The sequence below is a fragment of the Lissotriton vulgaris genome, chromosome 12, assembly GCF_964263255.1.
Source record: "Lissotriton vulgaris chromosome 12, aLisVul1.2, whole genome shotgun sequence".
In the NCBI taxonomy this organism is placed as follows: domain Eukaryota; kingdom Metazoa; phylum Chordata; class Amphibia; order Caudata; family Salamandridae; genus Lissotriton; species Lissotriton vulgaris.
Genome location: NC_141700.1, coordinates 32146559 through 32218647, shown reverse-complemented (window position 1 = coordinate 32218647; position 72089 = coordinate 32146559). Strand labels below are relative to the sequence as shown.

Genomic DNA, 72089 nt, shown 5'->3' with positions numbered 1-72089 from the left:
GGTGATGGCGAACCCTGCCCCCCACTGGCGTCACATGGGCCGAAAAGCACGGACTAGGAGGGTTTAGAGGCGGATGCTGCGGGGGCAGGTGTGGACTGGCTCCGCTTGCCTCCCCGACCGCCTCCACGGCGGTTTCCACGGCCGCCGCCGCGCTGGACGACAGTTTGCGGCGAGGGGCTGGCGGCACGTGTGGGGACGCCCCTTCCTTGGCCACGAAAGGAGCGAAAGGCACCCACTTGCTGGCACGGGGCCGAGAGGCCCAAGGACTTGGCCGTAGCCCTGGAGTCCTTAAAGCGCTCAAGCGCGTGGTCTGCCTTGTCGCCAAAGAGGCGACGGCCATCGAACGGCATGTCCATGAGTGTATTCTGGACATCAGCCGAGAAGTTGGCGGATCTGAGCCAGGCGTGGCGTCGAATCGCCACCGTCGTAGCCATCGCTCTGCCCAGCGAGTCAGTTGTATCAGGCCGCACCTGATCGAATATTTCGCTGCGTCCCCGCCCTCCACTAGGGCTTGGCCGAGTTTGGCCCGTACCTCCAACGGACACTCTGGCAGCACTTCCGCCACCGTTTCCCATATAGAATGGGTGTAACGGCCCAAGAGGCATGCGGTGTTGGAAGACCGCAGTCCTAAGCTAAGGGACGAGAATACCTTTTTGCCAAAGGCCTCGTACCTCTTGGATTCCCGGTCAGGGGGAGCCGTCGGGAAGGCGGTCTGGGAGTTAGAGGCCTGGATAACCAGGCTCTCGGGGGTGGGGTGGGTGGACAGGAAACAGGGGTCGCCCGGGGCCGGGCGGTGGCGTCTGGCCACGTTCCTATCTACAGGCGAACCTGTAGCGGGCCTGGACCAAGTGCCCAAAAGAACGTCCGACAAGGCCTCATTAAACGGCAGCATAGGCTCCATGGAGCATGACTGCGGCTTAAGGACCTCAGTGAGGAGGTTAGTCCTCACGGCCGCGACGGGGAGCTCAAGGCCCAACGCCTTAGCAGCCCTCATCAACACCACACTGTATGTCGCGCCCTCCTCCGAAGCCACGGAAGGAGGAGACACGAATCCAGGGTCTGGAGAGGTGTCCAGACCACTGGCCTCCCCAAGATCTCCTGTCCAGTCCATGTTAGACTGACATTCCCTTGTCAGAGGGTCCTCAGACCCCTCCCAATCCTCCTCTTCCCCCATCTCCTGAGACTCAGGGTCGTAAGTGAATGAGGATGGGTCATAGGGATGGAACTCCCCGACCGGCGTCGACAGGCTCCGTCCCGACGCCGGAACCCATACAGAGGAGGTAGTGGGGACGGCGTCGGCCGAGGTCGACACCGGAGGGGACACCACACGGACCGACCCCGGGGGGGGTCGTAAGGTCCACCGGGGACGATCCAACGCCCGACGAGGGCCGAACGGTACCCTGCGGCGTCGGGCCCGAAGGCACCGACGACGCCGGGACCGCAGAACCCTGCGGCGCCGAGCCCAAGGGCAGCGGCGGCGTCTGGATCGTCGAGCCCTGCGGCGCCGGCGGCGTCGGGCCGAAGCACCCGACGGCGTCGGGGTCGCATCCCCCGACCCACTAGGGCCCCCTGACTGGTTCGCTGGGCCCGAAGGCGCCGCGGAACCTGTCGGAGAAGAAAGGGACCTCATGGCCATGAGGAAGCGCTCTATCTCCTCCGGCGTCGCGTTCAGCCCAGGGACCGGGGGGTATGGAGCCGAACGCGGTGCCCGCGACTCATGAGGAGCCGCGTGGGCGGTGTCACCCGAACCCCCGGCTGCGTTGGGGGGAGTCGGAAGAGCGATGATGTCTCTTCGACTTCTTATGCTTCTTACCTGACGACTTGGACCCGGAGGAGTGGCGCCGACTCCCGGAGCTGTGACGGCTCCGCCCCCGCGACCTGTCCCTCGACCTCCCGTGGGACCGGGACCGGGACCTCACACGGCGCAGGGCCGACTGGCGGATCTCGAGTCGCCTGCGGGACCACTCCCGCCTGGCCTTCCTCGAGAGGGCCCGACAGTCGGAACAGGCCTCGTCGTCATGGTCGACGCCCAAACACGTCAGGCACAGGCGGTGCGGATCCGTAATCGACATGAGGCGTTCGCACTCGTCGCAGTGCTTGAAGCCGGGCATCCCTAACGGCACCGTCGGAGTCGTTAAGACTTCGAAATAGATCAAAAGATCCAAAAAGTTAGTCAAAAAATGACTAGGGAACTGCTTTTTCCAGATCTGCGCTGGCTGGCGCGGAAAAAAGAAGAACGGACGTCAGCACGCGGAGGCGGCGTCTATATACTCCGACGACGTCATCACGGCGCCCACGACGGCGACGACGGACGCGGAGCCGCAGACGACGCCTACCGACGCGCAAGGGTACTGCTACGCAAAATTTTCCGGATCCAGTCTGACGCCTGGGGATATTCTAAGGTAAGGAATCTATCACTAACGTGTCTCTTTCAGATTTTAAATTTAATTCGTTCCTTTATTGGAAGCCAATGCAGAGAACGCAATGCATGTTTCCCAGAGGCCCTCCTAGGGAGGTTCAGGACAAGCCTGGCAGCTGCGTTCTGGACGCGTTGCAACTGCAGGAGTCCACATAGGAGGGAGTTCCCATAGTCTAAATGGGAGGTGACCAAGGCATGTACCATTGTATTTCTGGTGCTGGGAGGCAGTAGGTCAAGGATTTTCCTCAGGACCTTCAAAATGCCATAGCATTTACCGGCAACATTACCAACATGAATAGTGTAGGCTAGATTAGAATCAAGAAGTATGCCAAGGTTTTTGACTGTGTCCACCGGGGCATTGCCAACATTGCTATTCCCCTTACGCAAGCCTTTTTCAAATCTATCAGATCCCTGCTAATATCACTGGTCTGGGTGGGCAGACAGGCGCGCGTTTCATGGGACTTATTAACGCTACAGCTGCGAAAGAGAGAACTAGGAGCCCCAGATCTACAGTTGTATGCATGGAGCGCTCAGGCTCAATTTCTGTATCGCTGGGTACACCCGACTCCATTACAGCCTCATGTGGCTGCAGAAACAGATTCTGCAGCGCCTGCCCCTTTGCAAGTGGCGTTATATCAACCTTATAGGCGTCACAGAGATGGCATAGACACAGTAGAGACCTTGCGGTGGGCGTGGAATGAGTTGCAGAAAAGAGCTGGAGCCCTTATATTGTATGCCCCTTCCTCAACCCCTGGCGCATAATCCTATGCTACCCAATGTAGGCGACAGCATAAGCATGAAGCCGAAAGTGCTGCTACGGGGTGGTTTAAGTCAGTTACTTATGAAATAGATAAGTGTGTTTTACTAAGAATGCAAATAGCAATTTTTTTAGCAAATTCTTTTCGGAAGGAGTGTGTGACGTTGTGTCCAATAAGTTTTCTTTTGATGGCATTCCTCCACTTTTTGTATAGTTTTTTCTCTGAAACACACTTCATTGTTGGCATTTTTCTAAGGATTTTGTTTTCCCAACATATAGCTTGTCTTACTTTCATTATTTATTTTGTTCTTGGTAACTAGCAAAACAGAGCCACATACACAGAGCCACGCACACATATACAGCCACGCACACAGAGCTACGCACACATACACAGAGCCACGCACACATACACAGAGCCACAAACATACACAGAGCTCCAGAGCATACATCCAAGAGCCAGCAAAGGCTCGAAGCATAGGAACCAGGGAAGTCATCACCTTAGGCAAGCCATGTCCGTGAGGGTGAGTGTGAGAGAGGGTGAGTGAGGGAGGGTGGGTGGGTGAGTGAGGGAGGGTGGGTGAGTGAGTGAGTAAAGGTGGGTGAGTGAGTGAGGGTGTGTGAGTGAGGGTGTGTGAGTGAGGGTGTGTGAGTGAGGGTGGGTGAGTGAGGGTGGGTGAGTGAGGGGGTGTGAGGATGCGCCATCCGCTCTCGGACCACATTAACACCTCAACAGCCTCCAGCCCGTGCTGCCTACCTAGCTGGAAATTGCAAAAAACACAGTTGATGGACAGAATGTAGAACAATGTCATACATTCACCCCAGTACAAAGATCTGGGCCTAAATCCATCGTTTTTTTGCACTCCACACCACCCTGGGTTAGACACTGGCTATATGCAAATCAGCTCTGACCCTGTGCCCCATGGGAACAGTCCAGTCCGAACTACCAAGCCATGTCTTTCCCAGACCGGAATCAAGCATCCAAGGACTGGTTTCTGGCTATCAGCCTTCATTCAGCCTGGATAGCTTGACTCCAGTGGTGTGGAGAGCCTGGGACTCACGTCGGAGTATACCCAGCACACTCAGGGTGAAAATTGCAAAAAACAAAGTTGATGGACAGTATGTAAAACAATGTCATACATTCACCCCAGTACAAAGATCTGGGTCTAAATCCATCGTTTGTTTGCACTCCACACCACCCTGGGTTAGACACTGGCTATATGCAAATCAGCTCTGATCCTGTGCCCTATGGGAACAGTCCAGTCCGAACTACCAAGCCATGTCTTTCCCAGACCGGAATCAAGCATCCAAGGACCGGTTTCTTGCTATCAGACTTCATTCAGCCTGGATAGCTTGACTCCAGTGGTGTGGAGAGCCTGGGACTCACGTCTGAGTATACCCAGCACACTTGGGGTGAAAATTGCAAAAATCACAGTTGATGGACAGAATGTAGAACAATGTCATACATTCACCCCAGTACAAAGATCTGGGCCTAAATCCATCGTTTATTTGCACTGCACACCACCCTGGGTTAGACACTGGCTATATGCAAATCAGCTCTGACCCTGTGCCCCATGGGAACAGTCCAGTCCGAACTACCAAGCCATGTCTTTCCCAGACCGGAATCAAGCATCCAAGGACCGGTTTCTGGCTATCAGCCTTCATTCAGCCTGAACGTATGACATTGTTCTACATTCTGTCCATCAACTGTGTTTTTTGCAATTTTCACCCCGAGTGTGCTGGGTATACTCAGACGTGAGTCCCAGGCTCTCCACACCACTGGAGTCAAGCTATCCAGGCTGAATGAAGGCTGATAGCCAGAAACCGGTCCTTGGATGCTTGATTCCGGTCTGGGAAAGACATGGCTTGTAGTTTGGACTGGACTGTTCCCATGGGGCACAGGGTCAGAGGTGATTTGCATATAGCCAGTGTCTAACCCAGGGTGGTGTGGAGTGCAAAAAAACGATGGATTTAGGCCCAGATCCTTGTACGGGGGTGAATGTATGACATTGTTCTACATTCTGTCCATCAACTGTGTTTTTTGCAATTTTCACCCCGAGTGTGCTGGGTATACACTCAGACGTGAGTCCCAGGCTCTCCACACCACTGGAGACAAGCTATCCAGGCTGAATGAAGGCTGATAGCCAGAAACCGGTCCTTGGATGCTTGATTCCGGTCTGGGAAAGACATGACTTGGTAGTTCGGACTGGACTGTTCCCATGGGGCACAGGGTCAGAGCTGATTTGCATATAGCCAGTGTCTAACCCAGGGTGGTGTGGAGTGCAAAAAAAACGATGGATTTAGGCCCAGATCCTTGTACTGGGGTGAATGTATGACATTGTTCTACATTCTGTCCATCAACTGTGTTTTTTGCAATTTTCACCCCGAGTGTGCTGGGTATACTCAGACGTCAGTCCCAGGCTCTCCACACCACTGGAGTCAAGCTATCCAGGCTGAATGAAGGCTGATAGCCAGAAACCGGTCCTTGGATGCTTGATTCCGGTCTGGGAAAGACATGGCTTGGTAGTTCGGACTGGACTATTCCCATGGGGCACAGGGTCAGAGCTGATTTGCATATAGCCAGTGTCTAACGCAGGGTGGTGTGGAGTGCAAAAAAACCGATGGATTTAGGCCCAGATCCTTGTACTTGGGTGAATGTATGACATTGTTCTACATTCTGTCCATCAACTGTGTTTTCTGCAATTTTCAGCCTACCTAGCTGGAGCACAACCACATGGCCCTAGAGCTTGCCACACACCCCCTGGCCAGACCAGGTGAACATCAATCGCATGGCGGGGGTTAGGGCGCTCCGCAGTGGGAATTCACCCAGGCCCATAAATTTGAGTGCCTCCCGCTCACAACTGTCTGGCCGGGCATGGCCCTGGAGGTAGAATCCACGCTGCCCGGGTTTATCTCCAGACCCTGCACAGGCAACGAGGGCAGTGACTGGAGAAATTAAATTAGGCAAGAACAAGAGGGAGTGAAGAAGTCACGAGGAGCCAGATGCGGCCTTCAGAGCATCCAGTCAACCTATGAAAGGGGCGCCGCTGCCGCGCACCTCCACGCCACCGCCCCGGGCACGGAAGAGGTCTTATCTCCTCGGCGGTGCCACCGCAGCCGTGAAGAGCGCGCCGACACATCTGCGCCTCTCAGCTTCCAGGCGCTGCCTGGGGTTGTGAGGGGCCCGGGAGCCAGCGCGGCGGCAATTGATGCGCATACGGAAATACTGTAACACCTGGGACCGGATGAGGATTGTCACAAAACTAGGCACTATCGCCAGGAAAAGAAATACCACATCATTCAGCCGCACTCAGCTATGTAAAGAACCAATGGGAATCAGACAAATCAGCGACGATCAATAATGAATGCCACTGATCACAGATGCCACTCCAGCCTGGCACAAACAAGAGGTGAGGAAAGGAATCAAAGGTCGCAACAAAGCCAAGTAGACACAAAAGGACAATCGCACTAAAAAGTAACAAGTGTTACAGAACTGACTAACAAGGCCTAACATTGACAGACAGCAACAGAGACAAACCACTCAACACATGAACAGGCACGCAAAAAAATGACGCAGGGCAACACTTATAACAGAAACCGGTTAGCAAAATAAACAACATGGCAAAAAAAAAAAGATTGCAACACAGGCCCTGATTACGAGTTACACAGTATGTATGCAAACTCCGCATGCTAAGTTAACGTTTGTTAAAAATAGATGGAGAGGGGGCGTGGCCAAGATGGCGGCGGAGTAGGACGCCTTTCCGAGCCGCTCCGGCGCTGATCCGACAAAGCATCTTATAGCACGGCCCTGAGGGAGCGGTTTCACCTCAAAAGTGCTGCAGAAGCCCCCCTGGCATAGCGGAGAGGTTTGGTGCCGTTGGTGAGGCGGAGAGACTTCAAGATCGACCACAGGACCGACTGAGCTCTGTGGCCTGCGCGACCCCGGCCTTTCTTGGGTCTTGGCGGCCGATGTAGGAAGAGGGCGGAGCTCCTGGGATCCCGCCTGGAGGCTCCGGAGCTGGCGGAAGGTGGGGAACCGCGCTGAGTCGGCGAGGCGGCAGATCTTGCTACAGGGGTGGCTTGGAGTCGTCTAGCTTGTGGCGTGGAGCGGGCCCACGAGGCATGGAGGAGGAGGTTTAACAGCGCCCGGCGGTGTTCGCCGAGAGGAGGCCCGAGACATCTGGACGCCAGTGGCGGTGAGACTGGGCAGTGGCTGTGGCACTGAGCGAGACTGGTGGTGGAGAGCGGTGCCAGGTCGGCGGGCTCCGGTGAGGCCGGATCTGCGTATGAGGAGGACGCGGCCTACGGGATGGCGGCGGCATTCATGCATGGCCGCCATTGGACTTTTGGTCGTCCGCAAGCTTGAGCTTTACCCTGGTCGCCTGTGACGCCTGCGGAGTGAAGACCCGGGCTGCTGTGTGAGCCGTGAGCGTTTTTCAGACGCACTACGGCCTATAGTCCGAGGCTTGGCCATTGGGATCACGGGCCTAAGTTCTAGACTGGGTCGAGCGGCAGGGCCCACCATCTTGTTTGGCCGCGTGGCGCCTGGGTGGAGTGCTGCTTGCCGCCATGTCTAACGTGCAGCGCAAGGGGCGCCCGGGGAAGGATGGTACTTCGAAATCTTCCCAGCAGCCGGCATCCCCAGGAACTAGTGGTTCCTCGAAGCAATCAGACGATGAGGCACCGGTGACGAAGGCTTTTATGACCGAACTCTTTGCCTCCATTAAGGAAGACATCTCCGAGCTCCGCGCGCAATTGGCCACCGATCTACGGAAGGTGCGGAGGGATGTGGACGGTATAGGCGAGAGGGTGGCGACGTTGGAGGACCATGATTTAAGTATGGCCAACGATGTGCACTTGTTGCAGCAGGATATCATCCGCCTCACCGAGCAGAACCTGGACTTGCAGACGCACACAGAGGACTTAGAAAATCGTTCCCGCAGGAACAACATTCGTATCAGAGCGGTGCCCTGGGATGGTGACGCGGGAGACCTGCGTGGATATGTCCAAGACCTGTTCCTCCAGATACTGGATGAAGAGGATACGCGGGAAATTCGAATGGACAGGGTGCATAGGGTGGGGTTGCCCAGGCGCGGGGGGGCCCCCTCCTGATATTCTTGTATGTGTCCACGAATTTCAGGTGAAAGAGCGTATCCTCCGCAAAGCCAGGGCAATCACGTCATTGCAGTTCAGGGACCACCGCCCTCAGCTGTATCAAGATTTAGCGGCCTCCACACTACGGAAACGAAGGGAGTTCCGCCCAGTGACTGCCTTTCTGAGAGAGCGTGGCATCGCTTACTCCTGGGGGCATCCATTTCGAATCATCTTTCGGTGGCAGAATCGGCTCTCACAGATTCGCTCGCTCCAGGTGGCAAAGGACCTCCTGGGCCTGGAGGATGTACCGCCATCGCAGGAAGCAACTACTTCTCCGTCTCGGAGGCGCCACCGCTCGTCTTCCTGGCACAGAGTGGGCGCTTCCCCTGATCGGCGGCGACCGGACCTCACTACCAGCCTGCGGGAGCAGGGCAACGCGGTGGCATCGGTGGCTTCGGCTACATTGACTGATACGCAGCAAAGCTCTGGAGCGGCGTGACCTCTTTCTTGCTGATGGATCGGCGCCGGAGGGGTTCTGGCCTCCTGGTCTGGGGATATGAATGTACTCTTGGAGGAGACGCCCTTGACCGTGGCCATGGGGGATACTGTATTGGTCCCCCCGGCCTACTTCCTGAAAGGAAGGCCCCTTGCGGACTCTGGACTTCTGGACACGATGAGTACTGTCTTTGCTTTCACAATTTTGCTTTTGTTTTTGCTATTGGTTGTTTTTCGACTGGGGGGGGGTTGGAGTTGGGGAGTTTGGGGTGTTGGGGGGGGGTCCCATGACGGTGGGAAAGGGGAACTGCTGGATGGATGGCTTCTGGTGTGCGTGCGAGTTGGCATCGTGGATAACATTGCTGTGGTTGGATGGCGAGCTTTGGGTTATGGAGGGGGGAGAGTGGCGGACCCCCTGGACGTCCCTTGGATCGGGGGTTGTCTATGTATGGGGAGGGGGACAATTGGAGTGGCAGGAGAGATTCTTGGGGTCCATTTCTGTAATGCCGATTAGCATAGGGACATGGAACGTTAAGGGCATGAATTCCCCACAGAAGAGGCAGAAGGTGTGGAAATATGTGGTGGATCATCACCTTGACATAGTGGGGTTGCAAGAAACCCACTTAGCACGGAAAGATGAGATGCGGCTCCGCCATAGGGCTTATCCCATTATTTATAGGTCTTCCGCCGCTACGAAACACAGGGGGGTGGCACTCCTTTTCGAGCTGCGTTGCACTTTCAACCTATGGAGGTGCGTCACGATAAGGAGGGCCGTTGGTTGATGGTCAAAGGGCTTATTCAAGGTCGACTGTGCACTTTTGTGGTGGTTATTTACTCAACGTAGGTCAGAATAAGTATTTGCAGGATCTGTTGCTGAAGGTTGGGGACTTTGCGGAGGGTCATCTATTCTTGCTGGGGGATTTTAATCTGGTGTGGGACAAGGATATGGACAGCTCAGGGGGGCATAGGGCGGGCACGGGGGTGTTTTCTGCTTCAGCACAGCATGGAGTGGTGGAGCTGGGACTAGTTGATGGCTGGGGGTTTTTCCACCCTACCACAAAGGATTACACATTCTTCTCCCACGTGCATCACTCCTATTCCCGTTTGGATTTCATTTCCCTTAGCCAATCTCTACGCGGGGACGTGGTGGATGCCGCCATTCTTCCAATCTCTGTTTCGGACCATAGTCTCTTGGTGCTTAGCCTTCGTTGGTCGCCAATTGGTGCGTTGCATCGGAAGTGGTATTTCCCGGCGTCGGTAATCAGGGACGATATATCTAATCAAGCCTTGCGACTTGCTATCAGAGAATTCTTTGACCTTAATCCCCCGTCGGACACCTCACTGTCTACCACATGGGACGCCTTTAAAGCTACGATCAGGGGCACATGTCTGGGACTCAATTCGCAGATTAACGCCCTGCGGAGGAAGGAACGTGAGGCCTTGGAAGCTGAGGTGGTCGAGCTCGAACGTGCTCACAAACTCAACCCCTCGAGGGTGACTCTCCGCCCGCTGACAGCGGTGAGGGGCAAATTAAAGGCGCACTATGCCAATAGGGCCGAGCTTACGCTTTTGCGACTGGGGCGACAATCATATTCATGCAGTAACAAGGTTGGTAAACATCTGGCACGGCAACTGTGGGATAGGAGGGAGCGGGAATACATAGGAGGGATCAGAGATACTGCAGGTGTGCTGCAACACCGGGACGGAACGTAGGTGGACATTTTTGGACGCTTTTACGCCGAGTTATATACGGGTGGCAACCTGGATGCGGAAAAACAAAGAGTTCTTACGACGTTTGCCGTTACCCCGAGTATCTAGAGAGTGGAACAACCTATTGGAGGCGCCAATTTCTAGAGAAGAGGTTCTCTCCGCCATCAAAAATTTGAAATTGCACAAGGCCCCGGGTCCGGATGGTTACACTGCGATCTTTTACAAGACGTATGCTACCGAGCTGTGTGATTTTCTAGTTGCTCTCTTTAATGATATGGCGTCGTCCGGAATGACCACAGGGACCCTGGCCGAGGCTGTGATCACGGTCTTGCCGAAACCAGGGAAGGACCCGGAGCATTGTGCTTCGTTTCGCCCTATAGCCTTACTTAACATTGACGCAAAGCTATACTCTGCGATTTTGGCGAGCCGCCTACAGAATCTGTTGCCGGCGATTATCCACCCAGACCAATCTGGCTTTATTAAAGGTCGCCAGACCCACGATAATACCCGTAGAGTGGTCCACCTCATCGAAAAGTCGGACAGGTTCCGCATACCGGCTGTGCTGGTGGGCCTAGACGTGGAGAAGGCCTTCGACCGAGTGGATTGGGGCTTTCTGTTTAATACGCTACTGGCCTTCGGCTTTTCTGACAAATTCATCACTATGGTAAAGGCAAACTTTTGCAGCCCACGCTCGAGAGTGGCGGTGAATGGCCACCTATCGGCCTTCTTCCCCCACTCGCGGGGCACCAGACAGGGGTGTCCCCTCTCTCCCTTGCTGTTTACGCTCAGAATTGAGCCTCTGGCGGTGGCGGTGAGGGAGCATGAGGGAGTGAGGGGCATACCGTTCACGGGAGAGCAACATAAAATCTCGCTCTTCGCGGACGACGTCCCACTCTCGGTGGCGGATCCGGCTGGTTCCTTGCCCTGCGTTAGGGAGATTTTGCTTGAATTTGAGGGTGTGGCGGGATTCAAAGTAAACTATGGCAAGTCTTACATTTTGAATCTGACTTTATCGCAATCTGACGTGGCTCAAGTACGGGCGTTGACACCATTGGCGTGGGCATCCGGTTCGATTGTTTATCTGGGAGTACACCTGACCCCGACGGTGGGTAAGCTGTTCGCGGCCAACTTCCTGCCCCTCCTGACGAAGACCCGGGCAGAACTGGAGAGGTGGAAACCTAAATTCCTGTCCTAGTTAGGTAGGATACATGCGATTAAAATGGTCCTTCTCCCCAAATATTTATACCTGTTCCAGGCTCTACCTATTCCGCTGGACAGCGTCTACTTCCGAAAGCTCAAAACGCAGATACTGAAATTTATCTGGCAAGGGGGCCGAGCCCGTCTGTCCTTCGCAGTTATGCGCCGGCCTCGGTCGGAGGGTGGGGTTGGCCTCCCGGACCTGCACCTATAAATGGGCTGCCCAATTGTGGGTCATGGTGGAATGGTCGCAGCAGCTATCAGAAAAACATTGGCTGCATATGGACCGGAGCGTGGCGGGTCGGTCCATCTGGGATTTAGCCTGGAAACCGAAGAAAGATCGCCCCTTGAATGCCTACATCAGTACCCCCACGGGCACTACACTGAAGGTCTGGGACACCTTGGCTGGCGATGAGCGGTGGACAACCTTCCCATCTCCGTTCACGCCATTGCATTTCAACCCGGCCTTTCCACCGGCGCTAGCCGAGGGACCCTTTGACGCATGGAGGGAAGGTGGGTGCAGGGCGTTGCTTCACCTGTTTCATGGCTCTGATCCTTTGACCTTTGCTAACTGTAAGCGGAACTACCAGGTGCCGCAGACTGATAGGTATAGGCATGTCCAATTGCTACATTGGGCCACGTCGCCAGGAGTGCTGGAGGCAGCTACGAGGCCTCCCTCGAAATTTGAGGCTTTTCTGCTAAGGACGTCTACTATGAAGGGAGCCATCTCCTTCCTATATCAGTTACTGCTTCAGTCTGAATTGTCACCTAGGCCACGATATATGGAGCAATGGAAGGAGATGGTGGGAAGGGATGTCACCGACGTCGAATGGTCAGCACTCTGGAGGGATATGAACCAATTTAACCACTCGATCAACTTACGGGAAGCTCACTTAAAGACTCTCACGCAATGGTATATGTGTCCAACTCGGCTCCACCGTATCTATCCGGCTGCCTCGGTAAGTGCTGGAGGGGATGCGGACTTCTGGGGGACTTCCGCCACATTTGGTGGGATTGCCCAGTGATCAGGCCGTACTGGGATGAAATTCTTTACCATATCAAGGATATCCTTCAATATCCTATTGAGGAATCTATGGCCTTTGTGCTATTGGGCCTGCGGGACCCCGGTCTCGAACATCATACGCGCGTGGATATAAAGATTTTGTGGCTGTGCTTGGGGGCAGCCAAGCTCACGCTGGCGGCGGCTTGGAAACAGAAGGAGGCACCAGCGATTTCCCTTTGGCATGCGAGACTCTGGAGGCTTTTGAGCCTGGAAAGAATGGCGGACATCTTCCTCGGTAACTACAAGAACTTTAAGCACGTGTGGGGTCCCTTGGTAACCTTCCTATCTACTGGCTTGCCTTCGGCTGTTTGCCCAGCTTCATTGAGCTCCTTACACCTCTTCCAAATTTAGTGTGCCTGCTGAATGAATGTGGTATGTATGCGTCACCGTCATGGGTGGGGGGGGCGGGTGCTGGGGAGTTGTATTTTCTCTCTCTTTCCCTGTGTTGCAACCGAGGTGCCTATTTTCACCGGATGGTACATTTCCATGGTTTTGTATAACTTGAAGACCTGCTTGATGGGACATTTTGATTTCGCAAGACTCAGCACCAATGTGGCTTTTTCTTAAGGCCTTTTTTTGCAGGTACCTGGACTGATTGACTGATCTTTGTCTTTGCGATGTAGCGTCACCACCGTTTTAATTTGCTTCTTTTCCCACTGTGTGGGGACATGTGCGGCACCTCGGTGCGGCTTTCTTGTGTTTTTCCTTCCTGTTATATGCAAAATAAAAATTTTACAAAAAAAAAAAAAATAGATGGAGAAATGCCTCGGATAAACGCAGCGTCATTTTCCGATTCGGGCGTGTTTTTCTTTCTCTCCTCTTCCCATTGGCTGGAATGTAAAATTCCAGCCAATGGGAAGAGAGAAAGAACATGAAAAAACACACCCCGGAATCCCAAAAAGACGGGGTTGAAATGGACAGACACCCCTCTCCTCCAATGGCTGGCCTCTGTTTAGGAAGCCAGCCAATGGAGAAGAGGGGCGGGTTTAAGCCCCTACTCTAGAAAACAAAAATCTCGGCAGCGAGACTGCGCAAGCGCAGCCTACGCAGGCCGAGACCTAAAAAAAAGGAGGCATGAGGTGCACACTCCCTGGTATACAAGCACAAAATTGACCCAGGTGCATTATGGTACATGCAACGAATGTTAACACAAGCTTCAGTTGAAAGTTTATGCAGTATTTACCATGGACAGACCGGACCCTGTGTGGTGCACCTCTAGTTGTTTTTCACAGTATTTTTTCCTTCTTCAGCGGAAACGCTGAAGCACTGACTAGTAACAAAATGGGTACTTACCTGTGGGTGATTGTAGCTAGAAGATTGTTCTAGATTCACAAGATGTGCAGTATTCCACCCTCTAGTTATTGGGTCCAGAATGTTCCTCTTATTTCTCCTAGGGCGTCGGACACCATTTGGTGGAATTCCTGTTCCCTTGCATCCTACAAGTCTCTTCAGCGTAGTTGCAATCTTTAGATTTTTTCCTCTTGGTGTTTCTGTGCCCAATTCCGATTGCACTGCCTGCATATCACGTCTAAATCTTTTCTCTCCGCCTTACATCGTTTGTATTGCACATACTTTGAGGTGGGTCGCATGTGAATACAGAAAACGTTTCAAGCTGCAAAACTACACCTGCAGGTAATTTACAGGTTTGTTCTATATTGTGAATCTTTTCTAGATTCATCTGCTGTGCATGGATTTTGTATGTATTCTGTCCCTCTTGAAGGGTGGGTTTAAATACACTTGAGCTACATTTTGACCTACTTGTGGTTCCATGATAAGGAGTAGTTTCTGTAGCACATGGGCGGGACTATTCACTAGATTAGTACTATAACAGAGATACCCCTACTACAGAACTGGAGTTACAGGACAGAAACTGGAGTTATAGGACAGAAACTACTCCTTCTGTAGTAGGGGATCTCTGTATAGTCATAATCAAGTGAATAGAATGGCTCCAGGACGCCCCTTTGCTGGGGCAGCTGTGCGCCGAATAAAAGTTATTAACATAACATGTCCACACCAAAGCGGCGGTGGAGAAAGAAATCAACACCACTACTGTGGGAACAAATTCCGCAGAAAAGCCTGTCCAACCTGAGCATCCGCCCTGGCATCAGTGTCCAGACAGTAATGCTTAGCAAAGGTATGAACCGACTTCCAAGTGGCGGCCTTGTAAATTTCTGCAATTGGCACATTACAGAGCAAGGCTGTCGTGGCAGCTTTGCCCCTGGTGGAATGAGCCTTAGGCTTACCTCCTAAGGTCTTATTAGCTTTCTGGTAACATAGCTGTATGCAGGACACAATCCACCTAGAGATGGACTGCTTAGAGGTCACAAGACCCGTCCTGACCGATCCATAATTGATGAACAATTGGTCTGACCTGCGAATATCTTTGGTCTTATCCAGATAAAACTTCAACACCCTCCTAACATCCAGGGAACGTAAGGACCTTTCCGCTGGAGATGAAGGATTCTGAAAAAACGTAGGCAAAGTTATAGTCTGGTTGACATAAAATTCAGAAATAACCTTGGGAAAAAAATTGAGGGTGAGTACGCATAACAACCTTAGCAGCATGAAATACAATATAAGGTTCATGGCAACACAACGCCTGAATTTCACTCACCCTGCGGGCCGATGTAATGGCCACGAGGAACGCCGCCTTCCAGGACAGGTGCTGCAACGAAGCCTCATGAATGGGTTCAAAAGGCTCCCTATCAATCTGGACAGCACCACATTCAATTCCCATGAAGGCAAAGGAAGCCTGACAGGAGGGAACACTTTCTTCAAGCCTACCAAAAAGTCTTTGATCACAGGGATCTGGAAGAAGGAAGTCTGTGAAGGGCTTTTCCTGTAGGCAGTCAATGCAGCGAGATGAACCTTAATGGAATGAACATTAAGGCCAGCACGCGCCAAATGTAGAAGGTAAGGAAAGATGACATCTTCCTTGCACGTCGTTTCGTCAAAGTTCTTGGACCACACCAGATACAAAACCTCTTCCACTTGTAAGCATAGGATGTCCGAGTGGAAGGTCGCTTAGACTCCTTTAGTATGTCCATGCAATCTTCAGGCAGATTCAAATGGCCATATTGCAGTATCTCAGGAGCCATGCCGCCAAACTCAAAGACGAGAGGTTGGGGTGCAACATCTGCCCCCGAACTTCGTGAGAAGGTCCGGCCTGCACGGCAGCCGTATGTGCGGAAGGAGAGACCGGTGAAGCAGGTCCGTGAACCACCACTGCCTGGGCCATTCCAGGGCAATCAGGATCATCCGTGCCCTGGACTGGGACAGCTTGATGAGCACCACCGGAATCAGGGGAATGGGTGGAAAAGCGTACACAAAGCTGTTCGACCAGTTGATCCATAGCGCATTCCCCAGCGTCCCTTGCTGGTAGTACCTGGAGGCGAAGTCCCGGCATTTGCTGTTTTCGGCAGTGGCGAACAGATCTACGTCTGGAGTACCCCACCTTTTGAAGACTTCTCCTAGTACGTCGTCGTTTATGACCCATTCGTGGTTTTCCTGAATTAGTCTGCTCAATGCGTCTGCCTGAACATTCTGCACACCTGGTAGATGGGTAGCAGTTATCGTCAATCCTCTGGCCAGAAGCCAGTGCCAGATAGTCTGCGCCTCCAGAGACAGGGTGCACGATCTCAAGCCCCCCTGCTTGTTGAGGTAATACATCGTGGTCGTATTGTCCGTCTGTACAAGCAGAGAGTTGGTCTGGAAGGACGGATGAAAGGCCTTCAGCGCCAAGTGAACAGTTCTGAGTTCCAGGAAATTGATGTGATATGTGGACTCCATCGGAGACCACGTTCCTTGAATCTGTAAGTCTCCCGAATGCGCTCCCCAGCCGTGGAGAGAGGCATCCGTCACGATAGTCTGAGTAGGAATGTCCTTGTGGAAGGGAACCCCTCTGAGGAGATTCTCAGCTGAACACCACCACTTCAGAGACTGAAGAGCATGCAGAGACAGTCGTATCTTGTCGTGCCAAGATACTTTCCTCTGGTACCATTGGTCCTCCAAGCACTCCTGCAGAGGTCTCATGTGTAGTCGTGCATGAGGAGTGAGGAAGATACAAGAGGCCGTTGACCCCAGTAGAGAAGACACCGTCCTCACTGTTGTAGATGGAGCGGTCATAAGAGCCTGAGCCTTCCGAAGGATCGATCGCCGTCGCTCCTCCGAAGGAGACACGCTTGCTGACAGCGTATTGATGGTTGCTCCCAAGTGCTGAATGCACTAGACCGGGATCTGGACAGACTTGGACATGTTGATGTGCAACCCCAACTTGTTCAAGAGAACGCACGTCTTCTGGAAGTGTGCTTGAGCTTCCGAGAAGGAAGAGGCCTTGATCAACCAATCGTCCAGGTACGGGTAGAAAAACACCTTGTTCTTCCTGAGGTGTGCTGCTACCACTGCTGCCATGCACTTCGAGAATGTTCTGGGCGCAGATTTCAGCCCGCATGGCAGCACTGTGTACTGATAATGATTGGTGCCGACTTGAAATTGCAGAAACTTCCTGTGTTTGCACGTGGAAGTACGCATCCTGTAGGTCTATGACACAAAGCTCTCCCTGTTGCAACTGAGGATAAATCTGATGCAACGACAGCATGCAAAACTTTTCTCTGCGAATCCACTTGTTTGCCTGCCGCAAGTCTAGAATGGGCCTGAACTTGTTCTTGTCCTTCTTGCGAACCAGGAAGAACCGGGAGTACAGACCTCTTCCTCTTTGAGACAGAGGTACGTCTTCGATCGCCCTTTTCCTTAACAGGATATCGGCCTCCGCCTGGAGCTCGCGCAGTTGATACTGTGAGCTCACCGGAGGGATCGCTGGAGGAGGGCTGATGAACCGAAGACTGTATCCATTGCAAACAATATTCAGCACCCACTTGTCCGGAGTAATTTTTCTCACCTCTGCCAGAAAAAATTGAACGCTTCCCCCCACCGGAGCGGGTAACGGATGAAGGGGAAGAACATAAGTTACTTACCTGTAAACTGTGGTTTCCAGTATTGGTGTCTTTCATAGATTCACATGCTTGAATATTCCCCGTCGTCGAAGTGGGAGTCCCACGGTACATAAAATAGCAGTAATATATGCATGTATATATGAGAAATATTATAAATAAAATATACATACATATAATGCAATAAAAATGTAAACTTAAAAAAGTACCATAGAACAGAATAGGCCCATTGAAAAGCCCAAGGGAGAATTCACTTTAGTAACTTATAGGAGTCATTATGTGTTGGTCCACATTCCAGCCAATCCGGCTGTAGCCTCCTCTAGAACCTTCTCCTCAGATTTTCGTAGCACAAGTAAGTATAAATGCTTGAGGAGAAGAGAGCCTCTGAGGGGAGGATGGGAGGGTCGCATGTGAATCTATGAAAGACACCAATACTGGAGAACCACAGTTTACAGGTAAGTAACTTATGTTCTTCTCCAGTATTAGGGGTGTCTTTCATAGATTCACATGCTTGAATAAGAATAGAAAGCAGTAAAACATACATTAGTCATAAAGGAAGATACAAATTACGTTTAGGCATAACTTATCACTTAATAAGCAATAAAAAAAAAAACATGACAATACCTTTATGACTGGAGGCGGGTAGCAACAGAGGCTCACCTTTATCGGAAAAGATTCCGCAGCACCGCTTGACCCACTGCCGCATCCGCGGCATCTGTTGATTGCAGGCAGTAGTGCTTCGTGAAAGTATGGCTGCTGGACCAAGTAGCAGCTCTGCAGATTTGTCTTAGAGGTACCCCCGCAAAGAGGGCAGCAGAAGTTGACACAGCTCTCGTGGAATGAGCTCGAGCAGGAGCAGGAAGGGGCTTGCCAGCCCGTTGATGACAATAGGATATGGCAGACGATATCCATCTGGTGATAGTCTGTTTAGTTACGGGTAGTCCTTTGCATACTGGGCCATATGCAACAAACAATTGATCAGACTTTCTGAAAGCAGCTGTGCGTTGAATGTAAAATTTAAGACAGCGCTTCACATCCAGAGTGTGTAAGGAGCGCTCCGCTGCAGATTGAGGTGCAGGGAAGAAAGTCTTAAGAACAATAGGTTCATTGAGATGAAAGTCACTGGGAACCTTAGGAATAAAACTGGGATTTGTTCTCAAGGTAACAGCCTCGTTGGAAAATTGCAAAAACGGTGGCTGTATAGTAAAGGCTTGAATGTCGCTGACGCGTCTAGAAGAGGTCAGAGCAAGTAACAGAGCCACTTTCCACGTGAGGAACTTCAGATTGGAAGAATGGATGGGCTCGAATGGAGGCAAAAGCAGCTGAGACAGAACTAGGTTGAGTCGCCATGAAGGTGGAGGCCGACGGATTGGAGGAAACATCCTAAAAAGGCCTTTGAAGAACTGTCTTATGATCCTGGAAGAGTACAAAGATGTTATGCCATCATGACGGAAACGAGAGATAGCAGCCAGAAAAACCTTAAGGGTGGAGTGATAGAGTCCTGATTTTGCTAGCGACAAAAAGAATGGCAAAATTTGTTCTGGTTGAGCACGCATGGGATCTAGTGATCTAGTGGAACACCAAGCGCAGAAACGCTTCCATTTCAGCTGGTAAGTTTTGACAGTAGATTGTGCTCGAGCATTTGATAGCACTGCCCTACAATCCTTGTCGATATTCATGTGTGCAAATTCATAGTACTCAGGTTCCAAGCATGAAGTTGAAGGTATGCTGGATCCGGATGGCATATTTGACCTTGATGCATTGTGAGAAGATGTGGCAGAGGATGCAACCGTATCGGTTGTGTCAGAGAGAATAGGAGGAGATCTGAGAACCAAGGACGTCTCGGCCATTTGGGTGCGATCAGGATCATCCGACATTGTTGGAATCTCATTCTGTGTAACAGACGTGGAATGAGCGGCAGAGGAGGGAATGCATAACTGAAGGCGTTCGACCAATTTATTGAAAAGGCATTCCCACTCGACTCCTTGTGTGGATGCCGGCTCGCAAACGTTAGACATTTCCTGTTGAGAACAGTTGCAAAGAGATCCAACTGCGGTCGGTCCCACTGTCGGAAGATGTAATCCAACGTTGGTTGGTGGAATTCCCATTCGTGGTTGTCCGAGAGGGCTCTGCTGAGCGCGTCCGCCAGCACATTGGCCACACCTGGTACATGGATAGCTTGGAGATGTATTTGACGTTGTAGAGCCCAGTCCCAAATTTCCTGTGCCAGCTGTGATAGCACGAGAGATCTTGTGCCGCCCTGTTTGTTGATGTAGTGCATGCTGGTGGTATTGTCTGTCTTCACCAACAATGTCTGTCCCTGCACTACTCTTTGAAAGGACTTCAAGGCCAAGAAAATCGCCAGTAGTTCTAAGCGATTTATGTGCCAAGTGCGCTGAGACGCCGTCCACTTGCCTCTCACGGACATTCCGTCGAGATGAGAACCCCAACCTTCTAGGGAGGCGTCTGTCGTCAGTGTCAGTGTTGGTTGTTCGTCCTTGAATGAACGACCTGTTGCTATATTTGGAGGATGAGCCCACCACTCCAAAGCTCTTTGTATGCGGGACGTTAGATGGATCTTGTCCTCGAACGACCCTGATACCTGCTTCCACTGGCTGTCGAGTTCTTCCTGAAGGACTCTCATGTGCAGTCTGCAGTTGGGAATCAGTTGAATGCACGAGGAAGCCATGCCGAGGAATGACTTGTACATTCGGACAGAAACGTACTGTCTTGACTGCAGGAACTGAACTTTCTGCAACATTCTGCTCTGACGTTCCTGTGAAACGAACACTTGCCCTAGCCGAGAATCGAGCGAGGCTCCTAGAAAATCTCGTTGTTGAGAAGGGCGAAAGTGTGACTTCAGGCAATTGATGGAGAAACCTAAAGTTTCGAACAGGGATATGCAGACTTGTGTGTGTTCTTGTGTCAGTTGGAAAGTCCTGGCTTTTATGAGGCAATCGTCCAGATATGGATAAAACTGGATGTTCTGTAAGCGCAGGTAAGCGGCCACCGGGGCTAGGATCTTGGTAAATACCCTCGGTGCCGATCGAAGGCCGAATGGAAGGACCTTGAATTGATAATGAAATTGGCCGACTGTAAAACGAAGGTATTTCCTGTGCCTGGTGTGAATAGGCACATGGAAATATGCATCTTGAAGGTCTATTGTCGAAAAGAACTCTCCTGGAATGAGGAAATTCAAGATTTGAAGCAGGGTTAGCATCTGAAAAGTCTTGGACGCGATGAACTTGTTTAGAGCCCTCAGATCCAAGATGGGGCGCCACTCTCCTGATTTTTTCTTCACTAGAAAGAAACGGGAGTAGAATTCCTTGCCGCGTTGACATTGCGGTACCAATTCTATGGCTCCTTTCCTGATCAGAAGCTGCACCTGGGCCAACAGTTCCCTGAAATGGGGAGAAGGTGGGCCCGAAGGCGGGCGAGCGGGGGGAAATTTCGTAAATTCCAGGGTGTGTCCTTTTGAAACTACATCCAAGACCCATCGGTCGTTGGTGATGTTCGACCAATTGCAGAAGAATTTTGAGATTCGACCTCCAAGATGCACAATCCTCTCACTGTTTTTGCTGGTGTTCGCACCACCTCTGTAGTTGGACTTCCGCTGGTAAGGCCTGGAGGTGGATGAACAATTTTGGGACTGATAGGATCCTCTTTGTCTGTTGTCGTAAGTGTATCCTCTATATTGGCCCGTGCCTCGAAAAGTAGAGGTTCCTCCTCCTCTACCACGTGCCCCACGAAATGGCCTCTTTCTGTATTGAAGAGTTGTTAAGGACTTCGGTGTGTCCGTGTCCTTTTTGATGAGTTCCAAGGCATCATCAACGTGCTTACCAAACAGAGACTCGCCATCGTAGGGCAAATCAAGCACTCTGGATTGAACTTCCGGCCGGAAGGTTGTTGACTTCAGCCAGCCTTGGCGACGCAAAACTGCAGCACCCGCCAATTGTCGGAATCCAGTAGAGGCTATATCGACGGCACAGTCGATAATTTCCGTTGAAATCTTTTCTCCCTCGAGAATGATGGCCTGTGCTTCCTCCCGGATGGAGTCAGGCATTTGGGGAAGTAGACCAGCGATCCCGGACCACATTTGACGGTCGTATCGACCCAGAATGGCTAAGGCGTTGGAAGCTCTTACCGTTGTCGCTGCCATTGTGGTAAATTTCTTACCAATTGAGTCCAATTTGCGGCCATCCTGATCCGGGGGGGAAGTTAGGGGTATGGCAGGATTTCAAGACCTTTTTTGTGCCGTCTGAGTGATCACTGAGTCTGCTTTAGGCTGTGAAACTAAGCAGGCCGGGGAAGTAGGCGGCGCTTTATATTTTTTGTCCAGTCTAGGTAGAACGGCTGGAATGGAGTTCGGACGTTCCATCAACTTCAGACCCTCTTCCCATATGTGGTCAATAATAGGAATGGTATGAGTTTGGCGTTGAGGCAAGTCTTTAAAGTCATACAGAAAACATTCTGCTTGCTGCGTTTCTAACGTTAGGTGGAACCTCTTTGCTGCACGAACCATAAGGCTGTGGAAACTTGCGATATCCACTGGTGGCGAAGTTCTTGGTGATGTTGGTGGAGTAGAGGGTGTCTGTGCCCTATAATTGTCCCAATCCTGCATTTCCTCATCATCAGTGTCATTATCTCCAGTGTTTTGTGGAGTTTGACCCTCATTATCTGTATCAGGAGCAGCACCTAAAGGAGACGTAGGTGCAACAGTCGCTTGAGCTCGAGGCCTAGGTGCTGGAGACTGTGGTTGAAGCACTGGAGACGGAGGGCGTGGAGCTGGAGCCTGGGACCGCTGCACTTGGGGTGCTGGGGAAGGCGGCAGCGATGGTGGAAACCTACGATTGTAGTCATCCAGCATATGTTGTAGGTTTTTCACCATAGACATAGGAATTTGTGTAAAGCGTTCGTAATTTGGTTGTTGTGTGCTATCCAATGGAAAAAGGACGTTCCCATCTTCGACGGTATTATCCGCATACTCATCCTCATCGCTGTAGTCCTGACACTGTGTAAATCCGATGGACTGGTTGCTGGTTGATAAAGTTGATCCACTTCTGAATCATTTCCAGATTCCTCTGCTCCAGATTGAAATAATTTCTCCGGAGGTTGCGATCCACTCCTAATAGGACTTAACTGTATTAGTGGGACAGACTTGAGGGACGAAGTAGAAACCACTTTGAAGGTGGTAGCAGATTGTAGTGGTTGCTGTGTCGTCGACGAGAGTGGCATAGCTTTAACACCCTCTAGTTGTTTTTTCGTTGGCGCCGCTGCATCCGGCGTAGGAAATTTAATCTTGGTAGACGATGATTTTTTGGTCGTCGACGAGGCCGTCGACGAGGCTGTCGATGGAATCGCAGTCTTTGCTGTCGACGAGGAAGTCGTCGGCGGAGCAGCCGTCGACGGGGGGTTCATCGTCTGCGTCAATGGTATCGTCGACGGGGCTGTCGTCGACGAGGATCCGGTCGTCGACGATGAAGCCTTGGTCTTAGTCGACGGGAGAGCCATCGACGATCGAGCGTCGACGGTGGTTTCTTCGTCGACGGTTTGATTGACGAGATCATAATAATGGATGAGATGGGTCTCACCTCCTGGCTGCTCGTCGACGAGATGATCATCGTCGTGGCAGAGCTAGTCGACATGGAAGAAGTAGTCGTCGACGTGGAAAATGCCAAAACAGACTTCGTAGACGCTGAAGACGTCGACGGACGCGCCGACGAGCCAATGCCCGTTTTAGAAACGGAGGGCATGGTCTTGGGACGAGACGCCAGAGAACCAGGTCCCGTAGGCGCGCCCTGAAGCAAGTCTTGTGAGGAGACATCCTTGGAAGATCCCAACTTTTTACTCTTCTTAAGAAAAGGAGAGGGGACTTCAGTCTCAGACCCACGCTTCTGAGAGGTTTTCGAAAAACCAGATGACATACTCTCAGCATCGGACACGATGTTGTCAGATGAATTCAACTTCTGTAGCCACAGAAGGAGACGAGCCTCTCTGTCCCTCAAAGTCTTAGGAGGAAATTTGCGACAGAGTCTGCAGGTAGAGACAACATGGTCCGGATATAGACAGTAAATACACTTACTGTGTGGATCCTCATGAAAAAGGCGAAGTTTCCCATAGGATGGACAAGCCTTGAACAGAGTTTTCTTTGAAGAAAAAATATGAAGAAACTTGAAGAAACTGAGCAGAGCTCAGGGAGACTCCCTTCACACGACGTGCGGTAGAAAATCTGAGGACTTGGGCTTCTGAGGAGAAGGTTCTAGAGGAGGCTACAGCCTGATTGGCTGGAATGTGGACCAACACATAATGACTCCTATAAGTTACTAAAGTGAATTCTCCCTTGGGCTTTTCAATGGGCCTATTCTGTTCTATGGTACTTTTTTAAGTTTACATTTTTATTGCATTATATGTATGTATATTTTATTTATAATATTTCTCATATATACATGCATATATTACTGCTATTTTATGTACCGTGGGACTCCCACTTCCGCTGGGTTGGAGAAGTCGTTTTGACAGTGTTTCTGATGATTAGAGAAAAAAAAGTTAGATTGGGGCAAGTGAAAACTAAGGCATTGTGAAGTAAACCTGTATATTGATTTGAGGTTGTGCGTTTCATGATGTAACATTGAGGGAAAAGCATACTCACATTTTTCTGACCAGTCTATTGATGGGGCACTTCCCTAGAACCAGTGGCTTGGATGCCTGGAAATGAAGGTTCAGCGTTTTGAGTTTTCTAGTCTAGCAAAAAGATCTATTTCTGCAGCGCCCCAGAGTTGAGAAATGTTTTAATAGTTGGTGCTTTATTTCCCATTTGTGTGAAATATTTGAGGGTCTGCTTGGATTGCGTGCCTCCAAGTTTTGTAAACCTGGTAGGTGTATTACCATCAATAATATTTTCATTTGAATTGGCCATTTCCAACTGTTTTGGGCTAGTATTGACAGCACATACAAATTTACCCACCCATGCTTGTTGAGATAAAACACAGGTGGTTTTGTCCACATGTACAGCTGCATTTGTTTTTCACAACATCCCAATGTTCAGGTTCTTTATGTGTGCCCACACACCCCCATACCAATGAAATGCATCTACAATGATGGTCACTGAAGGAGCTGGCAGTACAAGAGGTCTGCTTACTGCTACATGGCTCAAGTTCCACCATGTCCTTTCCTTTTGAGTACCAACCACTAGATGCTCCCAACTCCCTGTTCTTTGAAACCATTGGTCTTGAATACATTCTTGAATTGGTCACATGTAGTCTGGCATGACGTATTAATGAAATATGTAAAGCCATCACAACCATTAGTTGCCAACTGTCGTCACTGTTGAAAGATTAACCTTTCTGGCAAGGGTGACCTTATTCTGTCAATGCCACGACTCCCTTGGTAGTGGGGAACAATTCAGCCTCTCTGGAGTTGGATGTTGACCATAAAGATTTTCTCTCCTGCATTGGGGATGATTTCTATAAATGTATTGAAAGACCCAGTCTGTGTAGTGTGAACTACTGTCTCTCCCATCCTTTCCCACTGTTTAAACATTTTAATTAACCAAGAGTCTAGATATGGATATATATGTATTCAGTCTTCTTAGATATGCCGCTACTGCAGGAAGACATTTCGTAAACACAGTGTCCTGACGTTATACCACAGTGAAGTACATTTAACCAATGCTGCACCCGATTAATGACAAAGTGAAGGAATCTCCTAAGCGTTTTGTTGATTGGAATTTAATTTGATTTATTTATAAAGTTTTATATAGAGTTCAGGTAGTTTTTTTTAGGTCTACTGTTGACATATACCTTTTGAAATCTCCTTCTCTTGTCTTTATGAGTTTGTTAACCCCTTCGCTGCTCATGACGAGCTCAGCTCGTCATGCGGCACAGTGGAGCTGTGCTTATGACGAGCTGACCTTGTCATGAACAATGGGATTCTAGTAGGAGCAGCACAGAATGGGGAAACCACTAGCAGCCAAGGTGTTAAAGAACCGGAGAGCCAGAATTGGTCTGTGTTCTGTCTGGCTTTGGCATTAGGAGAAACAGTGGATTCTCTTGTTTATCTCTTCCCTTGGTACCTTATTGCTCCATTCTGTGGCAATTCCTCCACTTCCTGCTACAAGCATTGTTACTACTCCTTTGTATGGGTTCTATTTTTAAGAGCTCAATACAGTAACCATGCTGCACAAATTTCAATATCCACTTCAGCCAGAGGTGAACAACCCACCCTCCTAGAAGAAGCCTCCTATACTACCCCCACTGAAGTAATGTGGTTGAGCTGTCCATCAATGAAGTCAAATAGGGTTGCATGCATTTGCCCTGGCTCTGCCACAAAAGGGCTGCAGAGGGGCTGATTGGAATTTGTACTGCGGTGGTGTGGTTACTAAGACCCTGCTTGTTGATAGGCCTGCAAGGTTGAGTTTGGATGCCTCCACTTCCAGAAGATCATCTTATTGAGGTACTTTCCCATCTCATGTTGCAGCAGAAATGCATGGCTTCACTGTCATGTTCTTTTTGGTTTGTTGTAAGGTTTCATCGACCGCCAATCAAGAAAGACAAACCCAATGTAAAAAGTTTTGAAAAAACTAGGATCACATTAGTCATACCTTTCTTGCCAATAAAGAATATAATGGACGTATCTAATATAGAAAAGATCGTTTTATGGAAGTCTTCTGTCTTTTTTGTATGAAATAAGAGACAATGTAATCGGATGTAATAGAGGAGGAGGATGATTAGCTTTATGTAACACTTCTGAGCTCTGACAATATGAATAGTTTTTTGATCTAAGGTAGTGTTATGTGCCCGAGTTAGGCCCAAGTAGCTACGCTGCACATTTTCTAACCAAGTCCTAGTTCTGCACAATAACATTTCTGCTGTGACCGTTTGCACATATTAGCATGTGTGACGTTGGCTTTGTTTCTCTTAAACTACAGCTGTTTACACATCTAGCTTTGCATAACATTATCACAATGCCTCGAACACCATGTACAAGGCCTTTTTAAGTATTGTGCAAATGTAGTTATATCTTCATCCACAGGGCATCAGGGCTATCTAAATATCCATAAAATCACTAATCTAGATGTACATCACAAGGATGCTTTCTATTATAAATAATGAGCATCCCAAGAGATTGGCAGAGGCATTTCAGATGACAAAGAGGATCTTTGAATGCTGAGACTTCACCACGCAACACTCAGACATCTCAGTGAGGGTATGGCCAGTTCATGACCAAGACAGGCGCATACATTATCTCCCACCAGGAAATTGGGTTGAATCGTCCCCCGGGGAGGGAGGGGTGTTCTTAGCTTCACAACTACACACACTCTAGGTGCGCACAGAGTAGGGTTTGCATAGTAGGAGTACGCCCGATTACTACCTTGTATCATATGCCTGCATATACAGATGGTATTAGCACCATGGTAGAACGAAATCTGCTTTTTACTCTTTTTGGTGCTTGTATTCACTTTCATCTGCTTCCATCTACTGATTATCGCAGCACATGTATTTTATACAAGAATAATGTTGTTTCAAGTAATATATTGCAAACTTCCCACTGTGTATGCTCTAATTTTCCGAGAACAAAAGACCACAAGTGACTGCCAGAGAGGTTCTAATCTGTTACCACAATCCCAGAGGTGTCAGGGTGGTGATGCTCAGAGGTTGCCAGAAACCGACCAGTCCTTGGTAGGGTTGGTGGAGGGGGGTCGGGGGGGATTATGGTGGCACTGTGAGCTAGCTGGTCACTAGGCCAACATATCCTGCGCGGGTGCCCGGAATCAGTCTAGGCACCTCACCCAAAGTTTATGTTGTCCAAACAAAATGTGCAGATGCAACAGATTAGTGGAAACTACACAACAGTAGTATTCCTTTAAGAGGAGAGTTTTCAGTTTCTTCCCAAATTGTAGGACAGTTGGTGCTGTTCTTATGTCGGAAGGGATCTAGTTCCATCCAGATCCTGATGCTTAGGTCGCTTTTCCTTTAGCTCCTGCAGTATTTAGTCTCTAATCAGGGGCTTTTAAGTGACTTAGCTGCTTTTGAGTTAATCCACTCTTCCAGGGAAGCTAATGTAAGTTTAGAGCAAGGGTGGTGTGATCATATTTCTTTAATGCCTTCATAAGTCATACCGTTGCATGCAGGATGTCTAACAAGAGAGTGTGTGCTTTCTCGGATGCCATTAAGCAGGGTATTGCCTTAATCTACGAGCAGAAACCAGTGCTTGAACTGAACCTCTCTCCTGAAAAAAAACGTTTTCCAGAGATGAATTGGACCAGCGTTCTTTAAGTGTTCTTGGCAAAATATTATTTGCGTGAGAGGTTAGAGAAGAATGTGAATCTGAGGGGTTTGACCAGTCTGTCAGTTGGGGATTGAGGTCCGTTACGTTTTATGAGTTGGAGGGCATTGGGTCAGTTAAAGAATCAGTGGCATGACTGTGTCTAGTCACGGAGACCATGATTGAAATGAGGAGAGGATTAGCTCTAAGAGAGGGTTCAATTCTGGAGGCACACTGGGACAGTGGTAGCCGTTGCTGGAGACAGGACGAGGGCAATGGTAGTTTGCAGAAGGTCATGCATTAAAGCAGTGATACACAATATGGCCCGGAAGCCGCATGCGGCCCTCATGAACTTTACATTTAAAACTTTATTTTTTTTACAATTTGCCTTTTCCAAAAGAAAAATCACTGATGTATATTATGTAAAGGCTGCTCCAGACTAGTTCAGTGTTTCTGGTGATCAATGACGATACCTTGGTTGTGTAGTTCCTATAAATCTATAGAGGATCGGCGCATTTTGACAAACTGTGGAACTGGTGTCCAGACTGACTCTGGACACCCCCCATCGAATATGTTTGCCTGTATACCAGCTTAGCTCACAGTGCACTATGAACCCCTCTTACTAAGAAGAGAAAGGTTTCTGGCAACTATCCATTATGACAACCCTGACCCCTCAGGGATTAGGAAACAGTAAAATACTTTTCGCTCAGTGACTTGTGCTCACTTTGTTACACTGAATAAACAATGGGGACATTTTAAATAAGCATTTGATCCAGCGTCATTCTAGAGGTAGATTTCTACCGCCCTGCTAAAACAATAGATATATGTAGGTATATTGTATTGTAATTAAATTTATATAGCGCTTACTACCCCTGACAAGGCATCGAAGTATCATGCTACTCTGGAACCCATAAAGGATTAGTGTTGAAGTAGTATATTGAAAATGAAAGTAATTTGAGTGGTGGATAGGTTAGTTAGATATTTGGATTGAGAAGGATAGTGGAGGGATGGAAGAGGGAAATAGGTTAGGATTTATATAGTACTGCTTACCCCTGATGGGGTGTTGAAGCGCTTTTTTCAGGCACTAGCACGCTACTCCGGAACCCATAAAGGATTAGTGGTGAATTAGTATAGTATAGATACTAGACAGTAATAATGTGTACTCCTACGATGGTAGCCTTAACTAGATGTACCTAGCATGTATTTAAGTGTATAGCCAAGAATCCCCCTAGGACAAAGCCAACCCTATTACCTGAAGTGAGAAACTGAAGGACCCAGTCTTTGTCTCGGGATGGACACCCCGCAAGGGATGTCAGACCACTGCGTGCTGGAGTGTCTGCGTCCAGGAGCTTCAGCGTCTCAGGTCAGAACGAAAGTCTTTCTCCTCTGCCTCCCCCAGCAAAGATATGGTGTTTATATACCCAAAAAGGTAACCACAGGGTTTCTACCATGCTAAGTCATGTCGGCCGAGGATGACGAAAAGGATGACCCTTATACATACTTATTTTGCAGAAGATGGTAGTCCTGCTGTGATTCCGAGAAACCTTATGCACAATAAATGAGGCTAGTTTTCGGGGAAAACCCCACGACATTTATGCAGCACAAACCAGTTATATTGTACAATGACACGGTAAAATGTAGGTGAAAGGTTAGGTGACTACCTACGCCTATGTTGGGGTCCATTACAAATCATAACATCTTAGAGAACCACAAATTTAGCTGGAGTGCCAAGAGACACTAATGAGCTTAACTATTAGCAGTTTTAAGCATCCACATGTGCAGTACCATGCTTCCTTAAGTTCAAACTCAATGTTGATCACAGATTAAATGTCAAGATAGCAGGCTAAATATTCATCTTCCTGAAGGAAATGATGACGCCATCCACCCCAGCTTTGGTGCACAACAAAGATTGTGTGACCCAATCTTAGGCTTCCAAAGAAGATGTCTCTCTGGAGCACTTCATGCTCTCTCTACAAGCTAATCTTGACTTTAGCTAGGAGAGCCAATAAAACAATTTAATTAGCATTAACTAACATAGCTTCACCTCTGCCCATCAGCATGTCAGGGTGGAAATGGTGCTTGCATTCGGATTTTCCATATCCATTTTTTTTTGCAGATTTCTGTGTGTGCTGTCCGCTTTAATTATGAAGCCACCCCCATAAAGAGCTTGTTCACTCTGATGGGTTCTTACACCCCACTAAGAGCTGGGTGTTGATAGTCCATGAACACCTATGTGACTACCACAGCCCTTACCGCAAACCTCTTTCGCCTCCTCAAAGGATCATAGGGAGAAGACTGCCGGACCTAGCCCAACGGCTGCTATGTTCAATGTCTTTTAGATTAGGTGGCACAATCTTTGTTTTGTTTGACACTTGAATATATTTGCTAAAAAAACTGCTTTGTATAGATGTATACGTATTCCCAGTAAACACAGTACCCACCAACATCATAAGACTGCTAATGACAAGCCCTTCAACGCATAGCACTTGATCACACCAATACTCAAAATAAAAACACAATTTGTTTAATTGCCACAAGTTGACATTTATTGACAAAAGAAAAAATACTTTCAAAGCCTTTGCTTTTGTGAAACTAATCAATGGGCATGCAACAGGACAGTTTCCATCAACCACTACTGTCAATTTATGCAGCAGAATAGATACTTTCACTGGATTCCGTATTAAAAACATAAAATATTGAATACGCCACAGAAGTTTTAACAAGTTTGTAGATGCTCGTGTTCCCAGCAGAAGGTAACCTGCAAAACTAAACAAAAAAAGCTGGTGAGTGTTTTAAAGTTATCATAATTAGACAATGCTTTATTTTTGCACGTTAGTAGTTCTCAACTCGTTATCTTCCCGTATTGCAAAATCTACGTAATGGGAGGTCTTCAAAACTCAGTTGCATTGAATTGCAAATTGAACTCACTAAGAAAAAAAACTAAAGAAAAAGAAATTAAATGTTTTGTAAGAAACTTTAAAAAAGCGCATCCAATAAACTGCCCTATTTAATTTCCGGTTGCAGCTTTCTATGCCCTTCGAGATCTTGCCATGAACGCTTGGAACGTTATCCATACAGCAGGGGCAGATTTTAACTTACTAAAATGCTATAAAAAAAAGTGAAGGTACAGCAAATCAGAAACTTGGATGTTGACAGTCAAAGTTCCAAAGCCTGCTTGAAACCATAATTAGTCCCTGGTATCTTGAAGAAAGCATGCATCCCAGCACAAACTGCTGTGGAAAAGTGTAAATGGACTGCCTTGAAAGAAGAACATTGGCAAGATCTCTGATGCTCGCCCATGTTAAACCAATTAATCTACCTTAAGCCAACAACCTGAACAAAACCTTAACCCGAAATTAAGAAATTAGTGATGTCCACCAGTTATTACCAAGTCAGAATACCATGGTTTTACCCTTTTTTTGACAGCTTAACAGGGAGAATTTGGTTGGCCAACTAGGCGATAGGTGCAGGCTAAGCAGCAAAGAATACAGGTTTTGAGGCACCATAAGAGAAGCCTGATGAAGCAGAGAAAAAACCCAACAGCAAAAAGATTGCTCCACTCCTACAACTCAGAAGGCACAGAGGTTTATAGGCCACAGAGTCTGCTGAGAGAAATGCGTTCACTGAATTTGCGTGTGGTGCTTCAGGCGTTCATCCTCCTATCTACAGAGGCAGGCTGCAAAGGTTTGGGTACGGGTGTTTGTGCTTCTGTGTGTTTTCAAATCCATTGTGCAGATCCAATGCGTGGACCATAACCATAAGGAACCTAAAACAGCTATGCCACGAGTTCCAAGGAAAGAGTACGAATAGCTTCTAGTCTCTCTGATAGAGACGCGTGGAAGAAAGAATCGTCAACCAAAGACATGAAAGCCGATTTAAGAGATAGGGAAGGTGGGCGGGGAGGAGAAGTCTGAGCAGAATACACTCCAATAGCTTGGAGAGTGAAGGAGTAAAAGATTTAAGCGTCTCAATTTGGAGAACAAAATAAGATGGCAGATTAAGACAAGATGATCCAGCCTAAGATTTGTAAGGTTAGTTGTATGGACTATGTTTCTGTTCCACAAAATTCTGAAAGTGCAAAATTGACTTAATAGTTCGAATAGGCGACAATGCAGAGTGGAAACATTGATGGAGGAATATTGCTGGCAAACTATGGAACTTACTGGTGAAATAGAGAATTCTTTCTGACAAGAACACATTCTAAGTAGGGGTGTAGACTGCTAAATACTGTAGATAAGCAAAGTCCATATACACTAGGGCCTTTGTAAAAAGTTTTTTTTTTTAACGAAAAAGAAAAAGTAAAGTCAAAGAACAGACAATGTAAAGACTAACAAGTTGGACAAGTCCTAAGGAAGGTACTTGAAAGGGCAAATTGAGGTGCCATAACGTTAAAACTAAAAAATAAAGACAGGATACCACCTTCAATAGTTGATCAAAACAACTGTGCCACACACTGCTTTAAACACAGATAAGAAGCTTGCACCTGTTTTTCTGGGTTGGTCAGTTATGATTAAATTAGTTGTTTAAAAGTGAGGGCGGCGAAAGAAAGACCGAGAATTATGCAGTGTCAGGACGAGAAAAATGGAGAGTCAGTCAAATGAAAGTAAGAGTAGCCTCCTGAAGGAGGTAGGCAACAAGGGAACTGGACAATATATGAACAAAAGAAAGTAAAGATACCCACTAAATACGATTTTTTATACATTATTCCCTTTTTGAAAATCCATGGGGCTATCTCTAAAGGAGTGCATGTTTTACAAAAGGATGCTAAGAGGTTCCAACAAAAGAGGTACCAGCAGGTATACTTCGTTTCGACAAAAGGAAACAAGCATTTACAATGCAATGGTCTCGGCATTATTAAAGGTAGAGCTATTGGCATTGCTTTTTTTTTAGTATTAATAAACACACACACAGAGCCACACCGTGACAAAGCTGTTCACCCGGTCCCTAATTAATGTTTTGTCGAAGTACCAAATCCACCCGGTACCATTCCTTCCTAGAGGACAAGCATAAAATGGCAACGACTGGGGGCTCTCCAATTCGAGGCCCCAACACAAAGGTATTCTCACATTTCTATATGTGTAAATATATCATGCATGTTTTTCCTGTAGTTCGTTGCTTCAATTATTACTATATGAAATGAGAACTTCTTTCAGAGATCTTAAAGCTCTTACATCGACTGTACTAAAATGATTGACATCTTGATCATTTTAGCTCAACCATCACAAATATTAGCTTACTACTCCTGGCTATGCAGACACCTTCAAATATTAGCAAGTTTCTAGTGCATCTTAGTTCGGCACCAATAAACACGTGGATCCTGCAAACCTCTTCCCCGAACACAAACCCTTTCTCAACTTATCATTGCTAAAGTTAGTGTTGAAACAACTTATTTCTGTACACCATGAAATGTGGTTTCTTTTACATAGTCTCCCTAACTTGTAATGCTTCAGTCGCCTCACCAACTAACTGCGATCTGAAACAGGGATCAGAGCACTTTAAATAGCGCCAGTTAAGTTACAGTGGACGCACATTCATTTTTGTCAGGCAGGGGGAGAATAAGTGATTTGCCCAGGCGCATGCAGATTGTGTAAGAGGCATAAGCCAAATAATATTTGTCTTTTAAGTGCTCGGTTGTGAGTGTGCTTTCATACTTGACGTTAAACACGAGTTCCAATTGAAAGCACCCCCTTTTTCCTAGCACGCATCCCGAATACAAAACTGGACCTATTGATAAATAAATACCGTGCTCGAGGCATTACCTAGTCCTGTATCGTGGCCTTTACTTTTCAGCGCGGTCTCTTAGCGCCTATGCATATAAGAATAAGTACATTTCCCTGTACGTCCAAACCCAGCTACGGGCAGCGCCACGCATAAATACCAACCATGACGGTCGTCTAATAGTTGGCCTCCTAGTTTGTACTGTGACAGTTATAAACTTCACAATCGCCTATGCAGAGCATAAAGGGCGAATCTATCAAGAGTTCTCATCGCGCTTTGCGACAAAAACGCATGAGACCCAATCAACTCGCCATGGGCATTTGGCACGGGGGCGTCGGATGATATGCTGGCGGCCGGACCTGAAATAAACTTAATTGAACAAACCTTCGCTGCCTGCCCCGCCGCACTGGAAAGGCAGGGGTAGCGTGCCTGGCAGGAACAGGGATAATGAGGTGCGTCCGAAATGGCGGACGCAAGCTTCCGAACATTTTCAGATTCAGGGACGTGTTCAGCGTTCTAAAAAGGGGCGTGGCTAAAAATTGGAAAGAACAGAACTAACACGCCCCCGAATACGAAAGACGGAGCTTCTTTCGAGTGACGCCTCTCTCCTCCAATGGCTGGCCTCCGTTTAGGAGAGGGGTGGGGGGCAAAACAAATCTCCACACCACATGCAGAGAAATTACAAAAACTTCAGGAGAGAGAGATAATTAAGAGTGATTTGGGGAGGAAAGGGGGGGCAAGAGAAATGTGTCAAATTCACTGTAGGAAACCTAAAGTACACCAGAAGGTTTTCCTCTTCTAGGAAGTGGATGTGATGGAGACATTTGAGACACCAAGGTCTGCTTGGGCAGCACCACAATGCATTGTAATATTTTGATATACCAAAATGAACTGGTCTTCCAAACCGTCAACATGCAAATACCTCAAGAACAAAATCTCAGGAATGAGACTACATATTGCAAAGAGGTGTACAAAGACAACACATTTTCTCACATGTATGCTGAACATACTCACAAATCCATGGGATCAGACGAGGTGCTGCTCCAGCAACATCTGCAAGCAGCATATTATCTGAAGTCCATCCACTGCTCATGCTCAAAGTAGACCTTTGTGCAACATTATGCCAGCAGAGGTTTATTCTCCCTCCAAGACCCCCAATCTGAAAAGTATATCCATTATCTGTTGATGCGCTCTTTAGCGGCAGATTAGATTGGCCCAGATCAGAAGTTATGAACGAAAGGTGCAAGTGACACCTTCTAGCCAAGATACTGGTTAATTGGATTTTAGTTTCATTGCTTTCGCACATATTCCATTTAAGAGAAGTTGTGTTTAGTGTTCACCTTAATTTTAATTCTTGTGCATTTTATTTTATATATAAAAAAAGAAGTTCACATTTGAAGCGGATGTGCTTTTCACCCTACATGGCTCATTGTAGCCCTGTGCTCTTTCAAGGCGGAGGATAACCAACACATATGCATATATAAATATACTCTAGTTACAGTAATTGACACAGGACTATAAACAGCATAAAATACAAAAAACAACCAGTGTGAATGCACAGCAAACCTATCAGATTGACTTCCATGTTTGTTTCCTCATACAATCTGTAAAAACAGATGGAGTTCAGTGATGGCTATTAATTATTTATTCATGTGTGAATAGTTGTACGCACTAACCTGTAGAGTCCTACATATTAGTGCTTAGATCATGTTTGAGCATAACTGTATGGCTATGTAGAAAAGAAAATGATTGGCGCAGTATCCGTTGTGTACAAAGTAAAGGTATTTGTACACTATCAAATTCTTGAATGAATAGGGTTTGTGGCTGTAAGGATGTACGACAGAGTTGCATTTAGTAAAAGGCAGTATCACCACGTCAACTTTAGTTAATGGGTTTGGCAAAAAAAATTGCTGCTTACCCATTGACGTCTGTTGCATAATAAAAGTCATAACAAATTCTCCAAACTGATGTACGCAAACATAGGCGTGGACTGGGTGGTCTATTTAAAGAGATCCATTGAAGGTCTAGGATAAACTGTTGGTGAACCTACAGATGTACTAGAGGCAGAGGGTTTAACCTGTGCGTGCTGGAGCGTATGATTATGTATATCATGCTGGGTTTGCCCAAGTCCAGGAACATGATTTATGCTATGTTAAGCACCATATAAATTATCGGTTAGAACATCAGCATATCATATCGTCCAAACTGGGGTATAATATATTTGGTTTAGATTTCATATGGAATCTGGAGCCTCACAGGGCAGAGGTGACACACTGGATCAACATCTGTACTCCTCTTTATGTTAAAGTATACACACAAGAATTAAACCCCAACACTGAACAACATTTCTTCTCTGAAATAGAATGTATGGTCATGGTATAAAGCAAAACGAATTATTTGAATAGGACAAAGACAAGAGGACGGTGAAATGATTATGAAGCACATATATAGAGGTGTCCACAAGAGACTGCAGTTGCCTGGCTGAAATGTGTATAGTGAAGTTGATTTGGTGACCATTAAATATCTTAAAGGCAGTAATTGGAGGGAATTAGATAGCAATCAAAGACCAGATGAATTAATAAGAGGCTAAATATACAAAAAGCTGAACACTCAACCCCATGTGGCAGATGAGATTAAATTGACAGAGCGAAGAAGGCCAAAGCTATGAGCTGTTTACTGAAATTGAGACCATTCTTTTGTAACAGAGGGTGTTTATGTCTTTGAGGATATCTGGCTGTGTGGCACAGAAGTTAACTAAATAAATGAAAGTACTGTTTCAAGAAAAAGGATTCAAACGAAAAATGATACCCAATGGCACAGAAAATAGAAGCATCTGAAGTAAATACTGGCTAGACCTAAAAACTTAACTGGGAGAAATAAACTCCTTTCTGAACCACACCTAAACACCTGCTAATTTTACAAGTTCTCAATGTAATTTGAAGGCCATTTGCAGTTCGCAAGTGGGAAGATTTTTATGCTATTTTTTGGGGGGAGAAAGTATAAAGATCTGCTTAAATTGCCTTGTATTGAAAGAGCACAACGATTATTCAGAACGGTTATAAAACGTTAACAAGAATTCAGAGATTCTGTGTAGAAATTTAGTAAGTCAAACAGGGAAGGACAGAACCAAGGCAAACTATAGCATACTAGTGGCCCACATCATATCGGAGAAGGTGGAACTAAAACTAAAACATCCCAAATATAGTAGAAAATACAGTTACTAGTTAAAGTGCACAAATAGGAATCGAAAATACCCTACTGGGATTAAAAGGAAGAGAAAACTGTTTTCAAAATCTACGTTCAGTGCGTTATTGCAAAAGGAAATAATGGAATTTTACTGAAATAAGCATTCATAACCTGAATTTCCAATATTCACTAAAAACAAATGTCTTACATTACAATATTACGTCACACATTTTATTTGAATGCCAACCAAGATTAAGGACTTTCACTTCCAAAACAAAGCAGATGAAGAGATCAAGGCTTACGAAATCCAAATATTTTGTGTAATTAGACGCTCTAAAAGAAGGCTGAATTTATGAAGCACCCTAAATCTTAAAAAGGTTGAAGCCTACATATAAACAGAGTGCAATAGGTAGCTTTGATCAATTCTCACAATTCTGGCTAAGAAGTTACTGGTGCAAAGTAAAACGAAGAGCACCATTAGTTCACGTAGTTTAACTAAAACCAATTGTACATATTCAGTAAATCGCAATTTGTGTTTTTTAGGGGGGGAATGAGAAAAGCAAATATTAGGCATTTGGCAAACATGTCAGATGGCAAACAAATTGCCCGATTTAAATAGCCTAGCAGGATGCTGGGTTTTAATCACATTATGAAAGGAGCAGGTAATAAAGATAGGCTGTAGTCATTTAGAAAATTGCAAGTTAAAAAATCTGAAGGCTAGCCGATTCGTTTCCAGCCCGGGATTATGAATTGAACATTCTATTCCTTAGCAGCCTGAACAGATGAGTGCCTGCCTTTCTCTTGAAGCAAGGGGGCAAGAGTCCAGCTGCAGTGGACAATCACAGATACAAGTCTCCTTAGCACACAGGGTTGTTAGTGAGCTTTAATATAAGGAAGCATGAGCAAGTTAAATGCCCGATGGATAATGCAAAGTCTCTTAAGAAAGTCACTGCAGTTTACCAAGAAACAGCAAGATATGCATGCCTCTATATAGACCCAGCACCACGCGCGCTACCAATCCAAAAAGCAAACCGCTACCAATCCGAAAAACAAACTTTAAGAAGCATCTGAATACAGCACATTGCAGTATTCCAGCAGAAATAAAACTGGCCTGGAATGCGGTTTTCATACCACAAAAAAGAGTAGGGTTTTCCCAATTTCATTACTATAAGAAGCGGTTAGATTGTAGTATACAAAACTATTTACCACTGAGAAAGGAGCCGGTGGGATTGGTTTGTGGGGGCTAATAGTGGTGAGGTTTTGGTATGGGTGAATGAAAAGGTTACTAACTTGTATCCCTGGTTGTGCATCAAAGGAATTTTCATTGAAGTCAAACACTAGATTAATTCAACACAGGCAGCAAGGAATTATTCAAGAGTTTATGACTATCAATTAAGATACTAAAATGCAGAAACCTAAATATGGGGGCCACTAGCTTTCAGATCAAAGATACTGTGAGTTTTTAAATAGGACAACCTCAGTCTACAAGACAGTTTTTCCAAATCTAGAACCCAGCTGCAGAGAGGCAGTTAAAAACTACCAGAGGATTATCCAAGCGAATGATTAGCTGTGCATCTCCAACTTAGGTTCCAATGTGAACTTGTATCAAATCTTAAGTGATACCAAACTACTAACTTTATAGGATGTAAAAAGGAAAATGCATAAAGTACAGTGAAAAAGCAAAAGAAATTGAAAGCTTGGTTCGAACTAGTAAGGAAACGTTTTGTTATAGTACCAAATGAGTTTGATATTACAAGCAACCACGAAAAAAGTAGGGTAGGAAATGTAATGATTCCAAAATTGAATTAACGCTCACTTTGATACTATGAACAGACAAATATGTGTCTTTCAATATCTAGGTCTGTTTTCTTGAAGACAAAAATATGCCCGAGCAAAGGCCCATTTTTCCATCCTGATGACCATACCTGCAAAAGTTGTTACGAAAAAGCTTTTGAAAGGGGCTATAAAGACAACAGTAATGTAAGCTCCTGGTAAAAAGAACACAACTAAGTAGGTAAACCTGTCCAGCTAGGGTATTTTTCACATTAAGATTTAGCAAGTACCCATCGCTCTAACCAGAATACACAAGCCGGTAACAATTTTAACAAATGACTTTTTTTTGAAGCAAAGATTTTTCAATGGAACCAAAAGGTAACGATGAACGAGGAATAAAAATTGAATCAAAACAAGACCTCTGTAAAAATGTACATTTTTAAAATCAACATACATTGCTTTAGATACCACACTTTTTGGAGAAATTCTAGGAAAGATGTTGCATTACAGTAAAATGCATCATACTCTTGGTTACTGCAACTGAAAAGGTTGATCACCTGGACTACCATAGAATATTTTGCTGTACTCTAAAACAGTTTCTGAAAACAAAACATCCTTATAATTGTATAATGTTTCATAATAGAAAATCATAAAAGCAACCGCCACTTCACTTACCTAACTGTTGACTATTTTATCCCTGTACATTTGGATCATCCTTTGACGAAAAGACTCAAATGAATCTTCTTTCGGTTCTTCAACACCCAAGCCCTCCCCTCCAGTGATTGAACCCCTGTGGAATAAAATGCAGAGTCAGCACTATTTTTGCATTTTGCCTTGCTTTAGGAATTACCAGTTTCCAATGGAGATATTTAACTCATTTAATACAAGGAATGAATTAATGAAAAATTTACTTCTCAAAGCACCCAAAATAAAGAATACACTTACCTAATTAACTGTGAGAACAGTGTAACACCAGATACCGAAATATACAAATAATCAGAACTAAGAAAAAAAATCTACAAGTCTAACAATTAAGGATCACAAAGTAAGAACCACTGCCAGAATATTCATGCAATTTTGTAATGCCACAAATAGGAACAGAAAAGTAAGTTCCTAATAAGTTTTAATGACCATGGCTATTTACAAAAATGTTAATACCAATACAGAGAAAACATCCTCAAGTTTGAGTCCCAAACATACAAAAAAGAAAATTAGTAGTTATAGACCGGACAACCCTCAGATGAAAGGCAGAAGGAAAAGACAGCCAGCAACCGGGACTAACATCAGTACCGACAGGCAGCAGGTAGCCGATTCCCACCATCTACAGGATCAGAATGACTTATGAAAGCTGCAGTGACGATGCAGCCGCAGAAAACATCATGCAAGAAGCACAACCTCGACCTACAAGGTAGCACCCTACCAGCTAGACACCACCTGAAAGGAACACTAGCAAGACTATCAGAGACCCAAAGATTAAGAATTGCCAAAACGGTTCATCTGATGAGGAACTGCACACAAAACTAGGTAATATTTACAAAGCAGAGACAAATGTGTAAACTGATGTTCTGCTAAAGAGAAATGCATTCCTTAGGTTTGCTTTATGATGAAAATCAATAAAATGTAAAAAGAAAATGTGAGTTTCAAATATTTATAAAGTAACATAATAGCTCTTGCTCACATAACAGGGGGCAATTGTCACTAAATGTCAAAGTATAAGACAAAAAAAATCTACAGCAACAATGGATTAAAATGTCAGAAGTATTTTTTAATAGCCGCTTGCGAGCAAAATTAATTACATAACGGAGGTATATCAAGAGTGCATAACACAGTGGCTGCCTGGAGGGTGCAAGAGGAATTAGTCTAAGCCATGGTCAAATAATCGTAAAAGTAAAGATGTAACTGCCTTTGGTATTGATCTATGAAAGTGAAACTCTAAATCAGAATTATTTCATTTATGGAAGCTGTAGTCCAAAAGTGTGCTGCAAAGTTGCTGCAGTACGGTTCAATATCTATGCTTTAGTGCTTGGCACCGAGCTTACACTACTATTGAGTCAATAACAAAGATTTGCCACTATTAAGCCCAACATTACGTTTATTTCTTCATTACAAGGATCAACAGACATACTTTGTAAAATAAATTGCAACACCCAGGGTAGATGAAGTGACTAATTATCTGCTAACCGATGCAAATCAAATTAAAAAATTGTAAGGAAAGGCATCAGAATACTCTATACAAACACTAAACAATACGGCGCAACCCAGAATACCCCATGTCTGGAACTAGAAGTTAAGGCAAAGATGCCCAGCTGCAGACAGCATTTTCATAAATACCAAGGCTCTCAACAACAGTGCGCCGTAAAAGCATTAACTACTGCACTGACTAGCTGTAGTGAACAGTGAAGGCACTGAGCGATTACTATATAACACTGTGTTTAGGAATTACAACATGTTCTTGGACTACACAAAGACATCTCACGTGATAATGCAAGGTCTTCAAATAGACCCCGTCCTCAAGGAATGGTAAATCAGTTTGAGAAAATCAAATTAGCAGGAGAAAACCTTTTCTACTAAAGAGTAATCAATTAAAAAAAGTCAACACAGAACGTGGATAAAAAAAAATACATTAAGCTAATTTACACAACAGAGAAATTATGCTAGAAATCAATCCTTTTGTGGATAAAGAATGGGTTTTGCAATTAGTGACTAAAAAGTGAGCATATCCTTCCATTTATCTACTGAAAGGCAAACATCGAAATTATTCCAAAATATGCAATGCAAAAAAGTATAAACTGTTTAGATTTACGTTACACAGACAAAAGGGATATAATGTATTTATTACATGTTGAAGATTAAATTGGAAGCAGGGTGAGAAACACTAGCCAAACCTCAATGTGCTTCTAAATGGACACGTTGGTACAGGATTTCACTTCTTAAAAAAATAAATCTTAAATAAAAAAAACATCACTGACCGCAGAACAAATTGAAAAACTATATCGAAATGGGTTAAGAAAACAACAGAGGCCTAAGCCACAAAGGAAGGACGAGTTTTCCACAAAGTTATTATCCTGGCCACCATTAAGCGGCTGAACTAATCGTCTAGTTACTTCAAAAATTAAAGCGCTGAGGATCATAAAAATAAATGGAACGGCAACAGAAAGTTAAATATAGGTCTAAGACATGATAGACTTCACAATTTATTAGATAAACAATCATATTCTTCCAAAACGTCCAGTGTGATTCAATAGGTCCAGAGACACTTCATGCAATCGGCAGTGAATAAAGTTTCACACTCCACATAAATCTCCATATTTTTCTGCCTCCAGCTTCTTTCTGAATGTCCTCCGGGAACATTTGTGCCACCTCAGAAGGGCAAGATTAACACAAAGGATTTGCTACTTTGCTTCACTTACAGTGAAGCATAACACCAGAGAAAAGCAGCAATACTTTGTTGCTGGGCTGACATTTGAAATACGAGAATCCATGTCCTAGCAAACTGAAATAACTGTTTCAGCAAAGCACCAAGTCCTGAAAGTCTGTATCCTCCAAAACCACAAAGAAGATTCTATTTGCCACAACCCAAACCACTCTACATTGTGATTGTGAGGTGCAAGACGATTTAGGATTAAGTTAAAGATATATCTGCATGAAGGCCAGGTAACCCAAAACTTTAACCAGCCATCTAGGGTAAGAGCTCTCGTCCACCTTCAAATATATTCTACTGTTGCCACAAGTTATTCCTTTATCCGATGTATTGGGAACTTGAGCTACTGCACATTAGATGCCAATCACAGAGAACTCAACCCCCCCCCTTCTTACTTTCTAATCGCTTTAGGCCCCACTCCTCTGCCGCCGAGGCCTTCTCTAACTTTGTACAGAAAGAGTGCAGGTGTACCATTATTTCTCAGGGGCCCTCTGCCATGTCCCCGATAGTCGTACCAGCATTTCTAGACGTCCTATTTTTCGAGAAGTTTGGTTGGGGAAATTTTTTGTTGCATTTCAGATCTTTTTATTTTATGCAGAGGTGCACCAATGTTGCAGTGTTCTCATTCAGAGATTAAATATTCACAGTGATCTGATCCTTACTAACAAGCCTGGCAAGTGCCTTATTTGAGTGTATGTTCCCGACCCCAGCTCAACCAGGCTAAAAGGACCCACTGTTTGCAGCAGAGTGAGTACAGTTTAAGTCCGCTCCACCCAATTCTCTCATTAGGGATCCGCAGAAAAACTCCGGTAGCCACCGACATCAGATGGTCACTGTCACCACTCAAAGTACGCTGCAAGCTCTATATTTGCTTAAGTCATCAAATTTTGATGTACAAGGCTAGCTTAGATTCATGGGGTACACATTTTTCGGACTTTACTTGCGGAGAATAGATTTCCAAAGTAGTTCATTTGTTTATTTAGCAAAAAAATGTTAACACGGCAAGGCAAGCAAGAGAACAAGCAAAACACAGGTGTACCTGTACTACTACTCAAGCATGAAGTAAACCTACTTATGCTTGAACTGATCTAAACTAACACCGTTTCACCTGGGACTGCACTATCATAGCAGTAATAAAACACCTTACTCCCAACTCGACAATCAGCCCACTGGGCAGAACCAAGTACATCACACATCGGGGAATGTATGTGATAACTGAGCAAGAGTAAATCGTCTGCACTATCCACTTAGAAATAATTCCAATAACTTTTGGCAGAACTCAAATTTACCATGTCGTACAACACAAGTCTGCAAGGGAAAATTAAAATAGTTTGAACTCTATCAAAGCACTCTGCCCTCCTAAAAAGCACATTTCCCTCCGCTGAGCACTTTATCGAAATACTTACAAAGAACAGGATAATTGAATCCACTGCATCAGTACTCGGGCACTCTTTAGTTGACAGAACTCATCTCTCAAAGCAATGTCCCACAATCAAGTTCTCAAGACTGAGCAACACAAGGAAACCACTTCTTTTAAGTGAATGAACACGGCACTGAATTCTAGACCACCACGAGACCAGATGCCATGCCAGAGCATGCCAGAGAAGTCAGTCCAAAAGGACTGGTTTACTTCATCCAGTCATCGGTTTATGCTTAGAGGAAGTCTTTCTTGTAACTGTAGATGATTTGTGGACTACAAAATAAGAAAAGTTGCCTCAAAACCACACTTAGCAAAAAAGGTTAATTTAGAGATACTAAAAACTAACATGAAACAAGGGGATTGTCACCAACTTGACATCGTGCATCCAAAGGGAAAACATTTTGGGACAGAAGCCAACTTACTGATCTATTAGGGAATTAAACATTTCTGCTCTGAACATGTATGTTAGTTGAACAATTTAATTGTGTATCAGAAACTAAGTAAAAAAGCAATCTTACCACGATATAAGAGGAGATAAAGCAATTAGACATGTTGGAGAAGGAGTCTGCTGGAGAAATAACTGGTTTTAAGAAATGTGTGTAATGTTCTACCAAGTTGTGATTTTGTAAGGGGAAGCGAAGTATAAAAAGTAATTTTTATTGACTTCTTTTATTGTTATGAAGCTATTCTATGAAAAAGCTTTCAAAATGACTTGGGAAAATGGTAAAATGGTGAAGGTGCAAGAGAGTTTTAAACTAACTTGCTTAAGTTACAAGGAGAAAATAAACATCTGGCTCTGTGGTGTAGCCATGCTTGATAACATCAGATTGATATCTGAAAATTGTACTTGAAACAAAACCTACTGAGCACAATTTGATTCCAGTTTCCCAATTACCATCCTCCTCTTTAATTTTCTAGAATGATTTTAGCCTTTCAACTGCTTAACCAGCACTAAGCTCACTAAAGAAAACGGTGTTAAGTGCAATATGCATTAGATGAATAACTTCTTTTGATTAGATTTGAATAACAAAATCTGTGTGTCTTTGTGCGACTGTACACAGTGATTAATTTGTAAAATAATGAGCATACAGCTCTAAATGCCACGACCGGTGCAATTAGATGTCAGCACGCCAAATGCAGAAGCTGCATAGTCCGGAATCCACATCAGGCCTCTTTAATCCACCGCAATAGACTTCTTGTCCCTCTATCTCTATCTTGCAGGTTCTTGTATTCTACCTTTGGGAATGCCTTTTCATTTCTTTTCCTCCCCCATTCCAGTTTGTTTTTCCCTCTCTTGCTAAGTACCAGTCCCCAAAAATGAGTGCTGGTGCCCACCATCGGCTCAAATTAAGCACTGTGTGCTCACGCGTCCCCTTATCAAATGCCCACAATAAAACCCCTGAGGGCAAGAAGAGGGTCAGTGGTGTCTTAACTGAGGCACATAACTACAGAGGGTACAGAACAAGTGGATCACCTACTGAATTGGACTATGTTCAAATATGTTAAGCAGCATCCAAATAAGTTCAAGGAAAGGACAATCGTGCAATCTGAAAAACTGTTGCATATAGGAGGTTAAAAAAAGGGGTCTTGTGCAACCTTTGATAATCTAACTATTAGTATCCCATAACTAGAAGTTGGGGATAAGAGACACTGGAGAGAAACAAGTCTTCAATAGGTTACGGCCTACTTGAAAGACATTTTCTTTAACCAGACATCCGATAATAGATTGTCAAAAAAACCTCAAGACATAATACCATAAACTGTTTTTCAAAAACATGGAAGCTGAACAGGATTACTTCAAAATTAACCTAATTAAACAAAGGACAGTATCCAGTAACATGAATGGATCTTGGAAATTGTTTACAAGAGATATAGTGATTTCAAAATCCTAAAAGATTTGAGAGACAGATGTAGCAAGTAGAAGATGTCTAATAAGAACAGCAATATAGTTAAGTCTACTTAAACCACAGAATCGTGTTCTCCTACAATCCAATCTAAAAATATCACGCACATTCCCTTCTATTCTTAACACAACCGTTTGTTGTTAGCAGTATTTAAATAGGTGTTTTACCAAGAAAAACACCAAACCATCTCTGCTCAAGAAAAATTTCATTGAAAACTGTATTCAGACTTGTACTCTCCAATAAAGGCAGGTATCAAAAATTGACGCAAAGCTGAAAGGCAAGTAAAACAGGAGTTGTCCCTAAACATATTGTGTTACACAAATAAATAATAATCATGAACAACTTTGTTGAAGGATAAAACAGGAACGCAAATTTCTTTCACTATTTCAAACACCGTACAGACTGCTATACCACCACAAGCAGATTGCATGCCACTTGCAATCAATATTCAACAACAAATTTTCATTTTTGCGATTCCATGAGAAGCAAATTATATTCCCCCGACAAAAACACGAATATGTAATAAAATGACATTCCTACTACATACACTTTGACGGGCTCTTTGATTCCAGCTCCCACAGTACCAAGACCTTGCCCTTCTTGCCATCCCATCTTCTGCAGCATCTTAAAACCCACATTCCCGTCTGTGATTTTCTTGTCCTCGTACACTAAATCCTTTGGTTTTGGTACTTTCTGTACAAGGAGAAAAAACATTTAGTTGCTATGTACATTTGAACATCTTAAACTGCAGAGAAATCCGAAAGTCGAATTTCAAACTCAAGCAGCATGACAGGAAACTGGTTTGTGATTTACCTTGCACCAAAGTAAAACAAACTAATTTGTCTGGCATGTGCAGCTACATTTAAGAATCATCAGGTTTTTATTTACAACAAATTAGAAAGTTACTCACCAGGAAATCCTGTGGAAAGTACTAGACAACATTTCAGGAAAAATACATAAATCATCGACATGCGTTTGAGATCATCTCAACCTGTAGTTCCTCTGCATGCCTCTTTAAGAGGGCAACTAATTGCTCCCTATACTAAACCTGAAGTTGAAGAGTAGACTGGAAGAAAGCTATGGTTGGTAGCAATAGAAGACTGTTCAGCAAGTAACTCCTACATTTCACTGACCAGTTCCCATATCGGACTCAAGAATTTCGGTAATGGAACTACTTTACTTTCTCGGTCAGCTCTTAAAGGAAGCCCATATCTTTCCTCGCACCTTTCTACCCATGTGCAGTATCCCCTCACACATGAAAACTCTGGGTTCCTGTGTTACTCACCCACCAACCAAAGTTTGTTGGTTTCTCGCCCTAGTCTTTCCAGCTCAGTGCGTTTTCTATTTAATGATTCCTACCACCACCATTCAGCAGCACTGCTGTAGTGCTCTCCCCAAAGATAACACGCACCGCAATTTAATTTACCTCCCTCCACCTCCATCACACTTACCCACACCACCAATAAATGGAAGGACTCCTCAGCTGCAACCTGAAAAAAATCTATAAAGAACAAGCACTGGCGTTGCCAATAGGTCTGGCAGTAGGAAAGTTAGAGCTATTGGTTTTGTAAATGACATTTTATATTTATATATCGTTATTGGCATGGTCAATAACAATATATAAATATAAAACGTCATTTACAAAACAATAGCTCCAACTTTCCAAATGCGAAACCTATTGGCAACGCCAGTGCTTGTTTTCTCTAGATGTGGTAATACAGTCTGCGAAGAAGACCATCATTCAACAGAAACAGTCGGATGTGGTAATTTTGCATTCTTTGTACTCTGCATGATCCTTAAATATGTTACATTGGTATACCATGTGTTAAATAAAAACAATATAATCATTATGTCTCTGCAGTTTGTTTGATTTCTAAACCATTAGGAAGTGCTTCACAACATCGGCCCACTGAGAATCAAAATGGTAACACAATTAAGTAAAACAATTTTTGTGCACTGAGAAGTGTGTAATTAAATCACAGATCGGGCTTGCACTTGCTGGGCTAACTGTGCTTCCCTTCTGGTCTGCAGTTATCTTTTCTTCTCTGTATACAAGTTCCTTCCTGTCTGCCCCTATCGTCTTTGTTCCACACAGGCTGCCTCGCCCATTCAAGAGCTTCTGTGCTCCCAGCAACAAGTAGATCACACACTGTAAAATAAAATGGGCCATAAACAGAACGCATGTTCAGTGCTGTTGTCATGGTATTGTAACTGGCTGAATTTAAAAGCCAAATTGCAATGAAAATCACGTGCTGTTCCTTGAAACAGATGAGAGAACAACAAGAGCGGCAGCGATACTGAAAGTACGGCTGGCCACCGGCCAGCCATGAATAATTAGGGGAGGAGAAGCCGCACAGCACACGCTGGGAGAAGCCCTTTGATGTGCTGTGCGGCCGTGAAAAAATGCAATTAGGGGGGAGGGAGGCTGATGCGCGTGCTTGTTTGGTCAAGTGATTCATGTGTACTTAAAGAAAACCGCACAAACAAAACCCTTGGTTTGACGAGCATTTTGAGCACTTGAATTCTCGCTCCGCTCAATAAGCATTCGCGCATTGATACGTCGCGAGACCTAAAAAAAAAAAACTTGGGTGCACTTTTTACGCTATGCTCCACAATGGGAATACGACACCTTGGAATGGTAAGCTAAAGAGAAATAAAATGCTGCAGCATGTGTGCACAAGCATACGATACCACAGATTGACCACCATAGCGTCACAATGTAGAAACATGCATACACGATGAAACCTGTATGTATGACCATGCATGGGCATGTATTCATCAGATCCTACACCTTTCAGGTGCATGGCACTCGTAAAGCAAAATTCAAGGACAACTGTAGAGATGGCATATTTGTGTACTCGTTGAAGAGAAAAACACTGAAACAGCTTCTTAATATATTCCATAAAAATGGCGAAAAATAATCAGCAAATCACTTTTTCTCCAATAGCCTCACAATGCAGGTTTCTGGAAGAGAATTGTAAACCATGTCTGGTAAGACTCCGCAATGCAGCACATTTAGAACCTTTGGCAGAAAAGGATACATTATCGTTTAAGAAGGTTACCCTACTTAAGGAATTTCTTTTCAGACTGGCAAGAGACTAAGTTACCTTCAAAGGAGGTACTCAGGACTCATCTTGCCAAATTTAAGGCAAAAGCATTCTACTATAAAGGAGAGACAGTTTGTGTGGCAACTTCGGATGCATGGAGGTGATCCAAGGCAAAAACAGACAAGAACTCGTTGCCTAATTGGGCTTACCCGTGGCCCCAAAACGCTTACAATGGAGAAAACACATGATCAGTATCATGGACCAAAACAGCACAAAGAAGCATGCTTGTCTCCCTCCTTAAAAGGTTATTGTCCAAAGTGATCAGAAAGAAAAGGCATAGTTTGGGCATCTTTATTTGCAACTATAAAATGTGCATTTTAGAGAAGCCACATAAAAAAAAAACTATCTAATAAGACATGTTTAGGGCCTAATTAGAAAACAGCTACTTGTATATCATGAGCAAAGAAATTAAGGTTTTGGGCATGTCCATCATGGGGGAATGTGGTCCATAAAATATTCCAAAATGACATCTTTTCAAAGAAAGTGGATCTCTGCCTTGGTGGCTAGAAGGAGAGACACCATCTCATAATTGAATTGAGTAATGTTACGCTTTAACCGGGCCTCCCTCTAGTCTATGGTCTTGAATGATCTCCAGATGCTACAAAGCAAGGTTTGGGTTAGCCATGCTTAGGGAAAAGTCTGGACGCAGATATCATCGTCAAAGCAGAGGTCTTCAACATCAAGACTGTATACAACCCGTTCAAGCTTCAAGGAGGATATGGATGCTTAGGGATTGATACTGTTGAGTGGTGTTTTGAGCTGGATTACAAAAACATTAAGCTGAAAAGAAAGTTACCATAATACTGTCCAAGTTGTCTAGTTCCCTTTCACGGGCATCGAAATAATACAAGCACTAAGACAGGACCGCAGGGAGCAGCGATAGAAACACGTCTGATGCAATTGAAGCATTACAAAGAGGGGACCCACTAGGAATGGAAACAATTCTATACACATGCAAAAAGACTTGATAAGGATGTGGTTTGTAACAGGTCTAACCTAGGAACACAAGTTAGGACAAAATTAAGTTTGTGAATCAAATCACACGAAAGGTCCAAATAGACAATTGTAATAATCTAATTATGATGAACTAAGATTTAAGAATTTGTATCTTGAGAGGAATGTAAAACAATCATAAGCTGTGTTTCAAGGGTCAAAGATGAAATCAGCAGACACAAACAGCAGCCATGGTCAGCCCAGAATCTAATTTAAGATCTACGATTTTGATGGGTTTGTAGTTAGTAATGAGCAGGGATCCAGTGAGCTTTAAAATATATATTTTTTTTAAAGCAGATGAGTATAGCGAAAAGGCAACTCTAGGGAACGGAACCACTTGCTTAAAACACATTCAACAGAGCCTCTGGGGTTGAATGGTCCAAGACTATCAGGTGCTTTAAAACGGTAGATGAAAGTAAATAACATAAAATAGTCATCAGTAGAAGAATAAACTGAGACTGCAAGTTACTTAACCCAACAGATGGAACTTGGGGCAGCAGAAATGGCTGTAGCAGGCTATAATAAAAGCTGGAAGTTGTCACTGCGAAGATTTAGTTAAAAAATAATGTCATCTGTAAGATCACACTAGACATATATTGCCACTGACTAAAGAAAAAGGCAATTGGACTGGAGGTAAGAGACTGGGAAAGTAAGACTTTACTGAAACTTCTCAATTTTTGCATTTACAGTCAAAATTAAGTAATCATTTTTGTCCATTCCAGTTATTAGAACAATAAAAACTTGGGTCGCAAGGGAGAGCTTCAAATAAGGTGGAATGAGTAGCTCTGGCAGGGAAGGGTTAACCTATCAATAGGTGATGAACAGTTTACGGAACTACTTTGTGTGGCATCTCCTACCGGCAGATCGGACTTACATATACTAGTAATTATCAGTTTTATTAAAGCACAGAGAAGTGTTCTGACAGGTACAACTGGGATTCAGAAGTAACTTAAAATACTGTAAAGAATTCAAAATGTTATACATATGATCTTTCTGTATAAATTGTTTCAACAGACAGCTTACTTACCTTCTTGTTTGTTCGTCCCTGTGGCCTCTCATAGGCAATTCTGACAGGGTCGTGAACTAAAATTTAAACCAGACAGATCAGATCTTCGTTATTTAACATTAAAAAAGGTGATGCAAAATATTGCCACCAGTAATGCATAATGTACATCAAGTCAAACATTTAAAAGGCGGGAATTTGGAGCTCACAAAATCAGATAACTATATTTGCAATGCTTACAAGCAATTTTAAGTTGGCAAAAAAATGTGTGCACTTCACTTTTTTTTTTAACTTACCTGTTGACATCATCTGTTTCTTTTTTAATGTAAGGGAGTGGCAAGTTTTTAACTTTAACATACTGTATCACAATTTTCAACACTCCTCCCCCTCCTGGAATAAGCTTTTATGCTAGCACGCGCTATTTTAAGAAAGTCAAGGGTTTAAATGGAGTAAAGTGGCCATACAATATAAGTACACCAGTGATGTGATCCTTGGATGTCAGCAGTAATATTGTCAGTAGCCACTGACCGCTCAAGGGCCTCATCTTGTAGAGAAGGATGCTTCACACGACTGACAAAGCAGTGCTTGCTCAACAGGTTCTGGACCGCCCTGGTTAACCCACTGAGAGCTCAAAGATCATGGCAGGCCACTAAAGGCGTTCCATGTAGTGGAACACTTTTCAACTGCAATGTCACCCAATTGCCTACCAAACCGCCCTTGGATAGGTGTATCAAGGCCCCCTAATTAAGGTCCTTTGCCTTTGGGATAGATGGTCTATTCCGACATACCAAATATAAACAATCAAGAAAAAAGGTTTCATATTTTCAGAGCTCCAACGGACCACAAAACACCAATAAAAGTGTTAGACATACATAACAAGTAGGAAAATAATTCACTTACCCGGGACCTGGCCAATTTCTTGTAAAAAAGACAGCAGTGAGCACTGCCGTTGAAGACTGTCCATTATATTTAAAATCTCACATTAAGGTATTAAACTTTTGTGATAAAATGAATCCAGAAACGACACCCTCTGTACTACACTAGCATAATACAAAGCGTGTGGCAGCCTTTACAGTTCCAATAGGCCTTCTATGCTCTGAAAGTACACTTCAGGTGCTTTTTATTGTTGTTGGAAAACAAGCTCTGGATATCGTCATTGGAATCTGTTACACTAATGTCACCAGAGCTTAGTAGACTAAAAAGAGATAGGGGGTTTTGGATCACAGCACTCCTCGTAGCGTAGCCTCCACTGCAAACCTTAACCTTGAGGAGCTGGAATAAAAACTGCTGGCCAGCTAAACTTTATTGAACAAACTGGTCTGAAGTAAAGAAATTAAAATCTTCACAAAGGGATGCTCCAGGAACCGCTTAGGGTCTCCATAGGCACATTTAAGGCCCTACGATAGAAAGGAAAGGTTTTGATTTCACAATGGGGTAAAGCCGAACTTCAATGGTATCGGAAGAGCTAAATACCACTTCCAAAAAAAAAAAAAACTGATGGTAAGCTTACTGGGAGGGCTAAGAATTGTAAAATGCTTTTATCCCAAAAGAATGTTCTTATATGGGCTGGAGAGCACCAATATTTAACCTGGATTTTTTCATGTTTCTCTACTCTAAAGAAGTTTGGCGGGTCATGCACCATTAAAAGTAACCTAAAATGTGTACTAGAGGGTTCTTTGTACTTCTCTAGCCTCAAAAGAGCAGCATGAGAAGAAGAAACAATAGCACATGGTAATACGCCTTACTAATGGATTTGATATTCGCTGCAGAGGATCTCATTACCATGGGAACAATACTACCAGTAGGATGGTCAGACCACCATCTCCTACTATTTAACATCTTGGTCAATACAGGACCAACTAACACGCAGACTAGGACCTTCATTAGCCGTGATTGGAAGGGTCTGCTAAAAAGGAAAGAGGAAGGGAAGTTTGACTTCCGTCAAGTGGGGAACTCGTTTAATCTAGAGAACGATATTACCACAAATTATCATCTACTATGTAATGAGGTAACTTGGAAACTTGACGATATTGCACCACTGAAAGCAATCAGAAAAAGAGGAAAACCCTCCACGCCCTGTTATACGGACAAATTGAAAGAACTGAAAAATGCCTGTAAAAAGGCGGAGAGGCACTGGAGGAAAAATTATTCAGAGCAGGAGAAACTGACCTGGAGACAGACAATTGTTCAGTATAAGAAAGAGATCACCATAGCCAAAGCAAACTATTTCGCAGACCTAATACTAAACTGCTCCAACAAATCACATGACACCTTCAGGATAGTCAAAGAGCTGTCCCATCCCGAATGTGCTAATAGCCAAATCAAGCCCTCACAGGAATTATGTGACGGTCTGGCGTCCTCCTTTCAGGAAAAAATTACTAAAATCATTGAGGGTATGAAGGATGTCCCCACCCCACTAGCGCAGTATAATAGTAATACCGAGAGCGAAGGAAATGTAAGACACCCCATTCCAAAGGCCATCTTGGAGAATTTCGAGACCCCGACAGAACAAGAGTTCACACGAACAGCCCTCAATATAACATCAGGATCCCCATTGGACCCTCTACCTCACAAAATAGTAAAGGCATTCGGGGACGAACTCTTTGCAGTACTTGGACAGCTGTGAAATCAATCTCAACACAGGCACTGTACCAAAAGACTGGAAATTGGCGGTTGTCACCCCCCTATTGAAGAAATCAAATTTAGATCCGAACTGCCATAAAAACTATCGACCTATATCGTTCCTGCCATATCTAATTAAGATCATGGAGCGGCTGGTCAGCAGGTCACTGGCCCTCTTCCTGGAAACTAACAACATCCTTGAAGAGGAGCAATTCGGTTTCAGACCAGCTCATGGAACAGAGTCAGCTTTGCTGACGGTTCTGGACGACCTACGAATGAGGGCGGACTGGGGAGAATCAGCAATCTTAATCTTGCTGGACCTGTCCGCCGCATTCGGTACGGTGAGTCACGATATTCTGCTGACAAGACTGAAGAGCATTGGAGTTGGGGGGAGTTGCGCTCGACTGGTTTTGCTCCTATTTAACGGACAGATGGCAGGCAGTATCCCTCCATACCAGTCAGAGTTTGTTACAGTTCCACATGGGGTCCCACAGGGGTCTGCAATCAGTCCGATACTTTTTAACGTATACATGCAACCCCTGATGGGCATCATCAAGGCTCACGGCATTAGCGTGATCAACTATGCGGATGACACGCAGCTGATGATCTCTCTTGATGGTGCCCACGCAGACTCACTTGAGACCTTCCATACCTGCATGTTGGAAATGACATCCTGGTTAAATCAGAACTCATTACAATTTAATTGTGACAAAACCGAAATAATGCATTGCAAAGTAGGTAAAATCACTAGATGTCTCCCCACTGACTTCTGGCCTCTGGAGCCAGGGGAGTCATTAACCCCAGTGAAATCAGTGAGAAACCTTGGAGTCAGTTTCAATGACAGTTTGAGTCTAGAGACCGATGTCAATAAGCAGGTGAGCAGTTGTTTCGCCTTAATGCGAGGACTTCGAAAGTTGCTGCCCCTTTTACCAACACAGGTTAGAGCCACCATAGTCAGGAGTACCATTCTTAGCCGCCTGGATTACTGTAATGCTCTGTTACTGGAATCCCCTGCCTACCTGATTTCCAGACTTCAGAGCATCCAGGCGGCTGCAGCAAAAATGGCACTTTCCCGAAGGGGGAAGATCCTCTACTACCCTTGCATTGGCTGAATTACACTGGCTAACTGTACACCAGAGGATCCTCTTTAAATCCCTATGCACTGTCTTTAAGGCAGTGCATGGGATGGGCCCCCGACCACTTCAAAACAAATTCAAATGGAATGAACCCACTCGGACCCTTCGATCCTCCTCTTCTAATCTCATCAGTATACCCAGGATCAGGAAAGCCACCTATGGTGGCAGAGCCTTCAGCATAGCGGCAGCTCATCTGTGGAATAGACTACCTACTGACATCAGGAAAACAGATGAACTGATGGCCTTCCGAAAAAAGGTGAAAACATGGCTTTTCCCTAAAATATAACTGCCTAGAATCAAATGACACCCTTTCACCCCTGATGCACAGCGTTTCAGTTATATTCACACAGCGCCAGGATGCCCGTAGGGTTGCAGAGCGCTTTATAAATACTATAAATAAATAAAATACTAAGGAGAGTTGTTTGTGGCCAATGGACAACTACAGTAAAAAAGTAAGCAGAGTCTGCTCAAAGAATGTGCCTTCCACAAGGATGCTCTGTAGTGCATAAAATTCAAGAGTGAATTCAATGGAGAAGTGATGCATAACCAGAAACTGAGTAAGAAACAAAAAATGGTTTCTAGATTCAAACCATGGAACCTGCTCAACCTCAATAAATCCACTACCTCCATATGGTACATCGACTAAACCATTATACGATTGAGACCAATATTTCAATATGGCTCTAGTGATGAATAAACCCAACCATCTATGCCAGGATGTTCCATACATGGACACAACTGACTTCAGATTATCTTTAAAGTCCCAAAAAGAACAGAACTCCTGCATAAACAAGATTGCATGGACAGAGATGAGAAGGGTTGGGGTCGAAAAACCAATATACACAATATTTAGGCCAGTCACTGGCAGAAAAGAAGCAGTGTGACCTTCAGTACTCTGAGGTCAGGGAACTTTGGTATACAATGAAGACATTAAACTACAGAAGTGTGGATGTACTATTAAGATAAGAGTGGCACAAGAAAATAAGCCAGTGTGAACAGGAACATATGCAGTTAAAAGCTATGTTCCGGCACCTAAAACTCAGAAACAGGAATGATGTACGGAGCGGATATTTGCATTTCATGAGAAAAGGTTTGTGCACTAAATTCTTCCACTTTCTGGCACCCGCTCTGGAACGTACAAGCCTGAAGACATGGTAGTGGAACGGAAGTTAATGATCAAGTGAAGGCAATAATCATGATAAAATTAGAGATAAAAGATGGGAACAAATGGTTCTAAGGGCTTCCCAAATATCAATGCCCAAATAAAATACTGATCCCTAATAAAACCATAGTAAGCATTTAGTAGGCACTTTTGCCAAAAGACTTGCCTTTCAAGTCCTCCACCAGGCACACCCTCTTTGATGGAAGCATTCCAACCTTCAGTGCTCCAACTCTCTTCCTTGGGAGCGAAGCAGGAGCAGGAGCAGACGCAGTGGATGTCGCCTGCGAGACATCAGTTAAGGCCATACTTTGCTTCCATTCACCGAAGGCAGCCTGTGGCAAAACAGCTGCCATTTGTTCAAGGAGCTGGAAGGGTTGTTTCGCCGGCACACTGGTGCCTGCCACTACTGGTTTCTGATCTTGAGTTTCTGAGGTGGCGCCCGGGGATGGCCGTTTTGAAGCTCCGGGTCCTGAAGCTTTCTTTTCGGGCGCCTGATCTTTACTTTCGGTCTCTGGTACTTTAGAAGCTTCCGCGAGCGCTTGTGCTTTAGCTGCTTCTTCAAGGGCTAATCTTTCAAAATAGTCATCAGGTATTCCCATGGCTCGACGAAACTCTGTAATCTTCAATTGATAATATTTGTAACCTGGACTATTTTTTGCATGTAAAAACCTGTGAAACAAACAAATTATAATTAAACGATTGAGCTTAATACTGGTACTCAAAGCTTACGCGTTATCCACAATGAACTTCTTATAACCAAAGAGTCAATTCAAATCTCCTTCAAAATGCAGCAAGTACGACACACACAAAGCAGTCAATAACAAAAATCACAGGTAAAGGAGCCGATATTCCAGTCAGAGGCCAAATTCTGCTAAAAGAGTATTAATGACTGGCTAGCAGGATAACCATTAACCACCGACAAATGCTATATGCCCTCGACTTCCACAGACCACTACTTCGATAAAACGGTGTCCATTGCTGTTGGAAGACAACATGCCCAGACAAATACCCACAACTGTAAGAAAACACAGTGCCCTTCTCCAAAATTATACCCTGTAATATAACATTGCATTTTTGACTAACACTCACCCCTACTTATGATAATGTGCCACTGACTGAAAGATGAGCCCACAGCACAATTTGTCTAAACTAACTGCCCTCCTCAACAGATTAGGGTTACATAGGTCCTGAAAAATTGAAGATGACCCCCTTCTGGAAAATAATGGCAATTAACATGTTGACCACGTAATTAGGTTCTGGCATCAGGTATGCCCTAGGAGTTAAAGTTTTTGTTTTTAATCTGGACATGGATTAATTCAGGTAATAAAAATAAATACCCTGAAATCCAGAACAAACTTCAAACTCTTACTAATCTACTCTACACCAACCTGTTCCAGAAAAGCAGAGACGTGTACTTTTTGGCCCAGCTTGGCATCAGAGGCTGAGAAAAGACCACCACTCACCCAATGTGGAGAATGACCCTATGATGAGGCATGCCATTTCGGTGAGGAAGGGTTAGTGCATCCTGAAAGGGCTATACCTCGCTTCTTGATGGGGCCAGCCTGCAAAATTTACTTGTCGAACTACACAGTATTGTTGCATCTTTTTAAAAGGGATGGGGGTGGTGGGGGGGGGGTCAACAGACATCTGATGTCCTAATTTCGCTCATTCCCCTCGTTGGTGCATAAAGTTTACAACACAATGGAGAGAATGGACAGAGATGGGCGAGCAGCTTTCATGTGGTCGGTAGACGACCCACTATACATAAAGCCATGCATAACTTTGGTTTAACCCTTTCGATGCTCATGACGAGCTCAGCTCGTCATGATGCACAGTTGAGCTGTGCTGATGACGAGCTGAGCTCGTCATGAATAAAGTAAAATATCAATGTCCAGCACAGGAGGGGGAAAACGCCTAGCAGCCAAGGTGTTAAATAAACACCGGAGTGCCAGTTTTGGGCCACACAGAGTCATCCTGTCTTCTCCTCCTGCTCGAGCGCCACACTGAAGAGCTGGCTCGAGCAGGGAGGGGGAGCTAAGAGGCCCAGAAGGGGCCTGGGGGCATCGTGAATCGGTCCCTGACACCCCTCAAGTGGGAGACCCACCGAGGAGTTGGCCCACACCCAATAACACCGAGGAGACCCCTGAGGTGAAGAGAGCCTCTGCAACCTCAGGTCCTAGCCCCTCCTGTTCTGTGTCACCTTTCCCTCTTGGCGCAGGACCACTTCTACAACAGCTGAAAACAAGTAAGGAGGTGTACTAGAAAGGGGGAGAGTGGCACTAATGATCAACTGGAAATAATTCACATCCTATTAATTGCCACAGCTGAGTGACACACAGGAGGGAGTAACTTGAAGGGATCATCAACAACTGTGTAATAGGAAGTGAGGGGGGTTGGTGTTGGGAGAGACCATTATTGGGCACAATACAGTATTCAGTTATATTTACTCCTGGGGTCTTATGAAATGCAGAATTGAAGTGGGAGTCTACTGTGTTATGATTAATTCATTGATAAGTGTATTGTTTTATTGAACAAGATTCTAGTAGAGTGATAATTAGCCTGATTGATTCTAAGGTACAGTTATCCTAATGTACAATTGCAATAGGAGCTCAAAGATATAACAACTGCTTGAAAGACAACGTGATAATCTGCTAGTAAATTCAAAAGTGTAACTGCTGATTCTAGAAATGCCTTGAAATGTTTTGAACTATTTATATGTGAGCTACTGATATTTGACACCAAAGAGCATATTATTTTTATATAAAGCAGCACGTATTTTCATAATTTTGGTGTAGTGTTTTCTTTTTGAGTGCTATTGCGTGGAATTACTTTTGGGTGGTCTGCAACCTTTACACTGTGCCTCTGTTATGCTAGTCTTGCCCTAGGCCAGGCTACCTAATTCCAACATGAAGGCACAAGCATTTTAACATTTATTTTTCAGATTAAAACGCACCAAAATTCTGGATTACTTTCACTGTTCTCCATACTGAATTTTTCAATTTCTGGTCCCATCTGCGCAACAAACTGGGCCAGTTTCTCAGCTGTATCCTTTGTTGCAGCATCAACTGTGGAAGGAAAAAAAAAAAAACACTTAAGTTTACAGCTGCCAGAACAAAACACTTTGTGTGTCCCAGTCTATAATCTGTAAATCTGAATGTACAGCTTCTTCAAAGAACGTTTACTGAAATAAGAAAATACAATCAAGTAGGGCGGGTAGGGGGGCTCAAACCTACTACTTGCGTGTAGTGCTGAAAACCCACAGGACGCGCAGCAGTCTGTAATCTAGTATTGGGCTCAGACTGCTGTAACAAGTTGTTTTCTCTTTGAATGAGCTTTGCTTTCAAGAGGACTGGTGATCCATACCTTGAAACTCACACAGACTCCACCCCGGGTTGGTGTTTATCCCAAGCATGAAAGTGTAAGCTAGTCAATACTAAGCATTAGGTAAGTGAACTGGAGAAGGAATATGTGATTATAAAGTAATTCATTATTAAAGACATCACAAGTCTTGCAGTAAGCTGGCATCCAAGAAGGTGGGTAGGGTATGTTCATCTACAACAATACAAACCCCAAACTTTACCAGGAAGGTTTTCCGCTTAAAGCATATACTGCAGTAGTTTGCGTACAGCGCATAGACAGAAAAGCATTATACAACTCTGTATAGCGATGACTCCTTAAGTCCAATAAAAGACATGGAATAATAATATATGAAGAACGAGCAGTTTGATTCAATAAGGACATCCTACTTCTGCTAAGAGAATACTGCCAAGGAAAGCCACTGTGGCTTCGTTTCTGCATGTAGAATCTGCTTTATGCACAGACCGCAATGTGTGTCTGGCTTTGGCATAACAAACCCGAATGCACTTCACAATCCTTCATGCATGGCCAGTTTTTGCAATTCAGTTACCAAGTCACAGCTGAGAGAAGACAAACAGATGCTTATTTTTCTAATGGACTTAATGTGTTGAAGCTGGGTCATTCTGTGAATTTTTTTCGTCATGCAGGACCCATGATCGTTAGAGAAGAAAAGCGAAAACATTTCCCTAATCAAGTAATCGAAAACGCTTTCCTTTAAAGTTGGGGTACCATCAGTTGCCTGTGAAGTATTGCCATTGGTTGGTGTCGATAATAGATCTAATTAGGGTTTGCACTACAGTGGGAATAGTCAATCTGATTGGAGTACAAATCTCAATTTTTGTGGCAGTCTGTCTCCTGCTGGATGGCTCTGCAAGGGTAATTCATATTCGTCCCAATAGTCATTTACGTGTTTTCACCGTTTGTCTAATTCTTGATGCACTCTCATTCTAAAAACAGCACTGTGAAATGAGAGGAATACTGAATGATAATATTCCTAGATAAACTTTGAATTTTCGTACGGTTAACCAACTTATTTTATCTATCGCTTGTAGTAAGATTAAACTTCATTCTTCTGTTTTGATTGTAAAGCCTTTTTAAGTGGTTCATACAAACGCCTGCCGCTCAGAATACTCACCACTACTTGTATGTATGTGGGAGACAAGTCTAATGGTCACAGAATATTTATTGTTAGATTCATTTTATTCACTGTTTGTTTTGATGAGCCAGTCGTTGAACCATGGGTATACTTTTCTCTCATAGCAGTGCAGCTAAGGGCCTACCGGAGCAGGCAAGGGTTACAGGAATCTGGCTCTGTATATACTATATCAAAGTACGGTATAGTGTGCACAGAGCCTTTGAGTTAGTGACATCATTTGCTGCCTGAGTGTGTACAACAAATACTTAACACTACCCTCTGATAAAGCCTTAGTGCTCGCCCGCACTACCACAAATGGAGAGTTAGGTGCTATCTACGTTTACCTCTGCCTACCTTTGGGATTCCACTGGACTGTGCACACTATACCCAATTTTGGTATAGTATATACAGAGCCAGCTTCCTACAGTAAATTATCAAGGAACTGAGTTCTAATCATTCGACATTTGTCTATCATATCTGTAATACTACATCTACATGGCAGATAAGGTAGTTTAACAGACTTTTTCCCCACAACACAGTAACATTTTGTAGTGACCAGGCAAATGGGATGAAACTATGTGGAGAGCTTAATTAAATTTAATTCAACCCTTTATAGATGTGAACACCCCCGTTCTCAAAACCCATGTCTACTATACAATTAGGAAACGGTACTTCACCAGTTTAAGTTAATTGTAATGTAGCCGTGTTTTGGTCTCATCACCCATCTGTCGAATTTCCGCTTCTCTATTCCCATACCTTGTTTTCCCGGTTTGTCTTGACGCACTTCTTGTGCAACTGTTTTCCTAGCAGCACTTCTTCACGTGGTCCCCTTTCTAGGCCTCTCTTGTTGATGGCTATGACTAGTAAATATATGGTGCATCTTTTTCTTTACACCCCATTTGTAGAGTTGCTAACTTGTTATGAAAAAAAGTTGTGTGGGTGGATGCATCTTTTACTGCTGACATTGTTTTACATATTAAAATCTAACATGGCATGTGCTGCCAACAGAATAGATGGATACTATGAGGCTCCTTTCAAGTATGCACATTCTTCATATACTGATTAAAACTGTAATGCACAAGATCGACTGATCTTAAACAAATAATGCAGTTAATAGCCTTCTCTCTCTGTGTCACTCCATAACACTGATATGCGTCAATAGGAAAGTACTTACAAATACAAGGGAAAGAAATGTAAAAAGGATATGAGAATACAGTCAAGCGACTCAAGAAAATGCAATTTTAAAAGGAGCATGCACGATGAATACCAGTCTCACACTATCTGGACTCAAGAGAGTAGAACACATTCTGAGCCTACCTCCAAGGGATTCAGCATCAATAGTTTCCTTCTTTGGAGTTCCGCTTTTGGAAGATGCAGAGCCTGTTGTGGACTTTTTATCACCGGACTTCCGCTGGTGTGAACCACGTTTTGCTTTTAGCTTTAACATCAGAGAAGCAGAGAGGACGGTCTGGGTACCTATATTCCAGCGCTTCACCTTCCTTCGTCTTGACTCTGCTAATCCCTTCGCAAGTTTTCTCTTGACCTCCAGGGCCCTTCGAGCATACCTTACCGCTCTCATGGACTCAGTAGCAAGGTCTTCCGGTGTCTTTGTTTTTTCTGTCTGCATTTCAGACTCCTTAGTAAATTTTTTCACCTTCCGTAATTCTGCCAGCTTTTTCTGATAATACTTGTACTCCTTACTCTTTTCAGCAAACAAAAACCTAAAAATGCATAACAAAGGAGTGACTCTCATTCTTACATTAAAAGACCGCTATAAATAGGTTTTCAAACAGTAACATGTTTTCAATCTAGAGTGACACTTTCCAAAAGTTGACAAGGGAATTTCAGCCTGGCCAAGCACGCATAAGTTTGCGTGCAATATCAAATGTGCCTACCAAGCACTTTTTATCCGATTTAACACAGTCCACTGATCATTGAAGTCAAAATGTAATGAGTAATTTCACAGATATGAAGCCTGACCTATTCAATAGCCTAATACAGTCCTGCTGAATGACCTCCAAGTCTTTCAAATATTCAATTATTTATTCTGTTAAATAAAAAAATAAAATATCCAAAACAGTTCTAAATAAAGTCAAACTTATCTTGGATTTTAAATAATAGTTTGGATAGGTACCCTGTGGGCTTTTTAAGTTTCTCTTTGTTTGTTCAAAGATAATTTGTCTTTGGCTAATAAAAAAAAGATCTTCAACATCTCCTGGAACTTATTCGACTTATTTTTACATTTTGAGAAGGATACCAATTTTTGTAATATAAATTGGTTGCAAAATGTTTTACTGATAAGCTAAGCCATCCATTTCATCTTTATTTCGACAATATTGTCATAAAAGAAATCACAGATTGTACAGTTAAAAATTGATACAATACAATTAAGTACACAATAAAAGAAACGAGCACGCGTTCTAACAGCTTATCATTACATCAAAGTAAATGACAGAGCACATGGGTAAATACATGGCCATATATCCCACCTCGCCCATCTAGAGTTTGAGGTCAAGCTCCAAAGCATCTAAACAGATGTATCACTGGATCCTAATTCATACAATGTCCACAAACGTCCTTCTAGTATTCCACAGAGCTGCTAAAAATTGAGTTACAGCAAAAACAATTACAGGTGAAAGATCAGTTTTGAGTATTCTATAAGCTTGCAAACAGTGCATGATCCCCAGATTTTTACATTGGGGAATAATCCACCTCCTTCTAGATTTTTGATAAGTAAGGCAGAAAAATACAACATGCAATTCATTTTCCAGCTCCGAGGTACAACCGGGACAATTTTTTTGGGGGGAAGATGGACACCACTTACTCGTGAAGGCTCTAATAGGTAAGGAGCAGTGTCTCCATTGGAGATATAACTTGCTAGAAACAGCAGTTTACCAGTATGCACGGTGCACCTGGCTAGAACGGTAGGACTACCAGAAGGTGTCGGCATGCCCCTTATCAGTGAAGGCAGATGCAAGGGACCCCTACATCATATGGGGAATACATTTTTTTAAAATAAAAACATTACTTTGCATTATGAAGGATACTAGAAGTCACCTCAGTAAATGAGTTTGGCATGTGGCCTTGAGCTTCCGCGTGGACACAGAACTCTGTGGTGACTTGGAGGGCTTAGAAGGTACAGAAGTGGAGGTCTTTAGAACATTACTAATAAAGCATCTAAAATCATAATACACAATATACATTTAAAAAAGGTTCCAACACCAACGCGGCAGGGTTAGGCAGTTAAATCTATTGCAAAGCTGGCTTAATTAAGAGCCAACCCTTTTCAATTGAGTTCTTTGTTGCAATATGGACAGAAGACAAAAAGCATAGGTACACAGTGCCAAAGGACCACTTGATACAGCAGAATTTGCATAAGCAGGCACAATAACCCCAGTCTCCCTCAAATGTCAGTCATATGCCCTATGCACCAGTTTCAATTCCCATCTCTGCCTGTTTAGCTCATGTAAGAAAGGTGTGCGCTGATCCTGTATGTCGAAATCGACACCATCTTAGTTTGAAAATAGTTAAACACTAAGCCAGTACATGAAACATTAGCATGGATACCTTGAATACAATATTTCCATTCCAATTACAAAAGTGGCCTATTGCCTTTAAACAAGATGGAAATGGACTTCCTTCTGGGAACGACTGAACAGATTCAAATAAGAGTAGGCAATTATTTTTTTACGAGTGTAGCAGTAGCAGTTTCTAAACTATACATGAAAGCTCCTGACTTAAAGATTAAATCGCTGCTCCTTAACTTACCAGAATGCAGGTCTCTTTGCCTTATTGTCTGCAGTTCTTGACCTCCGAGAGTCCATGGCATTCTCAAGAAGACGATCAATCGTCTGAAACACATCAGAATCTATAGGGCGACACAAGGTACACTGAACCATAACTGTGCTTGTATCCAAGCATTGACAAAAGTCTACAATTATTTGAGTGGCATCTTTTTATGCAGTGCATCAACCAAAGGTTTAGTCAGAAAATTATCAGACGTGAATCAAAAAGATCATTGCTTATGGCATGCTGTGCAAGTAATGTAGCCACAAAGTAAGCAAAATTTCTGCATATCCTCCCACCCAACAAGGATAGAGTTGCACTGGTAATCCCAACTATACACAGCAGTCAACTCTCTCAAAGGGGTCATTGCAAAACCAACACAAAGGCAATTTTAAATAAAAAAAATTGCCTCAAGAAAAATTGCATCATACATTTTCAGCACTAATGTTCCCGAGCAGACTTGCAACACTTGACAGTAGGCCAGGTATAGAAAGCACTTGCATCAGTTTTGCTCAAACTCCTATTCTAAGTGAAGCCTCACACAACTTTGAAGATGTAGATTTGGATTTCTTGATATTGAGAAGGCTTTAAAACGGACCATATGCTACGTATAAAATCTGTCTTGAATTGAAAATTAACTTACTCTCCTCAGTAACCAGAACTTCATTTTTGTATTTACTTTCCATATTAAATACCGTGTTGTCTCTTGACCCAAGTAAAGGTCTGCTACCACCATCAGGACTGGTGTGCACTCTAGTAAAGAAACTAGTTACTTACCTTTAACTACAGTTCTCCAGCATATTTGCCTTTCATAGATTCAAATACTTTAAAATATTATTTTTGATCTCTCCTCTGAAACATAACATGATTAACCTTCAGGAAAAAAGGATAGGCTATCTTGTCCCATTCTAAACTGGTCTGCCTCATTCCCATATAACATAGCTCGAAGAAACGAAGTCAATAAAACCATTTTAGACATCACTCTGATCTCCACTGGAGAGCCTCAGTGGTTATGGGCTTATTTGTGGAGGTGTATACGAACGTGCATGGAGATAGAAGTCCCCATGGGACAGGCGACAGTTTGAAGAGAGCGTTGTCACAACATTGCTTGGTGCGAAATTGGAAGCACACAAACGGGTGGATTTTTTTAGGCTTTGTCCAGTACAGAGCATACCACTATATCATCTCTGTGACTCTTACCAAAGGAGGTGGCAGCCCTAGAAATGTGAAGATCAATCTCACAGTGGTAAGCACAACAAGCATTGGCACAGCCAATAGGTCTCGCCTTTGGTTAAGTGTTTAGCCATGCAACAGTTGATGTTACACCAAGGATATTGTGCTGGATAACTAAACACTTTTAAGATCCCAAAGGCGAGACCTGTTGGGTATGCTAATACTTGTCTTTAATGTCCTTTGTGGTATTGGTGGTATATTGCCCGTGGGGATGGGAGAGGGGGGGAGGGGGGGGGGGGGAAAGAGATGAAAGGGCAATCCCCATCATATTTCCTCTTAGAAGATGAAAATAGAGGAGGGGCTTACCTGGGATCAGAAAGGGCTCCCTCAACCCGACATCCGTGGGGACCATGCATGGACCCAGTGGCCCAAATTAATTCCACTGCAGAAAATCCCCATGGGAGGATAAAAGGAGAGGGTCTACCCTTTCCCATGGTGCCTTTCCATTTCCCCTAGCCCCTACCCCCCCTCCCCCGGAAGAGCGCAGCCATCATAAAGACAACTACTCACCTTGTGCGTGTGAGATAGAAATGTTCCAGAAGAATCTAATGAGCCATTGCCAACGTGATCGGTGCTCACCCTCCTACCTCGCAAATCAGTTTGGCCCGGAGGGACAGAGGCTCACTCTTTCAGGGGGATGAAAGTGAAATGAAAAGTGCTCAGGGGTGAAAGTGAAATGAAATCTTAAATTACGCGCCCCAGCAATGATTGCAAAACTGTGGCGACTCGAGCCGTACAAAGAGAGCTCGGTAACTTTGGCAGTATTAAAATTTGTTCTGTAACATTTCAAAAGTATATTCCTGCAACTGTCCCCCGTGCAAATTTTCTGTACTTGAAAATATATATTTCAAAAGGCTTTTTTAAAAGTATCAGTGGGTAAAACTTCTTTAAGTGTTTTCCTGGAGGAAAATTATTGGAACGCTGCAGCTGTGATTTCACATTTTTCTGGAGTATTCTGCCATCGAAAAGAAATAGTTTTTCTCCTCAGAGGCCAAGACATCCGGTCTGAAAAAGCAGCCAGTAAAGAACCTAGCAAATCATATTTTAGATGTGCTGACGTCACATGCTATATGCAATGTTTACCAAAGATTTGTCCATTAGTGTACAGCAGCAGGAATGTGGATGCTTCCTGAAAGTGAAAGGGCTGTGAGCATTACCCCTTAAAAATGTATGCACTAGAGAGGCCAGCAGCATGAATGTGCATGCTTTCTGAAAGTGAAAGGGCTGTGAGCATTCCCCCTTAAAAATCTATGCACTAGAGAGGCCAATATTTCAGAGGAGTGTTCTTTGAGGCAGCCCCGCTGCACTTGGAGGCTGATGTTTAACATCTGGAGCTTGGCTCTGCTACTAGCTTTAACAAGGAATGCACGTGGGAGAGAGGGGGAGCAGGATGTGAGCTCATGAGTGGTGCGTGCGCAGGGTGCGCCCCTGCTCGCTCCAGCAAGGTGGATGCTGCCACAAGCACAAGTATGTGCTTTCAAAAAGAGCAGAACGATGGCTAAAGGTCCTACTATGCAACACATGCGTGCTGCGTAGGCGAGACCTAAAAATAGCTATAGGATGTGCACATAATGGGAAAGCTTTAAAAAGCCATCATGAAACCATTAACAGAGAAGTATTTCTTCAAAAAAATACTGAAATGACTGACCATGTGTAAAGCAGTCATCTTGCCATTAGCCATGGCATTACTTTGGTTTGTAGAAACTTTATCTGCCTGCTAAACTTAATAAAGTGCTTTGGCCCTTTCCTCAGGACTATAAATCCAAGTTTTTGAACATATTTAGGGATATGGCAGTGCAGCAGTTCAATGAGTAACTCAGCTGACAATGAAATGGCAGGTACATGAAATAGCAGCCAGGCTGATTTTCTGGCGACTCATTTGGCAATCAGGTTAGCTTTGAATTAATGTACAGCTCCAGTCATGTTTGTCTGCTCACTGAGGTAATAGAAATTTCCAGAGGCAGCCTGCAGATTAGGTACAGAGGGTCACACTGTACAATAGTGAGAGCATAAAATTAGATCTTAAGGTGGGGTCTAGAAGCCCTTCCCTGAACAGTTAACACCATTTTAACCTGGTGACTACATTCCACACAAATTCCAAACAATAAGAATAGTTCAAAACATTCAAATGCCTATTCTCATTCATTCTGTAGCACAAAAAAATCACTTCTCTAGCTTTAATAATTCCACAGTAAAGCATTCAAATGACCCAACTATACTGTGAATCCCTCATCTACAAGTCAACGTACACCCCCACTCCACCCTACACCCCCAGACTCGAACCCAGATTAGCACCAGAGAACCAGGTTTTGCACATTTACCTTCAGGCTCCGACTTGATCTGTGAATCTCCTTTATCCTTTTCTGAAGAATTGGTATTAGACTTCATGCGGAACGGCGTGCCGCTGTTTTCAAGATAGGATTTAAGATGAGACATGTACTCTTTCCCAAACAGAAAGGAATCATCAAGATTTGGGAATCCGGAAGGTTTTGCCACCTTGCCTCTTAAGCCAATGGTTTCAAGAATTCTCTCCTGCCTCAACCATGTAGCGAGTGAGTAGGTTTGGCCAAAGAGCACCAGGGATTTACGACACAAAGAGATTGTATTTTCTAGAGCAGCAGGCAGCTCAGCAGGATCAAAGCCTTTCTTGAGTTCAAAGGTATTGCAGGCCATAAGCAGTGGAACAACACTCCTCAGAAGCGACTCTTGGATGCTCATCATGCTTTTATCAAATGGTTTAATCAGTGCAAAGAAATCATTCTTTGCAACTACCGCATTTTTATTCACCAGCAGGTTTAAAAGATCGTTATCGACTTTGGGACTCTTCAAAGCTGGGTGCTTTAACTCTCTAACCATACTGAAACAGAAATCTCTATGCTCAGGTTTCAGGGAGCATTTGAAAGAAGCTAGAGTTTTGGCACATGCCTCCGTTTCCGCCAAGAAGAGTGCATTGTGCTGCTGATGAAACTCCGGGGAATATTTAACTTTGTGAAACTCCGCCCAGTGAATCAACTGACTTCCAACTTTAGAAAAAACATCGCTGTCGTTCACATCAATCTTGGGTTCCCTAACATTCCATGCTTCTTCATCTCTTGTAGGACCAAGCTGAGCAAACGAACCCTCATGTGCCTGGGCTGCTTGGGCTCTAATTTTCTGCCGCACTGATTCATAATCTGGACTCGTTATTCCTCTAAATGCTTCTACCCTTCGACTGCCTTCAAAGTCACGTTCTTGTGCTCGAAGGGGGCTACGATCTCTGCGTCGAGAAAGAATAAGTTCCTGTTCTCGCAACCAAGCAGAATCTATAGCAGCTGGATTTAACTCTCGTCCCCTTAACTCGGGACTAGCGAAATCTCCCTTAAAGTACAGCTGTTCGCCTATTGGAGGGCTACGAGACCTTTTACGATCCGGAAAAACATAATGAAGACTTGCAGACACTTCATCTTCTAACTCCCGAGTGGATGGTCCTGGAAATTCACTTCTACTTGATCGGAAATACCTTTCAATGTCTCGCAAATCACCTTCATATCTCTCCATTCTTGGGACAGACCTTGAAGGAGCTGAAAGTAATAAAAAAAAAAAGCTTTAGCCTACGTTATAACCAACTATTGCCACAGAGATACGGATATCATTTGAAATAGGTGGGTGCCGGGGGAGGAGGGGGGGGGGGGGGGCAACCAAGCAGCATACAATGGCCACAACTTGCATTCAGTCAAGAATCTGATGGGCTTTCAATATGAACTGCATTGCATTAAAATACATGAATACCAAGACATCCATTCATGTATTTCGTGTAGTTACCTCACCTAGTTTATTGTAACAATATTTAGCGTGCACAAACATTATAGAATGTTGCATTCCTCCAAAACGTTAAACGAGTTGTGGCACGGACCGTCTGACTACACAGTGAAAAATGGCAGTACAAACCCCTTTCTAGAGCTCCAGCCTTAGGGGAAAGGTTGCCTAGAAAGATTTTAAAGCTTGAAGAGGTACTTAGGCTGTTTTTTGTTGCACAGCCTGCAAAGAAGCATTACTCCTACTTCAAATTGTAGTTTCTCAATGTCTACATAGACTTTCTGCAAGATGAGCTTGTGTTTCTAGTAATGTTAATTAAGAATGAATTGTTAGTTAGGAAATGTCACTTCTAACTATAGTTCAACAAAGGAATCACCTCAGAAATCATACTACAAGCATTCAACTTTAATTAAAATTGAAATCAGAAACCCTGCAGCCCTGCAAAAAGTAACTATTTGCCAGAGTGGAGCTGATGGACAGGTGTGTTCTCGTTAAAGCAACAATTTTAACTTCTGAAATCTGACATGTGGAACACTTCATATTGATTTTTTAATGGCTTTATTTAATTAATAATACCCTTATTCACAAGTTGCCTGAGCATGTTTCCAGTGGTACCTACCATGCAGTTGTAATTCGCGTAGAGTTTCTCGAATAGCTTCATCCTTGGTTAGGTTGTATTTCCGAACTTTATCTAGTACCAAAGCATCAAATGCATCTCGGGTAACTCTGTGTTCCGGCATGTTTTAAACTGAAAAACACAACAAAGTCATTAAGTAAATAAACCTTAATTTTAAATTAGAACAACATTTGAAGGATTATTTAAACACTAAGGGCCATATGTATCATAGTTCTGTTTTGCGATTTCTAAATAGCGATTTTTAAGGAATCGCTATTTAGAAATCGCAAAACGGTATGTATGAAAAAAAATTGCATTTTTTTGGGCGATTCCTTAATCTTCCTTATTTGCAAATAAGGAATATTTTCCCATTCATTCCTATGGGCCAGGAGGCCCATAGGAATGATAGTGAAATGCATTTCATTTTGCGATTCGCAATTTGCAAATCGCAAAATTAGATTGATATCAAGGGTGCAGGGGTGTCTCAAGGACACCCTGCTGCACCCCTGAAATCAGCATGTGTGTGCATATGGTGCACATACATGCCCTATGGGCATGTATGTGCGTCACATGCCACATTCAAAAATGCCAATTTGTGCATTTTTACAAGAAATCGCAAATTAGCATCAATTGAAAGTTGGTGGTAAATTGCGATTTCTTAAGCTTAATTCGCTATAGAAAAATGCTTTAGCAAATAAGGAATCACAAATTTATGCGATTCCTTATGATGCGATTTTTTTGATACATATCAAAAAAAGCAAAACAGCCTTTTGCGATTCGCATAGGCCAAAATTCGCCGAATTCCGGCCTTTGCGAATCGAAAAAGGCTTGATACATTTGGCCCTAAAATCTCAATACCATCTTTGCTACATACAATGCGATGCATTTGAAAAATTACTAAAAGTTAAGACAACTCAAACCACAGGCAAATCACTGTATAAACCGCTTTTGAAATAGATATCAAAGAGCAAGAAGAAAAAAAATTATATTGTAAGCCTCCTTTAGCTCTAGACAAAAATCAACGAAATCGGCTTCAGAATACAATAAGTCAGAGAGATGCACTTTAAGACGACCCCATTGCAGTTGCCTGAGGCTAAATGGAAAGCAGTAGACCACCTGGGGTTCTAGCAGCATGTTGGAGATCATCATGGAGAGTTAAGTGTTATCCTACGCCAATTCCAACAGATGGTGATGAATCCATCAAAATAGGCTCTACAACACGTTTCTATGTCTAGTGAAAAGAAATTAATACATAGAAATATAAACCAGTCTCATAGTCCAATCTTAACTGGCAACATACACAATAGCCTGCAACTTCTCTCGACAGCGGAACAGTTTCAATTGCACAGCAAAGTCCTGCAAATACGCCTTGTACACAGTAACTCCTTATCAAATACGGACAGAATTTAAAGCCACCCGGATGCCCCAAAAGTGTGATCTAACAATCCCGAGGTACATATAGTAGCGCTATAAAACTGAAAGCCCTGATATGCAACGAGTGTTGGCCTTCTCTGCCCAGGTTTCTATAACAAGTACCATCTTCAAATGAGGCAGGGGGGTTGCTGTACTACAGCGTCTTGCTGCTTCCGGTGGGTAGAAGTCAGCTTTTCCACAGAGATACTGGTAGTGATGAAACAAGGCACGAGAGCTCAGTTCAGAATACTTTTAATGACAAGAAACATGGCAGTAACCTAAACGGGTAATGCAATATCCTCTCACGAATGATTGATTGATTCACAAATGATTTATTCAGTTCAGAATTGTTCTAAATTATTTTATATATAGAGAGCTGGCAACCAGCCTACAGAGGCCCTAATGAGGTTCGCGGAAGAGATGCACGAAGAACCAATCTCGCCGTGATCAATGGCACACGGGTGCAAAGTTTGCCTCTCAACCTCACGCCAATGCAAGCAAGTCACTTGGATAATTAAGGTGTTTTGATTACAAGACTAATTAAAGAAAATGGGGGGGGGCAAAAGACAGTTTTACCTCTAACTCCCCCCAACAACAATACAACTAATATATATTAATCAATACAAGACTAAAGAGATCTAACCCGTTCCTAAATTAGTTACAATTACACAAAGCTTCTACATTAAATACAAGTATGTATGTGTGTTTATATATATGTATTTTTTATTTTTTTTCCCTTTCGTAATATGGCACCCCCAGGACCTTTCAAACACCAACCCCTCCCTGTTTGGCTACCGCTTTTATTCATAGAAAGGATCAGAGGCGCTTTGGCCTGAGGTCCAGGCCAACAGAAGGCCGGGGACCGGAGGAGGCGGTTTCATCCTCCTGAAGCCAGGGAGACGTCCCCTTCACTCAAAATGGCGTCGGCAGCCGTTGCCGAGCCGCGGGGTTGCACAGCACGGGTGCGGAAGCGAGGGAGAGTGACTCTTACCGGCCGCTGGGGGTGGGGTCTGCTCCTCGTTGCCGGTCACCGGAGTCCAACGCACCGACCAGACCGCTCGCCGCGCGCCCCTGACGTCACAACAGGAACAACGCACTGCGAGAGTCGCAGTGGAAACAAAAGAAGGACCAACCTCCGAGGAAAACGGAAGTACGTCACTACTCTGCGACCGTGACAGCCATTTTTTATTTTTATTTATTAATTTAATGCGCTTTTATATAACGCAATCTTTACCCGAAGGTATCGGAGCGCTTTACATAAGAACCAGTTGCAAAACATAAGGACTAAGGATTACATGCGTTACATAAAAGATCCGAACAGAAAGAATTGCAAATGTACAAAATGTAAAGTCACACAAAAAGAGA

The 72089-nt window shown here is 44.3% G+C and overlaps 1 protein-coding gene across 1 annotated transcript; it reads right to left on the bottom strand.

Moving 5' to 3' along the window:
- Nucleotides 1-30463: 30463 nt before the first annotated feature.
- Nucleotides 30464-71858, bottom strand: LOC147673141 (SURP and G-patch domain-containing protein 2-like). The gene is made up of 11 exons (XM_086946877.1): nucleotides 71716-71858; nucleotides 69315-69443; nucleotides 67222-68460; nucleotides 63650-63749; nucleotides 61199-61602; nucleotides 58343-58454; nucleotides 55556-56058; nucleotides 50494-50549; nucleotides 45914-46059; nucleotides 39297-39411; nucleotides 30464-30710 (listed from the first exon to the last, which is right to left on the bottom strand). The coding sequence occupies exons 2-10, from the start codon at nucleotides 69433-69435 to the stop codon at nucleotides 39297-39299; spliced, it is 2796 nt and encodes a 931-aa protein (XP_086803003.1). The 5' UTR covers nucleotides 69436-69443; nucleotides 71716-71858; the 3' UTR covers nucleotides 30464-30710.
- Between the last annotated feature and the right edge of the window lie 231 nt (nucleotides 71859-72089).

Bases quoted from the DNA above. Each gene is read 5' to 3' on its own strand.
- LOC147673141 (XM_086946877.1), bottom strand. From the start codon at position 69,435: ATGCCGGAACACAGAGTTACCCGAGATGCATTTGATGCTTTGGTACTA. The intron at 56,059-58,342 runs GTGCGTTTTAAT...TTTGTTTCACAG, and splicing joins GAAAGTAATCCAGAATTTTG to GTTTTTACATGCAAAAAATA. The intron at 50,550-55,555 runs GCAAGTCTTTTG...TTTAAATTTTAG, and splicing joins CCTGGTGGAGGACTTGAAAG to TTCACGACCCTGTCAGAATT.